This window comes from Pezoporus flaviventris, unplaced genomic scaffold, assembly GCF_033815535.1.
Source record: "Pezoporus flaviventris isolate CSIRO_AGI_PZ_B2104156 unplaced genomic scaffold, CSIRO_AGI_Pfla_v1 ptg000055l, whole genome shotgun sequence".
Taxonomy (NCBI): Eukaryota; Metazoa; Chordata; class Aves; order Psittaciformes; family Psittacidae; genus Pezoporus; species Pezoporus flaviventris.
In genome coordinates, this window is record NW_026892603.1 from 4,991,073 (window position 1) to 5,063,161 (window position 72,089).

Genomic DNA, 72,089 nt, shown 5'->3' on the forward strand with positions numbered 1-72,089 from the left:
GATTTAGTATTCCTTAAGCTGCCAGGTAGATATCATCTTCACACTGGAAGGCAATTAGTGTCATTCATCACTAGTGCACCCGAAGTCCTCTCAGGTTAACACATTAGCACAAGAACACATCCCAAGTATGGGCTCAGTCATTGTTACATAGAAAGCTGTATGAAACTGAGAAGTAAAAGGAAAGCAACCCACAGCCTGCCAGGGAGAGCTTTGAAATGTTTCAGAGGTTTCTGACATTACCAGGTCTCTTGATTCTGTTGCACTGATAACGCACTGGTGTTTTGGCTCATGCTGAGCAGTGCTCATACAGCACCTCGGTTTCCTTTCTTATTGTTTCCTCCTCTTTTACTCCCACAACTCTGCAGTGAATAGGCTGGGGATGGTCAAGAGGCTAGGCCCCTAGATGACCAAAGGGATACTCCATATGGGACAATGCTCAGCAATAAAAGCTCAGGGAAAGGAGGATGGAGAGACATTCACCGTTATGGCATTTGTCTTCCTGTAGTAAACAACTGCCTGCTGACAGGAAATAAACTTCATATTTTGCCTTGCTTGAGCACACAGCTCTGCTTCCCCTGTTAAATTGTCTGTACCCTGATCCATCATCCTACCAGGGGATGAGTGTCTGAGCAACTGGGGGGGGTGGATGGTGTCTCACCTGCTGGCTGTGGGTCAACCCACCACACCAGTCGGGGGGTTTTAATTCAGTTACTGTAGTAGTCCAGACAAACAACAGCAATTTATTCACAGGTGGCAGGTGGTGCTTAGCTTTCAGATACTGGAGTTTATTACAGGCTTAACACAAAAAGCATAGCATAAAAAAAAAAAAAAGAAAAAAAGTGCAAAGTTTTCACATCATGGAATGCCAAAAAAAAAAACAACCCAAAACCAAAACCAACACCAAAAAACCAAACGACCACAACCCAAGCTTTTTTTGATAGAAAATTTAATATCATTCTTGAGTCACCCATGTCTAGAAATATATATTCATAATGAAATTAACTCCAGATTTTGAACCTCTAACAAGACCCCTTGTCCCAGTTAACTTACATTAAGCTAGCTCATATCCTACAAGTCATTCCAAAATACCCCTTGACTTAATCATGCTTAAGTTAAGAGATGTTTTGTTACACAATTACAACAGTTTACAATCAAGTTACAAAAATAGTTATCACTCATTAGTATTTCTATACATATCTCAAGCAATTATATGGACACTCTGTACAGTGGACGTTGACAGTGGTTAAGTTTGCTTCCTTAAACAAAAAACCCAAACTAAATCACTGACGGTTAGGCCCAAAATATTCAGGCACCATAATCTACTTGCATGACTGGCACTAATTACCCCTTCCCCATGCAAAGCAAAAGCAGTTTCAATACCAAAAGACTGTATGCATCCAGGTGGTAAGACCCATATGATGGCTGGTGGAAGAGGACAGTATGAGGATTAGTATGTTACTGCCACCAAACAGTCTCACACTGCACTGGGGGACCCAACACTGGCTTGAATTTGTATAGATTCCTTGCAGACAACTGTTCCTGTCCAACAGGCCTGCCTAGGGGTAGAAAAGCAATATGGCAAAAGCTGTAGGGCAGCAGAATCAACTACTCCAAACTACCCCTCTAGTAATGATGAGAAGTCTCCAGCTAAAAGCATGAAGGTGACTTCTCAAGTAGATGTACACTGGATGTTTTTGCCATACCCAAATTACTGTTTTCAACACATTTTGTGTGGGTTTTGACTTCAGTTTTATTACTTCATCCCCCCCCCCCCCCCCCCAAAAAAAAAGTCTAATTTTTTTTGGCATGATCAGAGCAAACACTAACAAATATTTTGCTGGTTGCAAGTAGTCCATTATTGAAGTTCATTGGTTGCACTTACATTACTTATTCCTCCCTTTCAGAATTAACAGTAAAACTGGAAGCATTGCATGGGTTGTGGCATTTGTTAGGCAAGTAAAAAAATTAGTTCTTAGATGTATGACTGCTAGTGTTACTTATCTCATAACTTCTGAAGTCCAGTCCAATGGATGTTAAGCTTCATGTAGCTATCCAACCCTGAAACAAGTCATGTGTTTCAGAAGATGCTGTTTGGGAACAGAGAGCCCACTAGAGGTTCAAGGGGTGGGAAGAAAAGCAAAACCACAACTAAATCACCACTGAAAACCAAACAAACGAAAAAGGCCTTAAATGCTGCATAACAACACTATTTTTAAGATTTTCTGAATCTAGATATTCCTCTCATACTCACAGTACTCCAAGCACCCTCATGAAGGAGGCACAGCACTTCGGTCAGATGGTTAAAAGACGCTAACAGTTCAATTCAAGGACTTTAGATTCTGAGCTGAAACGGTTACCTTTATATACCACACACTGAAAAGCCCAGCCATTTCTGCAATATACTGCTATGAAAACATTTATTCACTTTTAGAACTTCAATGACAATCCAGGGCAAAGACAACTAAGGCATGTACTTAAGCCTGCCAACATAAGGCTGCAAAATATAAACACCATAATGTTAGTATCAAGGTCATGCAGACATCAGAAGTGCATTAAAAACTTCAGAGCTATACCACACAAGACACTTGTGCTTGTCTTCACACAAGATTAAGTAATTATCCTCTATCAAGATGAGGAAACAAATCATAAATAAGCTTCCACAGGCTCTTTCCCACACCAGGAATTAAAAAGTGTCAGGTACTATATCTTTTAGTAACAGAGCCTGCCTTTACATCTCTCCAAGTGGTACTTGATGGTTAGATCTTTTGTTTGGTGCCTTTTATTCATTCATTCATATTTAAAGCATCATATTTAAAATGCAAAATCATTTTGTTCTCCAGGGCATGGAGAGTGGCCAGATAACCAACATTTTTACACATTTACGTGTTCAATATTAAGTTACCTTCAGTTATAATTTTGAAGTTTTACAGTTACTCTATACAGAATACATTAAATTTTGGTTTTCAATGGTACCATTACACTGCAACTTCTGGACCACTATTTGAAGATATAAATAACAGAGCTTCCACTTTAAAGTGCAAGGTTTTAGCAGGGGAATTCAAATGAAAAGAATCATACTAGAAATAAATCCCTTGGAACACAACACTACAATGGCAGTATGCATGTATTTGATAGCATTCTAAGGTTACAGGGAAGTTACAAGTGAAATACAAATCACTTCAGAAGTCCTTCAGAAACCATCTTATACACAGGAAAACAAAAAGAAAGTTATGATTCGTCAAGCTGACCTTCTGGAGAGAATCTGTACTTACTGATTTACAGGCAGCTGAAAGGCTTGCCTTTTTAATTTTAAAATCAAGATAAATAGATGCGATATAATTACAGGTCTGTCACTTGGATCTATTCTCATGGCTGATTTACAAAGTTACACAAGTTAATACTGACTTCTGTTACTTCCTTAGCATGTTTCCAAGTTCAGTTACAGAAAAAAATTAAGCCTAAGTTAATTACTCAAAAAGATCCTTACCTGATGAGATGTTATATTAAAAGCAGTTAAATTCAAATACCCGTCTTGTTTGGTTAGTAACATGCTGACACATTTTCAAGGACATACTAGCATATGCGGAACCTTCAGCCTTTGATTCTCCTGTAACTGACTTAATTTGAGGATTCATCAATAAGATCTTTACCTACCCTTTAAGATAAGAGCTCAGTCACATTCAGTATGTCTACCACAAACTAATGGTGTTAAAGTTTATATCCATTAGATATCCCAGATGACAGACATTGATAGTTGTATCTTCCCCTTCCGCCATATACATGGGAAGAGTAACTCATAATTCTTAATTTTAAATTAGCCAATACCAATGATTTAATGCAACATAAGAGTCACAGATTTATGTATTTTGTTCAGCATGTCTGCCAAACTTTCAAAGACCAGTTTGAATCTGAACACTGCATAAATAATGTAACCTCCCCCCTACCATGCTTGTTCTAGCAGCATTCATTACTGTCACCAAATAATTTATCATTGTGCTATTCCAGTTATTTTGGATCACCTCTTATCCTTTGAAGAAAAAATAGTTGAAAGTATCCACCTAAACCTGTTTTCATATTTTCCTATTAAAAAAACCAACTGAACAAACAAAAACAACCCACCAAACCCCCCCAAAAACCACCCGCAAACAAACCCAAACTCTAGGTGTAAATACTTAGGCCAAGAGACAAAAAACAACCCCCAAAACTGTATCACTTACTGGCTATCTTCGGATCTGACATGATCTAAATCAGAATTCTTTCCCTAATCTTCATTATAAGCATATCTTTTTACAGCAGATAACAGAAGAGTTTACCTCTCTGCTTCTAGCCAGTTCCCCACTATCCTGGTCTTTAGTTATCACCTGTATCTTTTCAGATGAACAGAGAAGGTTCTGCGTGCATTTTTATCAGCCACAAGACTGAACCTCATCTATACTCTAGGAAGACTAGAGTCAGCAGTGAACTACTTCCCTTTATGACTATAAGCTGTAATAAGGAATGCTTCCTTTTAAGTATGCAGATTCAACAATAGTTTTCAGAACATAACCACAATAAGTAATCAGAATTGACATTCCAGTTCCACTTCAACAACAAAAGCTGGCATCTTCATGTTATTAACAATTATATGAAACTGACAGGTTGGGTTCCAAAATCTTTAATAGACATTTGGAATAAGTGCTCAAAGGAATTCCAACAGAGGAGGGTTTTTTTGTATGGTTACCTAATTTCTTTTAAATCAAAAATTACATCATCAAAATTCTCTTCCCCACCCACCCAATTAGGTCCACAAAGGAAAGGCCAGTGAAGAAAAAAAAAAGAGTAATAAAGACATGTGCCTTCACTGAAGTACTGAAGCGTAACAGATTGTTAGTTGCAAGAAGTTATTCAGCAGCCTTTTCCCATAGTGTTTACTAATTCATCTTATACAGCTTATTTCCAGGAGATGGGCAACGTAAAAACCACACCACCTACTTAAAAAAAAATTATTCATTACAATACAACAGTCTCAATAGTACCTTCTTACAGCTGCATCTCATCTGATTTAGAAATAAAACAGTTCTGATCTAGTTAATTAAAAAGTTTTGTACCTGACCCTTACAATAGTCAGTCTTAAGAAGTCAAGCAACTTTGGACCCCATATTTACAATCACCACATTTGATAATAACCCCAGAATTTCTCATTGTGCAAACTATCCTACTGAAATGATTTCATAGCTTTGTTTTAAGTCAGTCTCATGATTACATCAGCATTTACATTTACAGAAAGAATTGCTTTACTCTCCCTTACAGAACTTTGATGTGAATTTTGAGTGCTCTGGAGATTCAGGTGGCTACTGCATTGCCTGCTGAGCTTGTGCACTAAATATGCACACCCAAACATATTAACACAAGTAGCTTAGATACATAGTATATTAAACCAATAAAACTTAGGAAAATTTACAAGCTGCCCAAACCCGTGCTCAAACAGTATGCCCCCTAGTTCCAACTGTACAATCTTGATTTTTAAATCAACAGCTGAAACTCAGAAGTTTACTAAAAATCAAAGTAGAAAGACACTAAGTTTTCACTCATTCATTTACTACAGTCTGGAATTTTTCCTTTGTCGGTAATGACTTTGGGAGGTTGGTTTTTGTTTTGTTTTTAAACTCAACTTTAAATCTAACAACATACATTCTCCTTATAACGTCCCAGAGGTAGCAGGAGGGAATACAAATGAAATGATGCCAGATTCTGGAAGTTGCACATTCAGGTATAGTGTCATCCAAGAGAGCTTTCCTGGCTTTCATGGACTGCATGTCACCTCTAATCATGTATAGCAAAGAAAAAGTAGAACCCCAAAATAAAGAACTATCACCACTGGGTTACTAACAGAAGTCTAACAGTCAGATACCTCAAAGTAATCTTGTTACTTAAGTAGTAATACTGCCAGTTTCAATAGTCAAATATCAAGAACTTAAGTATGAACTTAAAATTTATGAGTATCAATTTTTCTAAAATGCTCATTAGTGACACATTTCACCTAAACACAGACACACACGGTCACTGTAAGTTGATGTACCGCACTGTAAGGAAAGGTCCCAATTCAATTCAAGAATCTGATATTCCCCTTCTCCGTCCCACCACATGACAGAAGTGCTTGCAGTAATAGAAAGCAAACAGAAGGGGAAAACACAACATTTAACAAGTGCATCTATGTACATTTTGCACCTTTTCCCTCCTGGCATCTAAAGTGATCAGGTCATCATGTTCGCTATGCTTCGCATGCATATATCCTCCTCTTCAGGTAGTACCAGTCCTACTCAAAGGATCTCTACAAGGATCAGCAGTCATTCCACACTAACCAACAGGTGCTTTTACTGTGGAGGCTGAAGCACATTTAAATATTCTGACTGGCCCAGCTGGTAGGTTGTGTTTCCTCCACAGTCCACATACTGGTATCTCTCCTGGGATGTCTGCTCAGAGTGGCCAAAGTAAGAGGATGTCACTGTCACTCTTTGGAAAAAAAAAAAAAAAGAGACAAAAAGAAGAAAGTTTTCTGTAAAAGGCTTGAGTTTCCTCTTTTAATGATCAACATTTTTACATTATTAGGGTTTTCAAGGGAAATGTCTTGGAAAAACATAAGTTTTAAATAAACTTAAAACCAATACTAGCTTACCAGTTTACCACAACAGATTTTGTCCATGTAAGACATTTAGTTCTCCGAGCACAGACTTCCTACCCTTTCCCCTCCTGGAAGATGGTAATGCTTCATGAAGATCTCAGCAACTTTTGAACAGTGGCTGATACTTTGAAATTAGTTTGTGTATCTGAGACCTTAGTACAGCCATGGCTATGGCCAAGCTGCAGAGCAGATACAGTAATAACAACTCTGCCTATTCAAGTGTCTTTACACCACCAGAACCTGTCCAAAGACACAGTTCAGTTTCAATAACTATGAAACTACTACAGCAGAAAGCAAGATGATTTCATTTTCTAAGATGCACAGGTGCCAGGATTGTGTATTTGAGTAATATTTCAATTAGAATTACATGTTTTTTAAAATTGTTTCCAACAAAATTCCCATACTTACTGCATCATCACTACTATGTTATGCACTTTGATATATGCTAAAGTACAGAAGTCACTGCAAAAAAGAAAAACAATTGTTAGATTTGCATCAAGCTTTTACAGGTAATTATCTGAAAAGTAAGAACCGTGTCTTCAACTGGAAATTCTGCTACCTATGTATATAGAGACTACAGAGTTGCTAGCAATGACAACAAAAACACTTGTTGAAAAACACTGCCACTGACTGTATGTTCACCTAGGTTTACTTTTATATACATAGTGTTGCTTTCACATGATCTGTTTTCCCATGTGTTTGCTTACATGTAATGCTTGCCAGCACAAGTGTCCTGTGAAACATAGTTCACTCCACCTTTCAGAATCTAACTGAAGTTAACCTGAACATGCTTTAATCCAAAATACAGACAACTTGTGACATAATAGAAAGACAGCTCATATCCAACAGCACATACGAGCTGATAAGCAGAGGTACAGCACCAACACACTTTTTTTCCAAGCAGGTTGATTTCCCAATACTCTGATTTAAAAAAAAAAACAGAACCAAAACCCCACAACCTAAACCCACAAACCAAAAAACCAAAATGAAAAATCCCAACCCCAAAACACACCACAGCACAAACCAGAATACAGTAGCCAGGAAATTACACTGAAGTTGAACTCCACGTTGAGCCGGCTCTCCAAAATAAATGTGTGGAAATGCCTTGTATGGTGCTGATTTCGTCATACAGGTCTGCTGAATCCACATGATTGTATGCAGATACTTCAGGACTCCAAGATTTCCTGTATTCAACCTAAGCTGATTTTATGGGACATGTATGCTCCAGAATCCAAACAACTCACTAGTTAATGCCTAACTAAGACCTAAATCGACTAGCTGGGGAAACACTGAAGTGTGATACTGTACAATCTCTCATGCTACAACCCACAATACTAATACTCCCTGTGTTAGAAAGATTATACCACAGCAATCACTGTTAAGGTTAATATTTTTGTGTGGAGAAAAAACCCAAACACAGTGAAAAATACAAAACCCCACTAAGACCAGGTCAAGCTGCATCAGTTGGGTGTTCAAAGTAAGGAAGCTCACTTGCTGTCTCCAGGGCAGACTACTGGCACTGACACATGACAGTTTCTCTGCTTCTATTCCAAGAATTCACCATCCACATCTGAGCTGAACCAGCAAGCACATCATTATTCCACACTACTAACAAGGCTGCAGCTATAACACAAGAGCCTGAAATCCATTCAATGCAGGTCATAGGCAGAACAGCTCTTGCCTGTTTGCACCTCTCTACATATCCAAGTCACTCAGGTTTTCCTAAGGTTAGTCACCTTTCAGGCAGAAGCTGCAGCTAGTGTTGGGAACAGACTCTCAACAGCATTACTGAAATTAAGGCCACAGTATTGACCATGATAAATTTAAATGCATTGTTGCATCAAAAGCATGTTTTAACTATTTTTCAACTACTAAGAAACTCACACAAAGAAAATGACACAGCTCTATGAATATATTTCTGCTGACTTCAAAAAAAAATTTGGTTTACCACCACTGTAATTTTTAATCAGACCCATGTGATATTTAGAGGCGAGTACACTTACAACATATAGCTCATTTCATCTTGTATAACTGTGGGCACCATATAGTCAATCTAAAAAGAAAAGAACAAAAAAAGCAACAAAAGCACAATGAGTGTATTTATATATGAAGATTAACATGTACTCAACTTTGAAAGCCTATCCTATTTACCTGTTTCATATCCAGAGGACCAATGTTGGTGATGTTGTTTAGCCGTGCTTTGCCAATAACTGTTTTTGAAAACTGAACTTGAGCTGTGATATTCGCCACTTCAACAGAATAATAGTTGTTATTTGTTATATTTAGTGTGCTCTGAAAAACAAGCGAAACAAATATAAAACACTAACAGCTATCCATTCTGTGTCTCTTGATGAGCACACATTTTGAAGTTTGTGCTTGAGACAGTAATACCTGAAATTGTGCAAGTATATTCCTACCTTCTAGGACTGGGGGTTGGAGGCGGAGGGGAACACGATGACACAGGACATAATCACTTGACCTCTTTCTGGTTTTTCTTTTGTGAATATCTTGAGCTGCACAAACTTCTGTACAACTTTCCTGGTGACTACCCTCCACTGCAAAGAACGCAGTTCTTCCTATCCTCAACTACTGCTTTCGGGAAATTTAGCTATCACAGGACCATCTTCTCCCATGGCTGCCTTGCTTTATTTAGCATGAGGAAGTCTACCAAATGTCTTTAGGTTTTCTGTATTGACTGCATTACCAAGAAGTCAAGCAACATATAGAAAAAATTACTTTAAAGTTTTAAGGTGAATAAAAAAGTAATTTTCCCTCAAAACCAGTTTTGACAGAAGCACAGTACCTGGACAGCACTTAATAACATCCCCACATACACACATTAAATTTCACTCATATTCCAAAAATAATTCAGAGAACTTCAAATTCACTGTTCCCATGAAAATAGAAGACCCAGTGGTAGCTTGCAACTCGGCTCTATTAGCTATAGCTGCAGGAGCCAGCCACAGCAGGTCCAGTTACATTCTTTCAGCTGGTCATTATATCTGCTTGTATTTCTTAAGTACTAACTAGGCTTACCAGCTAGACCACAATTTTTTTGCATATTACACTGTTGCAGTAGTATTTCTTGTCGCACTTGCCCATTACAAACATCCAAACAGACAGCTAGACTTACCGTGATATTGAGATATATTATACGACTACTCCGCTCATAACTGACGTAAACTGACTTCACACCAATGTATTCAACGTCAATTGAGCGAGGAAACAAGAAGAATACAGCCAGCCCAGAAAGTAGTAAACATACAATTACAGACGCAGTCACATAGAGCTTTCTAGAGGGAAAAAAGAACACATTTCCGAGTCAAAAGCATATTAAACAATAATGTCATTTTCTTTTCTTTTAAGCGATAGATTAAATTAGTTATATTGACCAGTCATGCTCCCTATCTCTAACTTCCACTAGTGCTCAAGAGGGAAAAAAAAAACATTATGCTGCACTTCACGTCTATGTCCGAGATACTCCTTTTGCATATACATCAGGAATCAAGTTTGAAAACTTGTGGTTATCCCAACATTTGTAACTTGGAGGAAAACAGAAGAGGTAAATATTTATGTACTTTGAAACATAAGCACTTCCTCTTAAAATCTGTTTATAGCAGAACTGTTGCCATTCTGCAGGACTCTTACGAATAAAGCTCTTATACATCTTATATGCAATTCTTTGACATATAAGACTGTCAGGAAAATGTCAGACTCCTGCTAAGGAACAGGAAATTCATAATTAACCTAGTGTTAAAGGTGTGTTTGTGTAATAAGAAAATACATAGGCAAAAGACTCCACTGCAGCTCCAGTTTTCACAAAATTAGAGCACTACAAGCAACAGGTCTCAAATTTGTACAAGTAGAGCATCAGATATATTATCCACGACAGTATTACAAGTTACTGGCAATCATTTCTGTTTACTACAGAAACATACAAATATTAAAGGTAAAAAAACCCCAAACAAATAGAAAGTATCAGAACAAGAAGCCCTGAGCACTTCAATGAAACCTTTAAGTAGAGCCTAGTAAAAAAATATTAAATATGCTGTAATAGAATGATGATTTTTTTTTTATTTTGTTAGCTGCTCAGAGCTTTACAAATTAATTTCCAGGTGACTTATTCTGTAGTTATCAAGGAAGTTATCAATTTACTCAAGACTTTTAACACTGAAGATGTATCTGCTCAGATAATTAAGATGCTACAAAGACTGAATACTTACCTACTGTAAACATTCAGATAAGTATTTACATGAAGAGATCATACAGCATACTTAGCTTTGTAAGACACACTCATGGGAGTATGCACACCAGTAGTATGCATACCTGTTAATAAATAACTCTCCAAGGGTTAGAAGTTAAGGTTGATAGTACTCACAAGCAGGGTTCTTTCAGTACTGCAGGCAAATAAACATTCCAATGATTTTTGCTTGATTCTTCTTATCACTCTTTTTTTAATTTGCTGAATTTTAACTAGAAGAATTAAACTGTAGATTCATGTATCACAACTAACTATTGACTTACGTTCTCCTTGGCCTCAGTCTCTGATCACTATATGGAATTAATGCTACCAGCTGATTTTCCTGTCCTGGAAACAAAAACACTCTTTCAGAATTTAAACAAGCAAAGAACAAATGTTGTTGCAGCTACTTCAGAGTGCTCATTAGGACTTAATGGCACCAAAGAGTAAACATTAAAGATAAATATTTACATTCCAAAAAATGACCCAAGTAGAATACTACTGTATTATGTCACTTTCCAAAATAGAGCATGGCTTACACAAGAAGGAAGAAAAAAAACCCCAAGCCCACAAAGACCAAAACTGCAACAAATTCTGCCCCTGTGCTGCATACATGCACAGGAGGCAGCACGTCTCTGGCACCACTTCCTCAAGAGGAACAGCTTCCAGCTCTCTCTGCCATACCATATAAAGTCATAGGACAAAACACAAGCTCAGGCAGTAGGAACAGATCTAGAAGGCACTCTGCATGTACTTTTCTGAAAAGCAGAGGTCAAGTTTGTTTAAAAGAAAGAAGTATCAATTTGGGTGACTTTGGTAACACAAGCAATACATACACTGCATTCTGGAAATCACTGGTATACAGCCATTTCTCATGGGACTGAGCTGCAGCACCCTGGAAGTCAAAAAAGGATCTAAAAGTATCTACTGGAATTTGTCCAAGCAACTAGGTACTTCATAAGACAGCATTTTTAAGAGGGGGCTATCTCAATAGCAGAAATTAAGAACAGAAGCACAGATGAGTTGTTGAAAATACATGGACTACATCTGCCTGTATAGCTTTTTTCTATCTGTTGTACAAGAACATGGAACCGAGATTCATCCATTGAAGAAGAAAGGCCTCAACAAAAAGGTTTGCGACTGATCCTGTTCAACATCCTTGTCAGCGACATGACAGTGGGATTGAATGCATCAGCAAGTTTGCCAATGACACCAAGCTGTGTGGTTCAGTTGATACTCTGAAGGGAAGGAATGCCATCCAGAGGGACCTTGACACGCTTGTGAGGTGGGACGATGCCAACCTTATAAAGTGCAAGAAAACAAAGTGCAAGGTCCTCCATCTGGGTTGGAGCAATCCCACGCACAGCTACAGGCTGGGCAGAGAAGAGATGCAGAGCAGCCCTGCAGAGAAGGGCTTAGGGGTGTTGTTTGACAAGAAACTGAACATGATCCGGCTTCAGTGTGCACTTGCAGCCCAGAAAGCCACCATATCCTGGGCTGCATCAAAAGGAGCGTGACCAGCAGGTCGAAGGAGGTGATCCTGCCCCTCTACTCTGCTCTTGTGAGACCCCACTTGGAGTACTGTGTACATTTCTGGCATCCTAAAAATAAGAAGGAAATGGAGATGTTGGAGCAAGTTCAGAGGTGGACCACGAGGATGATGAGAGGGGCTCCCAGCCCCTTTATACAAAGGCAGGCTGAGAAAGTTGGGGTTGTTCAGCCTGGAGAAGAGAAGGCTGCATGGAGTCCTCACAGCAGCCTTCCATCATCTGAAGGGGGTCTACAAGGGCCCAGGGAGAGACTTTCCATCAGGGCCTGTAGCAACAGGACAAGCGGTTTAAACTTAAACAGGGTGGTCAGGCACTAGAACAGGTTGCCCAAAGTAGTAAATGCTCCATTCCTGGCAGGGCTCAAGGCCAGGTTAGACAGCACCTTGGGCAACATGGTCTAGTGGGAGGTGACCCTGCCCATGGCAGGGGGACTGGAACTAGATGTCCTTTCCAACCCAAACCATTCTGTGATTCTAAAACCAAGTCATACTTGCATTTTTTAAGCCAAATACAGCATTTGACCGCATTATCACTTAGCTAATCAACCACTTTCAAGTGATTCCATACTGAATCACTAAGCTGAGCAAAGCATGCTAAGTCAGTAGTAGTATGTAATATCAACCTTCTAAAAAGCCACTACCAATTTAAAAAAGATTTTCATCTCAGCTTCAACAAAGCATCTTCAAGCTTTGAATAAGACTGCACACTCCCACTCACATAGTCTGTCATGGTGAAAACCTAAAGCTGTCCAAGTAACAGAACAAGGCAGCCTCATCTCAGGTGTTAGTCTTCCTTACTAGTCATGCAGCAAATTTAATTTTCCTCTCTCCAAAAAATCCAAATATTTTTTTCATAAAATATGAGGAATAATTAAAAAGACAGCCCTGTCTGCTCTAATAATTCATTTAAAGGTCTAACTTTAACCACATTTTTTCATTAGAATGTACAGGCAACATGCATTTTTAATAGTTACTGAAAAATATTTGATATTATCTCACATTTGTTTAGGTATTACATTCAAGAATCCTACAGTCAAAGAAATAAGCTTCTGAACACAGGAATCCTGCTATTACTGCATTTTAGTTAGCACTATTTTGAGTATGATTGCTATTGATACTAAGTATTTTACATTAGAAAGCTAATAGAACAAACTTCCTTCTCTACAGTCTTTCAGTTATAATCTTTAGTTGTTAGTTTTTTCACATTTCAAATTTGCCAAATTCAGAGGTACTCAAAGAATGAATGCATGATAGTATGAATTTTAACAGCTAAACTACAAGCCCCTTATGGTATTTACAACTGTTTAAATATCATGTGCTTGCTGGCACTTATTCACACACAAGACAGAAGTATTTGTGAACTATACCAGAATCTGACTTGACTGAAGCACATGTACAAGGACAACACAGCACAGTCAATTTTCCTAAGCTACTGGTCAAAAATCAGTTCTGAGAGCTTTTACACTGAATAATCTATTTCAGGTAAGAGTTCTGCCAAAAGCAAAGCAGCTCCACGCATGAAACCTTCTCATCAGTTCTTTCTTGCCATCAAAGGGAAGATCTTACAGCTGAAGCAGGCTGGCACATGTAGAGTGCCTCGCCACACTACATTTGCCACTCTCCTTTTGCCCAGTTCAGCTATCCTGCTTTCAATGGTATCTTCCTAAATAGCTGTTCTGGTGGCTTACTGTATAGAAGAGAAGCACAAATAAAGCAGAACATATTTTATTAACAGGAAAAGCAAAGGATGAGGGCAGCTGGGAAACAAAACAGGCATGAAGACTAATACTGTGCAGCCTACTACCTCCCAGGGCCACCAGAGATCCTTTGTATTTTCAACACCCAGCTGGGGTCCTTTGCCTAGCAGGGACAGACAGGACCAAGTGAGTAAAGGAAACTGACGGGCCCTGGCAGCAGTGAGGGCAAGAAAATTCACTATAAATGAGGGAAATGGTGTTGTAGCACAGGCCTTCTTTTAACTCTCTGCATTTGCAGCTATTTTTGCAGAATTATAAATTGATTCAAATAGCTTAAAATAGGCAGTTAAAAAAAAGATGTAATAAAAGTCACAAAAATCAAGGTTTCCAAATTCAACTTGCAAGAGCTAGGGTTACACGCAAATTAAAAGCTGAGAAGCAAAGAACACACCAGCATTGTACAGACAAAGGAAAACCCAACAAGTAACAGCCAAAGCTGATTCAATTTCTTTTGTTCATTTAGTGCAATCATAACAAAATGCTTAAGAGCTACAAAGGCAAAAAGACGAAAAACGTCATTTTAAGTAGGAGAGTAATTTGTTGTGGATTATTACAGTTTCAATAGCACATGGTTATGAAGTAATGTATAGGTTACAAAAAGAAATAAAGAAAACTCACCTCGTGGAATTCTTCCTGTTCCCTGGCAAGTTGGGCAAGTAACACTGTCTCTTCCTGTAAATTCCACATAGGGAAACTGCGACACATCTCCACATCTGCTGTCTTCGTTGTGTGATTCTGAGTTAACTAATCCATTCCTCATACTATCAGACACTGCGGTTCCATTGCAGCTATCTTCCTTGCATGTGTGCATAGGCAAGTGAGAAAGTGATTTTCCCATATCTAAAATAAAACCCAGAAGAAAGTTTTCAGGAAGAACAAACTTGGCTTGCACTTATTCCTCTGCATTAGGTAACTGTCAGTCAATGGCCATCACTTCAACAAGACTCCTGTTGCCCTCTGTTCAGACTCCTTAAGACCTGCAAATTGCTAAGGCCCTGTCAAGCTGGAGTCAACCCCAAGTTGCAAGAACCTTAACTAACTGGGAGATTTGCTCAGATACTTCAATATGTACAGGTTGGAGAGAGGTCAACAAGAGGCATTTAAGTTAGAACAGTACAATGGTGGCAAAGGTTGCAACAGTCTAGCTGTGCTTTTCAAAGGATTGTTATTGTACAGACTTTCACAATATACAATCTTTGTATAAAAAAAAAAAAGATTTCAAGACACAGCTGTAGAAAGCAAGTTTGCAATTTTCAGTGGATTCTACACACACTACCCAAGTCAAATGAGCTTTTCAAGCTGGACTCGTCTTCAGAACATGGGATCAGCTACTAGTTTCCAAGCTAGAAATACAGATCTTCAGGTGTTTGAAGTGATGATCCCTTTAACCTAAATGAGGACTGATACAGGACAGTCAAGGGAAAAATGGGAATTATTTTAACACAGCTGCTGGCAATGTGCTGCCATTCTAAAGGCTTCTTAAAAAAAAGAACAAAACGAAAAAAAACCAAAACAGTATTAACCACAAAAGCATTTTTGCAACCTACATAAATTTTCAAGTATTCTCCTTACTGTAGTTTTTCAGCCATGACATTGAAGCTACCTTAAAACACAGAACACATGAAACTAAAGGCTGTAATCAAGTGATGCAAGTAGAAACCCTTCTAATTTTTCTAAATTGCAACAGGTGGAAAATAAATTCAAAGTTGATAAAAATAAAGCAGCAGCAATCAGGTCTCCTGTTTATCCCCAGAACCCATTTTAACTTAACACCCAGCCGCTCCATTCACCCACGTCTTGGGGAATAGGATGATTTAAAAAGAGTATGCAAAACTTTTTTTTTCATTGTAACTGGCATTTTTAGAGCAGCTGCTAGCTATTATCATGCTGGTTCATCAAGAAAGGAAGTCCTAAGTGGAAGACCAAAAGAGCAAAACAAGACAGAATATTTTAAACCAACCACTCAAGATAGAACAGAAAGATCTCAGGTACAGTGACGGTAACACAAGTACAACAATAATTCATTATATTGCCACAAAGGCTAGGTGAATCTAAGACAGGAAAAGTAAGGAAAAAATGCCAACAAGTCACAGTTACTGTTCCAGCAAACATGCAGCATTATTTTCTTAATATAAGTTATGAAACACTTACAAGAAGAAAAACTATTTGTCCTTATGCCTCTACAGCACTTTTTAAACATCTTAAGGTCAGGAGCCATTCAGTAACAGAAATGGTTGAACTGAAAACTATAGTTATTGAGCTACTGAAAAACATTTTCTGAAAGGCTGTTGACAGCATTGACAATTATTCCACATGGGGTTTCTGCTTACTGTTCTCCTTGTAGCTGACCTACAGCCTTTAAGCTATGAAACTTTGACTCTTGCAGCTTAGGCAATAGCTGTCACAGTTATATCTCTGAAAGCTTAGGGATCAATCCCCAGTCCTGTTGAGCTACAACTGTATTCACCTTACCTGCTCTACTGATATGCTCAGGCTATGCCTACATTAACAACTATATACAGAAAAAGCAGCAACTCTGTAGAAGTAAGTCCTTTACTGTGAGGGTAGTGAGGCACTGGCACAGGCTGCCCAAAGAAGCAGTAAATGCTCCATCCCTGACAGTGTTCAAGGCCAGGCTGGACATGGCCTTGGGCAACATGGTCTAGTGCGAGGTGTCCCCTGCCCATAGCAAGGGGGTTGGAACTAGCTAATTTTAAGGTCCTGTCCAACCCTAACCATTCTATGATTCTATGAATACTGAGGATTCAACATCCACACTGTATTTCATACTAGCTCTTGTCTATACCCTTGTCTATAACTGACAACACCCACTCATAATTGAAGTGCACCTTCTAGTTTTAGGCTCTTCCAAAAGGGTAAGAGCTTGCACTCTCCCAGATCACACTGGGATGTCAACGAAAATGCAGCAAGCAAGGATGACTAGGAACTCATTTCAAGAGTACAGCCTTTATTTGAATTAAAATACTAATACAAGTATAGCCTCCAATATCAACTGTACCTGACCTTCAGTAATTAGAATAGTGCTGTTCTACTGCCAGAAACTTAGGAGAAACATCTCAATTCACAAATAGAACTATTTAGCCACCTTCAAGTGAAAGGTGTTCCTCCAACATGCTTCCCCTCCCAATCAAGCACTAAACCTTATTACAGATTACCAAATCTCAAGAACACTTTGCTCTTTTATCCAGCACTTACGTACTGAACAGTAAGAGCTCTAATATATCTGCTTTGTACGTGACAACTTCTATGCTGTCACGAGTCGCAAACTGCAACCATCTTCTCCCCACCAGCTGCGTCTCAATCACGAACCTCACCAGCTCCTCCAATACAAAGGACGCAGCAGGGTAAGGCAATGACTTAGCAGCCACAAACTTGCTCGGGGGTGGGGGGGGGGGAGGCACGTCCAGCGCTGCCATTCAAGACCCGTTCAGGCCCCGGTCCCCGGCCGGCTCGGTAAGGCTGGCGCTGCCAAGAATACAGGAGTCAGCAACCCCCGGAGATGTACGGGCTCCCTCGCATGCCCAGCCGAAGCGACGGCCGCTTTCGCAAATACGGCAAAGTTTTCACCGGAGGGTGTGGAACAAGGCCCGGCAAGCTCGGCGCCGCTACCGGTGCCCCGGACGGGCCATGCTCCGGCAGGCGGGTGGCGGTCTCGGGGCAGAGAAATGAAGGCAGCCTCCCGCGAGCGCGATCAGGCCCCGCTGAAGCCCACAGACCTCCGCGACAGCGGCCCTCACCCGGCTCCCGGCTCCCGGCTCGGCTAGGGCTTTACAGCCACAGGCCGCACTCGACCCGGCTCTCAGCCCAGGCCCCCCACCCGCCGCCGCCGCCTTCCCCACCTGCAGCGCAGGTGCTGGCGGCCAGCCGAGCACCGGGAAACGACGAGACTGAAAGCCTCCGGTACGACACCGCAGCCTTGATGTTAAAGGCCCGGATCCGCGGGGTGCGCAGGCGCAGGGCAGAAGGCGGTCCCGCGCCAGCCGCGTCCCGCCGCTGCCGGCAGTGGGCGGGGTTGGGTCCCGCTGTATGCGGTACGGGGTTCTCGCTGTTCCCCTGTCCCGCTTGCTTGCGCCGCGCCCGCTGTGCTGAAGCGGGTATGGCACAGAAGCAGTGTGCGAGCGGGAGGCCGTGCCCAGGGTGAGGGGTTTGGGGTGCTCCCCGGCCCCAGGGGGTAAGGGAGGGGAAATCAGGTGGCGGCGCAGCTCCTCCCCGCAGCTAAGGCCGGGGGGCACGCAGCGGGTTCATTCACTAAGTTCCGCTGTCCGCAGCTTTTCTCTCCGCTGCCCGCTGGTATGAGCTCTCCCGCCCCTGCACATCAGCTCCGGGTTGCGGTAGTCACAGGGGAAGAAGCGGGGTTTTCTTTCCGCAACTGAGTTTGTTCGTGGTACCGCCTAACCACCATGAGTTACGTTCTGTTCCCTGTTTGATAGCTCAGGAGGATGTAACTCGTCACACTGCTGCCGGGGAAACTAGCTGCTCGAGGGAAGCTATGGCAGGTCAGTAAAGAAGGTGTAGGAAGTGAGGCACAGTACCACTAAAATCCTGTTTTATAACTCTTGAGTTTTATATCTCATCCCCTCCTAAAGGCGGCCTACAAGAAATCTGGAGAGGGGTTTTTTACAAGGGCACATAGTGACAGGACAAAGGGGAATGGCTTTAAACTGACAAAGGATAGGTTCAGATTAGATATTTGGAAGAAATTTCTTATTATGAGGGTAGTGAGGCAGTGGAACAGTCTGCCCAGAAATGCTGTGGCTGCCCCATCCCTGGCAATGCTCAAGGCCATGTTGGACGGAGCTTTGAGCAACCTGGGCTAGTGGAAGGTGTCCCTGCCCATGGCAGGTTGGGTGGAACTAGATGATCTTTAACATCCCTTCCAACCCAAACGATTTTGTGATTCTGTGATTCTATGCCAAGTTATATAAGTCTGCTTGTACAGCTGGTGGTTATTCAGGGCACAGGAAAGTGAGATGTCTGCTGAGCAATTTGCCAGGGCAAAATGAAGTGCACTGGAAGCGTATGACTTGGAATTGTTGCTCTTCGTGTACCTGCCTCCGGTCTGTGGAAACCACTGCTCAGAGGGATGGCAACACAGGAGACTGCTCCTTTGTGGGGATGTGGGTGCACCAAAGGGTGGAGAACTGCACAGAGGGGACACAGCTCAGATGAAGGAGGCTGGGGACCAGGGCAAACTACCTGGTTGGAGAGCCTCATCCCAGCTGCAGAAATGAATCAGGAATGAAACCCTGTGGTTCACTCTACATATCAAAGAGCAAGCACAGGGGCAGGGCTTGAGGAAAGGAGAAGTAAGTGAGATCCCTACGGCAGTTTGGAGGGATCACGAGGCTGGGGCAGCGTGCCCGGCTGCTCATGAGGCTGGGAGGAGACAGGCTGCCTCCAGCAGCCACCCAGAGCTGGTGCAGAGGTGAGATCACCTGCAGTACAGCCCTGCCAGCAGCATGCCCAGCACCTGGCTGCAGGTCGAGCAAGTGATCAGCATGGAAAATAACCTTCCCCCATGAAAACATATGCTCAGAGGAAAAAGGCATCTGAGAAAAAGGCACATATCTTTACCAGCACATTTATTCCCTTTATCCTTGGAACTTTTTGGTGTTTTCTGGGAGTTTAAGAAGTCTTGGCTAGCAATAGTCCCTAGCCTTCATTATGCAGTTCAAGTTCTGTATGTTGCTCACTGGCTGCTTTACTCCTCTAGTCAGGCATGAGCAAGCTCCTGGCAGTATCGGCAAAAGCTGGCATGTACCTTCTCCCTCTGGTAGACCTTCATATGAATCTTCAGCTCATCACTGTGCAAGGTTCCTAAGGTGCCTATACAAAGCTCTCAGTGCAGCAAGATTGACCACAGTACTGTGTGGGATCCTAACTATAAAACGGTGTGTGTAAGATACCTTGAACAGATTCTTGGCACGCTCAGGACCTATGTGGAATTTGTATGTTGCTTTAGAATACTATCAAATGTCACATGATGTGAATTCTGTAGTCTCAGGCCTGGCTATTAGTTTCACTAGCTGTTGTTTTTGGTTCTTCCTCAGCTTTATATTGATCAAAGGAGCACAAAGCACAGTGTAAAAAATTGTCATAGCTTTCAGATAATCCAAACAGAAAGGGAGAACACTAAGTCTTTGCCTTTTACATTGTTTTAAATAATGGCAGCTAGGCACATTGACCTGGATCAGCACACAACTGAGGACATGCCCAAAAAGGTTCTAGCAAAAAGAGTTTTGGAACAGCTTTGTGAGTTCACGGTGAGTTCTGGCAACTCAAAGTTACTCAGTCTGACAAATTCTCTCAATGCAGATCTGTTCAATTGAAATATTCCTAGCATAGAGATTTTGATTAAATTAGAATCATGCAGCAGTTTTTATCCAATACTTCTAGCCTTCAAACTAATCTATAAGGCCCTGTGCAGATAAGGATTTTACAAGGTTACCAGAGAGTGTTTCCCTTGCCATGATAGAAGCAACGATTGAAATCACCATGAGCTTCAGAGATAGTTCTGTGTTACTGTAATCAAAATAGGTGTTTCCTATTAAAGACTTCCCACTACTTGCCGTAGCTTTTCCTCTGTAGCTTTGACACAGAGTTGTTTGGGTTTTTTTCCTCTTTCTAGCTGTCATGATGGAGGAGGATGTATCTCTGGATATCTGTTTTCTTTGTGTTATTTCACTTAGGAAGTATGTGTTAAAGGTATCATTTTAGAAAGAGAAATTGAAACACTGGAAGGATCTGTCTCACCTATTCGTGGCCTCAAGCTCATCCATAAATCCTCAAGCTTACCTTAAATAGAATTTATTTGTTATAAGCTAAAGTAATGCAACGTAAACTGAAAATAAAAAATAATATAAAATGTCATACTGACTGTGCAGGCTTGAAAAACATGAAAAATACGTAGTAACAAGATGTACCCATTAGAAGCATATTAGAAGTGCTTAAATGTGTGATGAGGTGCTTAAAAGTGTTACTGAAATGGGCTGCTGAGCTTGGATTCATCAAGACACGGTTCCTGTGATTATGGAAAGGGTATTTTGCAGTAAGGAGGTATAGGCTGCACAATATCCAATATTGCTGGTTCATGAACTGAATAGATTATGTCTAGATGAGGATTGCATGCTCAGACACAGACATAAATCGGTTCAGAAATGCATAGCAGAGGGATGGTATGCAATACTAGTGCTAGTAGGAGCCTATGAAATAGAAACAGCAGAGAGAGAGAAGCTGAGATCATCACCTTTGGACTGAGTTATGGGGCAGCTGCAAGTAATATGAGCTCCTAGTTCTCATAGATCACTAACCAGGTGCAGTTTATACTTTCGATAGTACAACAGTAAAGAAATCCAAGTGATGAATCTGGCTTGAAGTTGAATTTTATGGCTGGGTGAGTGATGAGTGAGTGAGGTCCTTGAAAGGGCTAGAGTTAGCAATCTGTAGCAGCCAGCTGTGCCAGTGTGAAGCCTCACAGGCCCTGTGAGCACCTGCAAGAGACATAGACCTTAGAAGGATCAGTGAAGAATTATATTTACTTCTAATTTCCACCCAACAGTGAGTAGCAATCCACTAACATTGGTTATCTGAAGAAACTTCAGACTGCCCACATTTATTTCATCCTTCATAAATAAAAGCTGCTAGTTCTGTGAACACCAAAGGTAATGAAGCCTGGTTTAATATGGATTTCCCTCTTGGTTGGCTGACTATTTACCTGAATTATAATAGTATTTTCTGTTACAGCTGCATATACCTAGCATCTTCTCCTCTGGGGCGTTTTGGCAGCAACATGTGGGCTGCCACTTTTAGAAATGGAAATCTGTTGAAATTTACTGACTGGCTAGGAAGTTTTGTTCTGGCTAAAAATGTTTGATCCCTAGTGTCTGCTTTGCCTGGTTCTCTCTTTTTATGAAATTTGTATAAATATTATTCTCTCTCAAACTCTGCTGAAGCTGGTTAACACCTTCAAAGTTATCGCAACTTTGGACACAGACAGAGAGACAGGGGTGATTACATAAACCTTGTTTTCATACTGCCTACCAGGCTAAAAAATGGATGGCATGCTGTCTGAATGCTGAGCTAGGTACAGAACCCGTTTTTATCTTCAGGCTATCTCCCAGTCCAGAAAAACAGTCACCCTCCACCACCAACAAAACCTCCAACAAAACCAAATAAAAAGAATGTGAAAACTATAATCCCCATCTAATCCAGGCTATAACTGTGTCTACTTATCTATTGCTGGTGGGAGAAATGATACTTAAGAAATCCTGTAATTATTTTAGGTTCATCATTACATTTCTGGGGAGTTTATGTATAAGGAAAAGCAGGCTTTGCAGAACTATTAGGAGTTGTCTGTGTGGATTACGTTCCTCCTTCAACATAATTAGCCCAGGGAATAGTTGCGCTGCCATGTTGTAAAGATCATGATTTTTCTAAATTTCTCTCTATCCCTAGTTTGTGAGGACACCCAAAAGCAAACGTTGATTCCCTAAAACATGATTTTCTTCTTGAGAAACTTTGGAAAAGAGGTACAAGTTAACCTGATAAAAATAAGAACATCCTAATTTTTAGGAATTTAGCCCTTGATCCAATAAAATGACAATACTCCTGTTTTTTCCTAGTCATAGGATGCACTAGACTGAGCTATACAGTGGTTACAGTGGTGCTTTGTGCCCGGTCTCATAACTGAAGGGTAGCTAAAGTCACAATCAGGCAAAACTACCCAAACAAAAACAAACCAGCAAAGACCTGTAGAAAAATAGGAATTCTGCAAGGAAATTCCAATTTAGGTGTACATAATCAGAGGCAACCTTATTCCAGGCACAGGACAGAAAGACCCAGCCTAATATTTGGCCAGGAACATACTGGTCACTTTTAGTGTTTTAGCCTTTGTCATAGTGCTGCTTTGAGGAGTGGCACTAAATGTAAAGATCTAAAAAAATACATTTAAAAACACAAAACAACCCCACAAGAAACCACACTGTATGAATTTGGTCTGTTTGGATTTTTTAAAAAGTTCATTTTCAAAACATCCTTTTTCCCCCTGTAAAGTATTCTCCATATTTCAGAATTGCAGATCTTAATGGTATTCTATAGTAAATATTTTGAGACACTTTTAATACTTGAATATAGTTTGTCACAGATACTTTCGTTTCTATGTATTTTCTGATGGCAGGGCTTGTTTATTTTGCATGAATAAAACATAAACAGCCTTTTATAACTGAATTTTTCTCATACATTGCACAGCTACTGACAATGGTCATTCTTGCAACACTCCACGGTTTTCTGCAATGTATACTTTATAGTTTCTCTTTGTTCATTACATGTGTACAAACCTTAAATTCCGCATTAGTTGTCAAATGAATGAGATGATGATATGGTATGAGAACATAATTTCTGCCCATACCTCAACAATTCTGATGCTATATAAGTACTGCGGCTCACTCACTGCAGTACATGCTTCGAGTACATTCTGGGAAAAAATAGCCCCTATTTCTCCTGTTCTTATATTCTCACCTTTCTTTTGGAAAAAAAAACAACAAACAAAACCTCCCCCCCCCCCCCCCCCTCCCCCAGCTGAATATTGATGATGAGAAACCAAAACTGACAACAATCCACAAAGAATACATCTTCTGGTTGACTAGGCAAATGACCTAGTGATTATACTTTAATGCTTTTGAATAGCTCCTTTTAGAGCAAGGTTTTTACAAATCACATGCAGAATCATTTGTCTTTACCTTAGAGGAGTGGCAGTGGGTGGCAGCTGTGGCTGCCCTCAGCCATGCATGAGGACATAGAATAATACCTATTGTATAGCCCCATTGATCTTAGACTCATCTCATTTACATATGATCTGTGCTGCAGTTTCTGATGGAGGAAAATACAAGCAAGGAGATTCTAGCTTTATTTTTTCTAATGTGTGGCTTGACTAGCTTTAATCAAGTGGGCTATATGCAGAGTTAAACCTACTATTGAGAGGCTTTTTAACTTGAATAGCTCCCCAATGGGAGACTCAAACAACCAATGGAACATTTGGCCTTTCAAATTTGTTTAACTGTAAAAAAGAATAAATTTCTACACACATTTCGGAGAAGTAATGTGTGTGCAAGTTGCATAAACCCCTGAGAAGATCTAGCTTCCTGCATTTGGAAAGTTGTGTGAGTGATGATGACTCACTATCTCATTGACTCACTATCACTCACTATCTCATTGACTTCTCTAACACAACACAATTAGTATGTCCCAATGCAATAAATAAATGGGGTTTTCTATTGCTTTATTATTATATAAATTGATCAGCACCAAGAAAATCCACTTGTACTTTAAAAAAAGTCCTTTTTTTTCTAAAACATCTTGGGGGAAATCTGGTACTATGTCCTCCTTCTTTCTATTAGGACTCTCTTGCTATGACTCAGGAGTCAATCTGTGCAATCTTCTGCACAGTTTATTCCATCATTTACATATAGAAATTGATTTATGGCATCAGTCTAACAGATGCATAAAGTACTTTTTTGAGCCACTGTTAAAACAGGAGACATGGTACCCATAACAGATAAGTAAGAGCTAACAGAAGATGCAGCATCAGGAGTAACAGTGTGAACAGATAACATTGAGGAAATTATTTCACATCCAGCCTGAAGCCAGTTTGTTCCTGTCTTTTTAGGTTAAATGTTTTTTTCATTGTATTTATCACCATAGTAGATACCATAGTCATCAGTAGCATATGTCAAGACATCTTTGATAACCTACCTCCTGTAGCAAAATGATAGACAGTTTGGCCAACATTTAAAATAACTTTGTGTTAGCCTGTTATGTAACTTACTTGCAAATATATACATAGTTTGGGAGTACTATTCAAAACAGTAACCATGTAAAGATCTCATCTTTCTAGCCTTGTCTAAGCCTCTTATGAAAGTTTGCCAGGTTATATGGCAGAACATGTAATTTTTTATTTCTTGGAAAATGGATAGAGGCAACCAGCTCACAGATTACATTTTGAGAGCTTTGGCTTTCAAGCAATTATAATTTTTACTTATTACTGACTAGACCAGAGTCAAAAGTATTGTAAGGGATATTAAAATTATTAAGTGTCCTAGAAAAGGAACACCCTGAATTCCCTCACCTTTCAACAGGCTCTTCCACATAATGGTGATAGTTATTTTTCATTCTTGAATGCTCAGCTAACTCTTTAGATTTAATGTTTTATTTAATAAACAAAAGCTTCCTTCCCCCCACCATGTCCCTCTCTTAGAGGTTTATATTAGAAAACCCTTTTTATTATAAAAACCAGCATCATAGTTTGTAAAGGCAAATGAAAATAAATAAATCTGATTTAAGTCACTACCCAGACAAAGGTTATACTTGCAAGTACATTTTCTTTCTTCAGAAAAATATTTTAATAATCATTTTTTGTTGGCATATTCTCTGAAAAAGTGCTTCCAGAGACAGTGTTTATCTTTCTGTTGTAATATATTCTGCAGAATTCTAGTGGTTACATACATAAAGAGATAGAATTAGACATTAATATTTTAACTTATCATCATCAGAAAAATAATTTATCATTGAAAATGTTACCATATAATTGCATGGCAATTATCTTAATGAATATAACCTGTTATGTCCGATTTTATTTGTCCACTTTAACACTTCTTTGAAATAGAATCCCATTAAAATGTTTTTCATTATTGTCATTACTGTCATGACAACTGCATCAAAATACTTTACTGCAAATTTAATGAACCTACTACTGTCTGATCTCTTACTGCAAAAGTAGTTTGGCTTGGATGGACCTTTTACACAGAATGTGTTCCTGCAGAATAGTGTTTTTACACAATGACAGTAAATGGATTACTTTATAGAATTCCCATTTTATCTTGCATCTGCTGATTTTACCTTCACAGAGCCTTGGTTGATCTTACCTATTGCCTCAGTAAGGCGCCTGCTAATAGGGTTATATATCTGCAGTTAAAAGATCCGTGTCTCGGGTAAAGCAATGATCATACTTCCCTTTTTAGGTGTTTAGTCTGTTATATGCATTCCTGTAATCTTTTAACACTTGCTTTCCCATATGTATGCATATCCTAAATAGTGCCCCTGAAACTGAAAATCTAAAATAATTTGCAGCTAGTTGTGAATGAGAAGGCATTTGTATAACATTTGTATAGTATCTGAAGAAGTGTTTAACAGAGGTAAAAATGCCCTTTTGACTAATTGTAAGATTATAAGTAATTCAGTTTATAGCTAACTTGTTTCAAGTTAAGCACAGAGTTGTAATACAGGTAGCCTGAACATTCAAAGCAGAATGTGCAACCACATTTATGCTCATGTATAAGGCAAACGGTAGAGTGGATGACATCAATTGCCCTAAGTTAGACCTTGAGGAAATAGTATTTAGAGATGAACATGTTTAAAACCATATAAAATTGCTGCTTAGGTTGCTTGAATAGTGGGAAAAAAGAAATGCTCGAAGGACAGATTTTTTTTAATTGAGTACTTCACAGCTTGTTCTGAAAGTGTGAACATTTCACTGATGAAATACAGTCACTGAAATCTCTGTTTCTGAGAGTGTTTATGTGCAAAGTAGAGTGTTTGGACATTTCTGTCAGTGGGTGTGAAGACCAAGAATATTTTATCTCTCAATTGGAATTAAACATATGGAAAAGACTGGGTTACATTTTCCCAGACTGCTGTTTTGATTTCTTTTCATTTAATTTCATGTTCTGTGAGAAGAATGCTGTTCTCCAGGGAGAGCACACCAGCAGCATAAGGGTGGGTGGAATGCAAGGATATCTGGTTTGCTAGGATATCTGGCTAACAGCTAGTCACCTTAAAACACAAGGAAGAATCAAGAGAAGTCAATTAAACACTCTGATACTGTAAACACTAAGGAACAGGAGACAAGAAGACAGTAACAAATACAGGGATCCTTAAGGCGTTAATTGATGGGCCACTAGAGGAACCTCTGAATCATGGCCTTGAAGAGGTTCAACCAGAACTTTGTCACTTATAAGAGAGAAGCAAGTTTATGATAGATCTCATGGGAAGATGCAAACTTTTAATGCAAAATTTGAGGGGACTTGAGAAGTTTTGTAAAACTTCTAAGGCTCTTTTATGGGCATTGTGGGAATGAACAAAATTTATTATGGCTTATTTAGGAAAGGGTCCAAATGCAGGGAAAAGGAAGAGATGGAAGTGGATCAGAGAAGAATTAGTGGAAACAGGAGAAAAGAGGGGTTGGTCATGTCTAAAACAAGCTGCTGACCAGTATGCTTCTCTGGCTAAGGCTTGGACTTGATTGCCTCACTGTAGACAAACTAGCTATTAAGGTCTCTTCCCAACTCTTTTCCCATGTGGATTTGCCTGGCCAGCAGTTTGCTTCATGACAGACTAGCTGGTGGCTGGGAAGAGAGGCCAGGGTGCCAGCACCTGTATGTAGAGGCCATGGGTCAAAAGGACCCAAAGGACCCATAGGTTTAGGGGACAGTGATTGGAGAGATGGGTCAGCTGCCAGAGGGGCCCATTTGTCTATGTGACTGCAGCTCAGCTAAAGTAGCTGGTGAGTTGGGCAAGCAGACTATGAGCCTGATAGTGGAGGAGTGGAGTCTGATAGATACTGGAGGAGCATAGACCTGGACCAGTTGCCAGAGAGCCCCATGTGAATGCATACTAGCAAGTTTTGAGCCTGATTAACCAGAAAGTACAAACACAACCCGGCCATTAGGATTGTTCATGTTACATAAATACTTTTGGTGTAAACCTGTGGGCGTGCAGGCGCTGCTGAAGGCCCTCTCCCTGGATTGCTCTGTGCTGCCGGATGAGTGTATATGCATCTCTGAGCTACCTGCCTAGCCAGACTGCTGGCTGGACTTGGGAATGGCCTGAGGAAAAAGGTCTGGGGTCTTACAGCCTACCGGATTTATCTTACCTTAACAGCCAGTACCATGGCTATATGGTCTGCCTTTTAGCCTGCAGTGTATCTACACAGTGTCCATATACAAGCGTAAGAGCTGGGTGTTGGGAACTGTAGGAAGCAATTGTCTGTATGAAGTCTGAATGTCAGTAATTTATAGTGTTGCTTTATAGTACATTCTCAAGTGGTGGTGATATGATTTTGTAAACATACCTGTGCCCCGGGATTTTAAAATTTCCTAGAGAATAACTGAAGCTAATGTGCAAGTGCAGCAGAGAATTCAGAAATGGCTATCTGAAATGTAGGTGTGTTTGTAGGAGCCGTATTCATATATTATAGTAGCACATTGATTCAATAACATATTTCAAGTCCACCTCGTGGATCTCTGGGAATGACATAGCTTTTGCCATCAATATGATTGGCCTGAAAAGTTGCTTTTCTGTCTTCATTTTTATTCCCAAATGTACACTTTTGACACTTGATTTGTGATAGCTGACACCTCAAAGCTGATATATAGCTCAGAAGTTAAGCAGCAGAGGGCCAGGCAGAATGAGCTGGCTATAATCTCTCAAACATACCGTACTCTCTGACATCAAATGTGAAAATCATCAGCATGTGTATAGTGTCAAATAGAAAAAAATACTGAAGTGAAGTGGAAAATTACTTGAGTTTTGACACAGAGGAAGTTAGGCTTTTAAACTACCTGGTATATGTTTTTCATCTCTTTCCCTTTCTTTTGAAGGATATAGAAACCAGAATTGTTATTTCTGTATTTCATAGCAACTCCTGTGTCCCTGTTGCTGAGGGAAGGGAAGGAAAAAGGGAAAAGGAAAAACACGTGAATAAACGTGTCAAAGTCTTTCCCAGAAGGCTTCTGGATTGTTCAGTACTGCACTAGGAGAAGAGGCAAATAAGCGACAAAGATAGGCTTCTTTTTCCTATATTTGCTTGCAAAATTATTGAAATGAAAACAGAATTTACCAGTTTGGTTTTTTTGGGTTTTTTTTTGTTTAGTTTTAGGGAGAAGGAGAATTGAAGTTCCTGCACCCTGACTTACTATACCAAACATATGTCTGTTTAAAATCAATTTGTTGTAAATCAGTAGTTTTCTTGATGACAATAAGTATGTTTTGCGTATCTTTAAAAAAAACAGAAGGAAGGTGGCTTTGAAGGTTTGGAAAAGCATAATGCAACTGCTATGTGTGAGCATATACAGACAACGATTTTAACAGTTCTGGTAGTGGTCAGACTGGAGTTTGGATGAGAATGAGCTGCCTTCTTCTCATAAAACAAAAGATGTGTCAGAGGTTATAGTATAATATGTACATACAAATATATACGTATTATACTATATACATATATCAATATGTAACTGATAACCACTAAAAATGTAAAGAGGAATATGAGGCTTAGAAGAAAAGACAAATACATGATTTCAGGCACGAGTATCTGGTCTGCTAAATACGATTTGAGATTAGCCACACTTGCACTTTGTAGAATGAAATCTGAGAGTATGGAAAAGGCTATTTCAACCTCATTGAATTAAGAAATTTTCCATAATGTGTGAAAGCAATTTCCAGCCACTGAAAGGATTTTTCATGGCAGAAGGTCAGAAGGCCTTTCAAAGAAGCCAAATTTCACAGAATCATGCAATCACAGAATAGTTTGGGTTGGAAGGGTTGCCTAGTCCACCCCCGCCCCAATGAGCAGGGAAATCTTCAGCTAGAGCAGGTTGCTCAGAGACCCTTCTAGCCTGGCCTTGAATGTTTTCAGTGATGGGCACCTGATCCAATGTTTCACCACCCACATTGTAAAAAAATTCTTCCTTATATCTAGTCTAAAACTATTCTCTTTCAGTTCAAAACCATTACCCTTTGTCCTATCATAATAGGCCCTATTACAGTTTCTCCCTATCTTTCATATAAGCCATCTTTATATACTGAAAGGCTGCTATAAGGTTCCCCTGGAGCCTTTTCTTCTCCAGGCTGAATAAGCCCAACTCTCTCAGTCTGTCTTCATAGGAGAGGTGCTCCAGCCCTCTGATCATCTTTATGGCCCTCCTCTGGACTTGTTCAAGCAGATCCGTGTCCTTCTTGTGCTGGGGGCCTCAGACCTGGATGGAGTACTGCAGGTGAGCTCTCACAAGGGGGGAGTAAAGAGGGAGAATCACTTTCCTTGACCTGCTGGTCACTCTCCTTTTGATGCAGACTAGCATATGGTTGGCTTTCTGGGCTGTGAGTGCACACTTCCAGCTCTTGTCCAGGTTTCCATCCACCAGTATTCCCAAGACTCTCTCCTCAGGGCTGCTCTCCATCCTTTCATCTCCAGCCCTTACTGATACAGGGGCTTGTCCTGACTCAGATGCAGGACCTTGCACTAGGCCTTGTTGAACTTCATGAGGTTCACACAGGCCCACTTTTCAAGCTTGTCCAGGTGCCTCTGGATAGCATCCTGCCACTCAGGTGTGTCAGCCACACCACACAGCATGGTGTCATTGGCAAACTTGCTGAGGGTGCACTCATCCCACTATGTCGTTGATGAAGATATTAAACAATACTGGTCCCAGTATGGACCCCTGAGGGACACCACTTGTCAGTGATCTCCATCTGGACATTAATCCTACTTCTGCTAATTCTGCCTCATGTCAGGAATCAGAGGAAAGACCATATGCCATTACTCCCCAGAACAGATCAATAAGCAGGTTTCAGCAGAAAGAGATGTAAAAGTACACTAAATAGTTTGTTTCATTGAAGAATGTTTAAACAGGGATCAAAGTCAATCACAGTGTCAGGAAAAGGCTTGCTTTGGTTCAGTAGGACAGCTTTTTTCCATTTTTACTTAGGAAAGAGAAGCAGTATTGTTTCGCTCTCTAGAGTATAGGTCAGGATACATTTTATGATCCCATTGGAATGGTATCAATTGCGCTGTGTGAATAATACTGTTTTACAGCCATGTTTTAAAGCAACTGCTACAGTATTTTATGAAAGGTTCAGCTTTGCAGCTGGGTGCAAGCTGTGCTGTGCACACATCTGTTTTTAGGTTCAAGTTTAAGTTATTTTGTTCTCTTTCTAGGTTTCACTCTGGCTTACAAGGAAGGGCAGATGCTGCTCCCAAGAAGGGTAGCTTGGAGTTCACATAGAACTGCAGTGACTGGTGTGCTGCTCAAGGGTCTTCATAGATGTGAACATGAAGTGCATTATGAAGCCTAAATCTTCTTTTGGATCTGGCTGATATTCTAGGCACCTCTTAAATTCATAGTTTAACTTTGTCTTAAAGATTTGAAGAGATGCTAAGCAAGCATGGGGAGATTCAGATTGCAATCTGAAGTCTGTTTTTTAGGTTTGAGTATATTAATGTAAGGATGAAAGGCTGAGTCAGCTTTTTCTGTCTTTCAGGCTTGTATATAAACTTTTAATAATAAAGAGTCAACAGACTTGTATTTTTACAATATGATCCTTCCCCTTTGCATTCACTAACTCTGCCACCTGCCCTGTAGAAGTGCAGGCTAAGGAATAGCAGAATACTGCTGCCCTGGGGTTAGGTCAACCTCAGCAGATGGGAGAATCCTCAAGAAGTGCTGTGTCTTGAGTATCCCTTTGGTGGCATCGGTTAGCACTTGTGATTTTCTTCCAGCTTAGTGCTTTGGTGGCTTCTTGTTACTAATACCTCAGACTGAACTTACATGGAAAATTTATCTTTCTTTTATTCTTTGTTTCTGCGAGCTTTTAAGGCTTAAGAAACAATATATTCTTTAACTATCTCACTGTAAGTTGTTTAAATGTGATTTTTGTTTGCTTTTGGGTAACAAAAAGCTTCAGTAAACTGTGTTACACATGTAAAGATAACACGTTTCTTTGTAGTCTGGTTATAGCTTTGGACAACATTTTAAAGCCTACTAGCAATTGTAAATCAATACATGTCAATTAAATGTACATGTGACTGCCAGTTCAAATTTGTTCTGTATTTATTTACTTAGGTTTGGCTGCTACCAGTTATTTCACCTTTTATCAACTACAAGCAGCATGAACCTAACAATGAAGAATGATGCAAATATAATGATCCTATTGATTGAAGCAGAGATTTGTACTTTGAGAGAAATTGAATTCACCTACTGAAACAGAAGCTCCTTAGGTAATGGACTTAGATGAGCTAAATATCAACTGAAATATCATCTTACAGAATGGACATCATGGTATTTGCCTCTTGAGGGTATCTAGATAATAGTAAATTCTTGTCAGGTGTACTGAAGCTGTGCTTCAGGGAACATTAAGGTGCATCATAATGGCCTCCACAGTTCACAACAGTTCAGAAATACCAGTGAATGAAAACACAAGGGGTTTCACTTCAAAATACTGAAAATAGCTCACAGCTGTTTTTTCCCCAGCCTTACTGAAGATACAGCCCCTTCTTTCTTACCCCTTGCCAGTTCTGTGGCTAGGTTTCCTGTGTGTTGATTTCAGCCTTACCTTACACTGCAAGACAGCAGTGAATATACAGAGCTGTTAAGACCAGCACTTTTTCCTCTTAGGAGCAAACAGTCAATACTCCCTGAACTCATTATCTGCTGGTGCATCTGCATTGCCTGTATAAATTTTTATTCCTAATAAATGACTAACTCATCACACATTAATCTACAATAATGTGATCATTTCAAGATTTTGCTTTATTTCAAACAATCCTCTAGACAACTGCATAGTTCCAGGAAGGTGCCATTTTTTGTGATACTATCATGATTAAGTTAAAATGCGTGATGGGAACTTTGGCTCATACACTAGAAATGCTCTTTCCACTTATGCTTTTAAGATATGTGAAACAGATTTTCCTTGTTTATCCAATGGCCAGTGCACAATGAAATCTCATCTTCTTGATGGAAAAAAGTCCAGTCACTTAATTGCTTAAAACCTGAATCACTCAACCAACTTCAATGCTGCCTTTTAAAATATATTTTTAATGTAGACTTGTAAGTCTTCCAAGCTTAGCAGGTGACTGCCAGTTTTGGTGTCCCAGGCAGATGTCCCTCTCATAGCACTGAATTGGTGAGGGTGCTCACCCTTCGCTTGCCCCTGTACTAGGACAGCAGCTTTGACTCTCTATATATCCCCTCACTTGAGACAATTGCCTTAATCCTTTAATATTCACCCTCTGGGTTTTTTTTTCCCCACTTTTACAAACCTTGGTTCTGTTCATTCGTTCAAATGAGGTAATTCCGTTGTACTTGCAATAACAGTCCTTCCAGAATAAGAATTAAAGGCAGGAGGAGGAGGTCCAGAGACAATAACTAAAGTCAGCCACAGCCCCAGGATGGCGGTGCAGGACTACAGGGGTACAGATGGGCTAAGGTGAGGCTGGCATTCCAGCTGGTAGGTTGGAGGCATCCCCACAGCCTGACTGGAAGAGCTCTCTTCATGGTCATCAGTGGCACTGTCTCTAAGCTGGTCCTCAGCCTGGGCAGCCAAACCCCTAAAGGTAAGGGATACACTCAAGAGCCCTGCCACCTTGAGATGAGTTTTTTTCCTAGAGGAGAAGAACAGTAAAATTTAGCTTTGGTATGTAGAGGAAGATTTTATTTGTGGGGCTTGAGGGTTTTTTTTTTCTGTGAGGTTAGATACATAGCTGCTATCTTTGGTTTCAGCTGTTGGAATGTGCCTAGAGAAAGGATGGGACTGAAAAATGGCAGAACAGAAACAGAGTGTTTTGCTGGTGTTTAAAACAGTCATTTTGACTCCTGTCATTCATAAGATAAATTTTACTTTTTCAGTCAATTTTACAAAGTGCACTTGTCATAAAGGTTGCTCTGCAGTGTAGGGAATTGTCCTCAAAGTTATCCTTCACATGTGGGAAGTATGCTATGCTATGCAGTGATCACACTCCCAGTACACTGTGCCTTTGGTTCATGAAGCACTGTAGGGAACATCAGGTTTTGTAATCTCACCATTTTTGCCCTTTATTTGGAAGCTTTGCCTAAGCTCAGTATGCCTGAGTGTATTGAGATAGGGAATAATCTTAATGTTCTTTCTTCAAATACTTTCTTAATTCCTGGACAAGAGCTCTTGGAGCAAAGAGCTATTTCCTCTTGCTTTCTGCCTCTTCATTAAGAAATATGTTTTCTGTTGTTAATATGCAATTTCAATATAAAAAGGTCAGTTTAACACAGATCAGTTTCATCACATATCAAATTAGTTTATTGATTAGAACTATGAAGAGCATAGCTAATCAGTGGTGCAGAAAGTACATAGCCTAACTCTGCATGCTTAGGGGTAATATTTTTACCTCCAGATAGGTATGGCTAGCAGTCAGCTTTCATTAGCTGAAGTAACAGAAGTATATAATATCCCAGAGTATGCAAAAACTTAGATGGATTGTTGGATGTAATGCTTGCACTCCAGGTATGCCTAAAAGCCAGTTTATCAGGATTCATCAGTTCTGACAAGGCATTATAAAGGAGTTCTGTATTGCATTCTGAATGCATTTGGTTCCAGCAGGTTTACTGGCAGGGTGCAAAACCAGTTTTGGTCTGCTCTGGAGTTGAACTCATGTATTCTCTTAGAAAGAGGGATCCCAAGGAGTTGCAGCACGTTAAGTGGTCATCTGTGTGCCACATAGAATCATAGAATCGTACTGTGCCTGATCTAGTAAATTCTGCTGGAATTCATCTGGATCATCAGTAAGATGGCTTTGCTCATGTCTTTGGACTAGTTAATTGCAACCCAGCTGGACTGCTGCAGAAATTAACCTGTTCTGTATTCCAGGTCAGGGTGCACAGTCAGCACTTGCTCACACCCTGCTCATCAGTCTTAAATTGCCTATCTCAAAGTTCCCTGTTGCTTAATTGTATGATTCTGACTCATATTAACCCACATATTATTTAGTGCTTTTACTTTACCTAAGTGCAGTAGAAGAGCAATAAAATAGACAACAGCAGTCAAAATTCAGTCTTTTAGGGGAAAGTCCTCCTGCTAAATTTCTTTGCCTCCTTATTCTGCTTTCTTGCTAGATTAGTGCCAGTTCTTACTCTGTATTTGTTTATAATTTAGAGGCCTATAAAGTTACTTAACCTGCATCAGTTTAACTCCAGGCTGAGAGTTTAAAAGCATCAGGCACATAGGTTAACTTTTACTTATGGCCATGCACCATGAATACAGAAAACATGCAAATCATGGTCTGATAATAAAGCACTTACCCAGCAGTTCTCCAGATCAGATATAACAAAGCTGAGCCTGAGCATAAATGCATGGGATTATGGAAATGTTGTTTACAATTTGTTACAAAGGCCTTATTATAATGAAGAATAAAATAGAGATAAAATGCTATGCTATGATAAAATGCAATCAGTTTCCATTACTTATAAATGAACTTATTCAGAATTTGGGGAAGATCATGTACATACTTTTTTTACCTCTGTATGAGTGAGAATACAGTGATTAATACAGAGGGGACCAAACTTTGATGAAGATTTTTTTAGGGTCTATCCTAATAAAAGAATAAATTATTAAATTTTTTTTTTCCTAATGAATTGATGTTGCTGCTCAAACAGAAGATGTGATTAGCCATCAGCAAAACTGTATAGGGGTAATTTCACACTGTATTGCAAAGTGTACAAAAGACAGAAATATGAAAAGTGAAAATACAGATTTTTTTTTCTTTTATTTGTTTGGTTTCCCTATATTGTAGTGACGTATGTTAAAAATATGTCCAATGCTTTTGATGAAAATATACTCTCCAAGTGTAACCCTTGATAAATTATCACATACATGGAAAGAATTGCATCTTAACTGGTCTATTTCTGTCTAATACTATTCATAATTTCTCAGGACATCCAGTTACTTGATTCAGTACTATTTGCAGCTTCTACTAATGACCTCCCAAATTAATGCTTGGCATCAAATATTCATTTATACAGTGATTGTGTTGTTAGCTGGCAGATCAGTCTTCTACTGAAGAAAATACTTTAGCAGATGAGAGGCAGAGAACAGAGAGATTAAACAAGTTCCAGAAGGCAATTGCCACCAGAGATCTTTTTAATTTTGGCCGATAGGGGATGAGACAACAAGGTATCACACTGCCAAGCCTAATTGCAGCTATCAATAAAGGTGCTGGTAAAATACAACTCAAGTTTGCTGATGTTAACTTCGCAAATAATGAGAGGCTGCTCACATAAAAGAGTCTTTGTCAAAAAAGACATTTAAAAATGTGTTTTCATTTCTAAAGGGACATAATAAGAAAGTGTTATAATGAAAGCACAAGAACAGTGGTTACACTTTGTGTGAACCTCCTAATAAACGTGTGCCTCTTTCATGTTCAGTAAACAGAAGATAGATAGTTAATTTCAGACTAGGTTTTATCCCATTTCTGTGGATTTTATTTAGTATTTTATTTAGTTACAGCTGTAACTCAAAGGCTATGAATTTTTTTACTGATGTACTTCTTAATGTTTCTTAATGGAATAAATCACTTTGATATTGCAAATGCCGTCTTAGATCACTATAACCCATCTGTCCCTAAGGGCATAAAACCAGAACAGTTTGAAGGAGGATAAACCTGTCCTCTAAAATTCCAAAGCTCTCATGCAGTGGTGTGGATGTTTTATGCATTTCTCAAGTTTTTCTTAGTTTCACTGGATGAATTTCTGATCCTGTGCAAGCCAAGGGACAATCTCCAATATGCTACAGAGGAACCAGAGAATCACCAATTTTTGCTGACTTTTTTTCTATAATTTCAAACGTGCTATGTTTTCTCTTGCTAACGCTGTCCTTCCCCATGCCTTGATTTTCTTAAATGACTTCTAATAAATGTCTTCATAATTAGTGAAATAATTATTATTATTGCTATTTTTATTAATTGCAATATTCATGGTGTTTTATGAATTTTCTTTAACTGTATTGCCATCACAGTGGAAAAAACACACTCATTTCAGCAGACATGTTAGATATTTTATATATCAGAAAACTTGACACATTGTGTCTGAGATCATGCCATGTAAATGCTATGTTCTGCATTTCTGTTAATGCATTACTGAATTGTGCTGTTTTGTGCTTCTGTAGTGGGATGCTGGACTCCACTGCCCAGGTTGCAAGGCCCAGCATGCTGAAGAGTCAGTAATGATGTTACAGATCAGCCAGACAGCTGAGTCCTCAAAACAGCAATTTCTCTAAATTCAATCAAAAGGGAAGCTAAACCAAAATACTTGGTTCATCATTTGGTGGCTTGTGCAATGTGTCTGTCTCTCAAGGGATAGCCCTACTTTCTGACACAATCAGCAAAATGCTGTGAACACGTACAAAACATGGAAGAATAAAAACACAAGTTCCACTCAAAACTGAATCATAAATTATCATGTGATTAAGATGAGAGACTTATTTTTGCATCTAGGAAAGAAGCACATGCATCATCTGATCTTTTTTTCATTGCAGTATGACTCATGCTACGCAGTTCATCAGAGTTCATCTCTGCGAGTTTTGTTTTTTTTTGATCTTGGGAGTACAAATGCTTGGGGTTTTCACTCATCCTACTCTGAATATGTAAACATAAAATATAATGTTGCCTCTTCAAGAAAATTCAAAGGTCAAAATCATACATAGGATCAGCCAATAATTAAAATCAGTAATATGACACCAACTAAAGTTGCCTCTTCAAGAAAATTCAAAGGTCAAAATCATAGATACAAGCAGGCAATAATTAAAATCAGTAATATTACACCAGCTAAAAAAAAATCGACACATTAATATATTAACTAGAAAGGGTGAAGAAAAGAGCAGTGAGTCTGTTGAAAGATATATGAGAAGCAACTAAGCAGGGTAGGACTCCTTAGCCTTAGAAAAAGACAGCTGGGTAGTAGTGGTATATAAATTATGAGTAACATGGTAATGATAAATAGGAAAGTAATGATTATTCCATATAACTAAGAAATGAAATTGTCAAGTGATAAGTTAAAAACAAATAGAAAAAGGTGTTTCATTGCAAAGTAGAAATTACTCTGAGAAAATAATTTGTATAGATTTTTAGGGATGCCAGAAGTTTACACAGGTACAGAAACAGTTCAACACATTCACTGAAGAAAAATCCATCAACAATTGTATGCATGGAGTAAATTTACATTGAGATTTCAGAAGGAACAGTTTGTGCACCTTTAAGCTGTTCTGATTTTATGCTCTCGGGTAAAGAAGTGTTGCAGTGGTCCATGATGGTGTTTACGACCTCAAAGGGATTATTCCAGTGAGAAGCCTTTGTAGAAGTACATCAGTACCAAATGTCATTTGCCTGTAGTCTGATTTACAAGCTGTTTACAAATCCACTCTTTCCGGTTGAGGAAGTCCTTTGCTGTAGGACTCTGCCAAATGGGTGTGTATACTGGGTAATTGCCACCATATGTTCTACATTTCCCTCTATATGTTCCCTCTTCAGCCACTATTAGGGACAGGTTATAGACTAAAGGAACATTTAGTCTGGCCCCATACAGGTTTGGGTTTTTTTAAGTATTTGCATGGCTATATCACACATAGCTTGAATACACGTAAAGCAAGAAGTCACTGACAGACTTGATGAAAGTGTATCTGGGCCGCTCTACATAAAGCAGTCATGTTAAAATGTTGAAATCACACATAACATCACAGATTTTGCAAATTTTTCTTTCAGGTACTCTTAAAAGAGCTAAAATTTTAAGAAAATCCTTTTTTTTTTTTTTTTAATACTCCCTCCGTAATAGGTTTGAGGCCCTGGATCTTGAAGGAGAGGTTGGTGAGAATGTGGTGCAAGGCCAGCCTACAAGGCCACATAGGAAAAGGCGGTCAACTTTGCACCTTAAGACTGCCTCTGATAAGAAAGAAAGAAGGGTCATTGTAGTAGGCGATTCCCTTCTGAGGGGAACAGAGGGCCCGATATGCAGAGTTGACCCTCATCATAGGGAAGTGTGTAGTCTGCCTGGAGCCCGGATCAGGGATATCACCAGGGCGCTCCCCAACCTGGTGCACCCGACAGACTACTACCCGCTGCTGGTCTTCCAGACAAGTGAGGGGGAAGCTGCTTCCCGCAGTCTGAGGGGGATGAAGAAAGACTACAGGGCCTTGGGGCGGATGGTGAAAGAGTCTGGGGCTCAAGTGATCTTCTCCTCACTCCTTCCATCTTCCACTGATGATGTGGGAAGGAATGGGAAGATTCAGTTCATAAACAATCGGCTTCGAGACTGGTGCTGCAGGCAGGGCTTTGGATTCTTTGATAGCAGCTGGTTTTATAGGGCACCAGTCTGGACAATGACAAGTGGGAAAGGTTTATCTCACAGAGGCAAAAGGGTGCTGGGGCACGAATTAGCAGGGCTCATTTGGAGAGCTTTAAACTAGATTAGAAGGGGGATGGGGTTGTAGCTGGGCTTGCCCCAGTGGGGCAGCACTCCAGAACTGATGAAGACTGGGAGGCCTCCTATAATCCTAGGGTGAAATCGGTGTGCTCAGCTCGCTCCCTGAAATGTCTGTACACCAGTGCGCGCAGCATGGGAAATAAGCAGGAGGAGTTGGAAACCTGTCAGGAGACTAGGATCTGGTGGCAATTACAGAGACGTGGTGGGACAGCTCACATGACTGGAATATAGTCATGGAGGGCTATGTCCTTTTCAGAAAAGACAGGCCAGCCAGGAAGGGTGGTGGGGTTGCTCTTTATGTGCGGGAGCAACTACAATGCACCGAGTTCTGTCCAGGGACAGATGACGAGCGAGTTGAGAGTCTGTGGGTGAGAATTAAGGGGCAGGCTGGCAGGGGGGATACTGTTGTGGGTGTCTGTTACAGACCACCAGATCAGGGTGAGGAAGTTGACGAGGCCTTCTACAGGCAGCTGAGGGCGGCCTCACAGTCACAGGCCGTGGTCGTCGTGGGGGATTTTAACTTCCCTGATGTTTGCTGGAAGGACCACTCAGCAACCCAGCCGCAGTCCAGGAGGTTCCTCCAGTGTATGGATGATAACTTCCTCATGCAAATGGTGGATGAGCCGACCAGGAAAGGAGCGCTGCTGGATCTCATCCTCACTAACAAGGAGGGTCTGGTCGAAGCAGTAAGGGTTGAGGGCTGCCTTGACCAGCGACCAGCGACCACGAGATGGTGGAATTCAGGATCTTGTGTGGTAGGACCAGTAGAATAGCAAGTAGAATTGCAACCCTGGACTTTAGCAGGGCAAACTTTGGACTTTTCAAGCAATTGCTAGGGGAAATCCCATGGGCAAGGCTGTTTGAAGGTAAAGGGGCCCAAGATAGCTGGTTGGCATTCAAGGATTGCTTTTTCCGAGCTCAAGATCAGAGCATCCCGACACGTAGGAAGTCAAGGAAGAGGGCCAGGAGACCTGCGTGGCTAAATAGGGAATTGCTGGGTATGCTCAAGTGGAAGAGGAGAGTTTACAGGTCATGGAAGGAGGGGCTGGCCACTTGGGAGGAATATAAGGCTGCTGCTAGAGGATGTAGGAAGGCAGCTAGGAGGACTAAGGCCTCCTTAGAATTAAACCTGGCGAGAAGGGTCAAGGACAGCAAAAAGAGCTTTTTTAAATACATGGCAGACAAAACTAACACCAGAGGCAATGTAGGCCCACTGATGAACGGGATGGGTGCCCTGGTGACAGAAGATACAGAGATGGCAGAGTTACTGAATGCCTTCTTTGTCTCTGTCTACTCTGCTGCAGGCAGTCCTGAAGAGCCCTGTACCCCTGAGACCTTAGATGAAGTCAGGTCAACGGAGCGGTTTGCCTTAGTCGATGAGGAATGGGTTAGAGACCAGTTGAGCAATCTGGACATCCATAAATCCATGGGCCCAGATGGGATGCACCCGCGGGTGCTGAGGGAACTGGCGGAAGTCATTGCTAGACCACTCTCCATCATCTTTACCAAGTCTTGGGAAACGGGAGAGGTGCCTGAGGACTGGAGGAAAGCAAATGTCACTCCAGTCTTCAAAAAGGGCAAGAAGGAGGACCCGGGTAACTATAGACCGGTCAGCCTCACCTCCATTCCTGGGAAAGTGATGGAACGCCTTATCCTTGGTGCCATCTTAAGGCATATCAAGGATAAGAGGGTTATGAGGGGCAGTCAACATGGCTTCACCAAGGGGAAATCATGCTTGACCAATCTCTTAGCCTTTTATGAGGAAATAACACGGTGGATGGATGATGGCAGAGCGGTGGATGTGGTCTACCTTGACTTCAGCAAAGCATTTGACACAGTCTCCCACAGCATCCTCACAGCTAAATTGAGCAAGTGTGGTCTGGATGATCAGGTAGTGAGGTGGACTGCGAACTGGCTGAAGGAGAGAAGCCAGAGAGTTGTAGTCTATGGGGCTGAGTCTAGTTGGAGGCCTGTATCTAGTGGAGTGCCTCAAGGGTCAGTACTGGGACCAGTATTATTTAATATATTCATCAACGATTTAGATGAGGGAATTGAGTGTACTATCAGCAAGTTTGCTGATGACACAAAGCTGGGAGGAGTGGCTGATACGCCAGAAGGCTGTGCTGCCATCCAGCGAGACCTGGACAGGCTGGAGAGTTGGGCAGGGAGTAACTTGATGAAATATAACAAGGGAAGGTGTAGAGTCCTGCATCTGGGCAGGAACAACCCCAGGTTCCAGTATAGGTTGGGGAACGACCTGTTAGAGAGCAGTGTAGGGGAGAGGGACCTGGGGGTCCTAGTGGACGACAGGATGACCATGAGCCAACACTGTGCCCTTGTGGCCAAGAGGGCCAATGGCATCCTGGGGTGTATTAGAAGGGGGGTGGTTAGTAGGACGAGAGAGGTCCTCCTTCCCCTCTACTCTGCCCTGGTGAGACCCCATCTGGAATATTGTGTCCAGTTCTGGGCCCCTCAGTTCAAGAAGGACAGGGAGCTGCTGGAGAGAGTCCAGCGCAGGGCAACAAAGATGATTAAGGGAGTGGAGCATCTCCCTTATGAGGAAAGACTGAGGGAGCTGGGTCTCTATAGTTTGGAGAAGAGGAGACTGAGGGGTGACCTTATTAGTGTATATAAATATATAAAGGGGGAGTGTCACGAGGACGGAGCCAGGCTCTACTCAGTGGCAAACAATGACAGGACAAGGGGTAATGGGTACAAACTGGAACACAAGAGGTTCCACTTAGACTTGAGAAGAAACTTCTTCTCAGTGAGGGTGACGGAACACTGGAACAGGCTGCCCAGGGAGGTTGTGGAGTCTCCTTCCCTGGAGACATTCAAAACCCGCCTGGACACATTCCTGTGTAACATTATCTAGGTGTTCCTGTTCCGGCAGGGGGATTGGACTAGATGATCTTTCGAGGTCCCTTCCAATCTCTAGCATACTGTGATACTGTGTGATACTGTGATACTGTAACTAGATAGTTGTCAAAAAGGTGGGTTTGTTTCTGCAGCAGGATATGAGAATCTGACACACAATATAAAGAACTTCTAATGTAAAAGTGTTTGACTTTGAAGAAATGTTTCCATGGAGAATTACAGCTTTAGACCTTTTTGAGAGCTGTGTAAGAGGTTTCTTTTTAAATATCGTTCTTTCATTTTTTGACTACATCAGTGTAATTTTTTTAGAGATGTCCATATGCAGAAGGAAAGAACAAAACATCTGGCAGTAATACTGTTGTTTTAACACTAGCAAGGCACAACCTTCTCTCATTTGCCCAGAGGTTGTAGTTGGTATGATCTAGCTGACTTCCTATGAAATACAAAAGCAGAACAGTTGTAGTAGAATATGCTGTAATTCTCCCAAGGATCATTTACATGAACTTCCGTCTGTTCATATACACACAGATACGGTGTCAAAATGGTCCTTTTGTTCCTGTGGCTTGCACAGAGCAATGCAATCTGTTCATTGCTATAATGGACATTAATCATTATTCATACATATGTGTGGAGTTTTCATTTATCACTCAACCTGACTTCGATAAGAGGCATCTTTATTACAGTCTTCATGAGTTAATGAAATGGTAAATGCTTCTGTCACGTCTTGGAAAGGAGAGCAACAGTGTGGTGAGACGAAACATTAAAACTTGCATTGGACAATTCACTTTTTTAAATGTAGCCTTTATAATCAGAAAAATCTTCATAGTTTTATAAACTTTTTTTAATAAAAATAAGAATTTACATAATCTGGTTTTAAAGCATAAAGACATCCTCCACATTTCATCCACAGAAGAGGGATGGTGCACTGGCAGGCTGCAGCCAGACACAGACTCATCAGTGCTCCTCCATTAAGAATCAGATGTCCCATACACAGAGGTGAACGGTTAGTATAATTTTTATCTTCCTTCCATTTCTGACAATTCTGCCAAGGCTGTCAGCCTGTATTCTGACACTGCAAATGCTGACACATGTACTGATCTGCATGAATATGAGGTGTTCCTGTGAATACAAGACTAAATACAGAAAGTCTTTGAGTCAGTGACACTGCTTATGTGCATAAACCTGTGCAGACATCTGCAAGATCAGGGCTCAGGGGAGCAATTACTACAGATGGTTTTGTGCAGTACATACCTGTCTGTCAGGACCTGGCCTGAGACCAACAACTCATTTTGCATTGGTAAATGAGTAATGTTTCATATTAGCCACAGTTTATCCACAGTCTGAATGATGAAACAGGATTTGACCTCTTAATTGGCCCATTTCTTTTAAAAAAAAATTTCTAATAATTCTATTTTTTATATACTTTTTTTAAAATTCAATTGAAAGTCAGTCTATAGGTACTATTCCTTTACTATACATTATCATGAAACACATAGTGAAGATAATTGAACTAAATTAATGCTTGAATATTTTCATGGTCTAATTCACTGATGTTGTCCTCTGGCCTGAGTTAGCATGCCATAGGTTTCTCACTGTTCTGAAAGAGGCTTTTAGATTCTCTTATGTTCAACCAGTTTTCCTCACATGCGAAGTATAACTGACCTTAGACCTAAAAAGCCATTTTTTGCATGTGTGTGGCCTTTCCTCCCTGAAGGCCCAGTAAGTGACTTCTACCCTCCAGTTTATTCCTCTGAGAACAAATACTATTTTAAACATGCAATTTAGTTAAATTACAAACCTTGTTTCATTTTAACCCTCTGTCGTGATTTAAGCCCAGCTAGTAACTCATAACCATACAGCTGCTCTTTCACTTCCCCCTTTCCCGCAGACACTGCCAGTGGGATGGGGAGGAAAATAAAAATGTAAATCCCACAGGTTGAGATAAGAACAACTCAGTAAAGTATAATACAGAACTACCACTAATAATAATAACAATAAGGGAAATAACAAGGAGAGAGAATATAAAACTGAAAAGAGAAGGAGGAAAAAAAAACACCAATAAACATAAGTGATGCACAATACAATTGCCCACCACCAGCTAACCTAAACAGCAATCTCCACCTTCTAAGTGACTCCCCCCAGTTTATATACTGGGCATGACGTGCTGTGGTATAAAGCTCCTTTGGCTAGCTTGGGTCAGGTGTCCTGTCTCTGCTTCCTCCAAGCTTCTTGTGCTCCTCCTCACTGGCAGAGCATGAGACAAAGTCCTTGATCAGCTAAGCATTATTTAGCAACAACCAAAAACATTGGTGTGTTATCACCACTGTTCTCAGACTAAAGTTGGAAGCACAGCACTGCACCAGCTACTAAGAAGGAGAAAAATTAAACACTGTTACCACTGAGTCTAGGACGCTGCTCGCTAAATAAGCAGAAAGTCTAATTAGATGTTAGCCCCCTGGTGTACACCACCACCTGCAGAAAAGGGCTTAGATTACAGGTGTAAGCCTGTGGGTGATTTATCTCTCCCCTCCCACCCTTTCCTTTACCAGACTGGTTATTTTACCTTTGAATGCTAATAGTGGCTAACTCCTGAGGTGTGATGGATTCTGTGTGGCAGGGTGAGTGACAATATGTGGGAGGACAAAGACAGGTTTGTTATGCTTGTGTGGCTCTGTCTGGAGGGAGACTTTCTTTTGATAGTAGTAATTTAGGCATGCAGTAATTAGGCTGTTTTGTAGTTACATTAGACTTATGCAACTGACTTGGGGGAGGGGGAATAGCAGAGTTATCATGATCAAAATCTCAGCATCTATTTAAAATAAGAGTGCTTGCAGCACCATCATCTTAGTTTGCTAAGAGTGCTTTTCTACTGTTCTGCATTGATCCACTGATCTTTTCCCTCAGCACAGGGCAAACAGAGTAAGAGGGCATAGATGAAGATAAAAGTGTGGTGAAAGGAAGGAAATAGGTAATACACTAAACATTTGTCTATTTAATTTTATTTTTAATTCTTTATAGTTCAAAGAAACTTTAATGATATTTTCAATCAAGATGCTACACTTTCTGTATACAATAAAGAATATTTTTTCTATCTGTCTTTAAGTACCCACTCCAATGGGATGGATAAGACACTTTAATGTTGGCATTCTGCATTTAAACTAAAATGCAAACTCCAATCCTTCCTAAGGCAAAGGAGCCCAAGGGCAAACTAGCAATTAATATGTGAAAGTGGTTGGGGGGGGGGGTGGTGGTGACAAATTTGATTTATTAGCATGCTAATGTAAATTAGAAATGAATAATTTTCTGGAATAATTAAGGTGATTTAACATTTACAGCTTTATTTTAAATTTGAAATTATGCTGCTAAAGTTTTTCAAAACTACTGGTGCTCTCAGTAAGGTGACACTATGTGGATTGATTTTAGTATTTGTTCTTTAGTATTCTTTATAGTTCTTTGAGTTTTGCTTTGTAATTTATCACAGGAAAGATGTGATAGTCCCTGCTCCCTGTAAAGATAAACTACACTGAGTACAATTCGCAAGAATCTATGATACCTTGAGTCATAGAATCATAGAATAGTTAGGGTTGGAAAGGAACTTAAGATCATCTAGTTCCAACCCCCCTGCCATGGGCAGGGACACCTCACACCAAACCCTGCTACCCAAGGCTCTGTCCAACCTGGCCTTGAACACTGCCAGGGGTGGAGCATTCACAACCTCCCTGGGCAACACATTCCAGTGCCTCACCACCTAACAGTAAAGAACTTCTTCCTTATGCCCAGTCTAAGCTTCCCATGTTTAAGTTTGAACCTGTTATCCCTTGTCCTATCACTAGAGTCCCTAATGAAGAGTCCCTCCCCAGCATCCTTATAGGCCCCCTTCAGATACTGGAAGGCTGCTATGAGGTCTCCATGCAGCCTTCTCTTCTTCAGGCTGAACAGCCCCAACTTTCTCAGCCTGTCTTCATATGGGAGGTGCTCCAGTCCCCTCATCATCCTCGTGGCTCTCCTCTGGACTTGTTCCAACAGTTCCATGTCCTTTTTATGCTGAGGACACCAGAACTGCACACAATACTCCAGGTGAGTTCTCAGGAGAGCAGAGTAGAGGGGCAGGATCACCTCCTTCGACCTGCTGGTCACACTCCTTTTGATGCAGCCCAGGATACGGTTGGCTTTCTGGGCTGCGAGCAAACACTGAAGCCGGCTCATGTTCATTTTCTCATTAACCAGCACCCCCAAGTCCTTCTCCGCAGGGCTGCTCTGAATCTCTTCTCTGCCCAACCTGTAGCTGTGCCTGGGATTGCTCTGACCCAGGTGTAGGACCTTGCACTTGGCATGGTTAAACTTCATGAGGTTGGCATCAGCCCACCTCTCAAGAGTGTCGAGGTCCCTCTGGATGGCATTCCTTCCCTCCAGCGTATCAACCAAACCACACAGCTTGGTGTCATCGGCAAACTTGCTGAGGGCACACTCAATCCCACTGTCCATGTCAGCGACGAAGATGTTGAACAAGACCGGTCCCAACACCGATCCCTGAGGGACACCACTCATTACTGGTCCCCAGACGGACATTGAGCCATTGACCACAACTCTTTGCATGCGGCCATCCAGCCAGTTCTTTATCCACTGAGTGGTCCACCTATCAAATTGATGTCTCTCTAATTTAGAGACAAGGATCTATCATACATTGAATCTATCACATATTGTCCACCTATCAAATTGATGTCTCTCTAATTTAGAGACAAGGATCTATCATACATTGAATCTATCACATATTGAATCTATCATACATTTTTGGCATTGTGCTTCACTAACAAAATATACGCATGGACAATATGAAAGGAACATTCTGGGGACATTTTTTTGTATAGCTGAAAAAAGTAATTAGCTTCTAATCATGCTATCAGGGAAAAAAATAGTGTAATTGCTATTATAGGGGAAAAATACAGAGAAATTGAATGGAGATAATGGAAAACTCAGTGAAAGACATGGAGTCTTCCGATACTCAGCAGTTTTATGTGAAACAAACAAGTTATTACACTGTAGTATACAAGATGGAAGTACAGAAATTGCCAAGTTGCTTTCTAATTCTGAAGTCATCTTCAGGTAAAAAGTCCAACCAAAACAACAAGACTAAACATTAGAAGAGACTTCTTAGTTTCTTCAGTTTTAGATGTGCCATAACTTGACCCCAGAATCTTTACTCAGACTATCTGTTAAAGAGTATATAGATAACCAATTCTTCATCAGTCAAGTGTATTTTCTTTCCTAATTTCTTCCTAGCCTGTAATATACTTACTCTTTTTTACTCTGAAATGAAATTATTTTTTCATTACAAATGAATTGGACAAGGGTTTTTGAATAGAATAGATATTAGGCTTAAAAAGAGGAACAGAAAACTGAAGGAAGGCTGTAAAGGGAAGCTTTCCAGAGATATTCATGATGTCTGGCTTTGGCAAAAGGATGCTCAAACCTCCTGTCAGCAGGTGCTTCTATGGTATGAGGCTTTTTCCACCCAAGTGGAAAGTTGTTATTTATGTAAGTTAAGAAATCTTAAGAACTTTTAAGAACTGAATAGTCATCTGAATGAAAGGTAATCTTAGATCAGATATTGATGTCAAAACAAACAGAAAAGAACATTTTGTGTGTGAGTTGGAGAGAGGTTTTACTGACGATCTTTTCAATTCTTTAGCATACCTAAGAAACCTGCTGACTTTTTTAACCCTGAACGAGTGTGAATTTTCTGGGGAATGCTTCATTCAAGGTCCCACCAATCTGTTGTTACGTGTTTCTGGAATATTTCGTAGATATGGAGATTAATTCTTGCATTTCTTGTATGCAAAGCATTTCCTTTCCTGCTGCTTATTCCCACTGTGAGAAACTTCACAGCTGTGATGATCTAGGATATAAACAATTGTTTTGCTTTACCAGTTATATTTGGTTCTTCGGGTATTACACCTTCTCCTTGAGTCCTTAATCTTTGTGGTGGTCCAATCAACAGAAGGCATTGGTTATTTATTCCAAATAGTTATCTATAGGGTACTGATACTCAGTATATTTTATGCTCATATTCACTGAGGCAAGCACAAGAGAAAAGTTTCAGGAATAGTTGTGGTTGTCTATACCAGTAAGGCCACATAGCTGGAAGTGAAATGAGAGATTGTCTCTTATGAGTCAAGCATGGAAAGAATTTCTATTCTTTATTTCAACAGCTGTTAAAACAGAACTGAAGATAATCTCCATCATTACCCTTTAGATTCTCTAATATTACAGGAGAAAAACCTAATAAAAATGGTTCTTGTGCTTTTGAGAGTCTTTGTACTCAGAGCATGGCTATGTAGTAGAACTAAAGCACCATAATAAACCACAAATATTGTTCAGCCAAATATTTATTAGAGGAATCTAGAAAGTAAAATAAAGTTGAGGTGGATTAATGTTCTAGGGCATGTTCTAGGATACAGTATCTGTAGCAGATTATGTACAAGGATGATGTGACTGTCACCTAAATTAAATGCATCTTCTTCAGTCTTCAGTGTGGGAGTGACAGAATAATGAAATTTAAATACAAATAATGACTACATTTATCTTAATTTAGAGGCTGGTCACCCTAAATCAGGTGCAGATATGAGATAAAATAGTATGAAAACTGACACTTAGTTTGCAAAAATGGTTATTCTGTAAACTCTGGAAAGGTTTGTGGTTGTCTGAAGTGGTACTTATTTAAATACCAGTTTTATATTTGATCAGAGCAGAAGCTAAACATTTCTACTAAACCTAGAGGTGAATAAATACAAATTGTTTTGGTTTGTTTGGGGTTTTTTTAAGGAAGCTTGATATCAAGTCTATTAAACTATTAAAACTATAAACTATTTAAAAATCTGTCATTTACAATATTATGGAATAAACGTGAAGAAATTTTTACCATGGAAACATTTTAATAAAAAATGAAAGGATTCCAGAATTAAATGTTACATCCATTCCTTAAAAACTCTAAAATTACAAGATATCATCACATCTTATAAAATTAGTTAAAAATTTGACTGGTATCATGAGCACAAAAAGGAATTCAGCTCTTTTCAGGACTTCTCCCTTTGAAGCATGTTTTGAATCTTATAACATCTGGCCTGGACATCAATGGTAGCAATAAAATCTTCAAAAAACATGGCTCCTTTGGGCTGCTTTGCAATGCTCCTGTCATCAGAGTCAAGTATTTGCAAAGACAGATAGGGCAAAACCCTTTCAAAACTGATTCAGAGCTAAGTTCCTAAAAGTGTAATAAGCATTTCTGGGTTTAAAATCTGAGCTAAGAACCTGGGTGGGAATATGACAGTTCTTAATAGTTTATGGATGCTTTTATAACTGCAGTCCTGCTGCTTAAATTAACTGCAGGAAATCCAGTTAACAAGGTAAATTGGACAAGTGGGTTATAGAGAGCCACCTTCTTGATTTTTCTCCCTCTCATTATTTCATAAATAAATGCAGAAAATTTCAAGCTGTTTGTGTTCAGATCTTAAGATCATTGACAATACAAGCAATTGCATTTCAAACAGGATTGCAGCCATTTTTTGCCCTGGGTTTTGAGGCCAGTATTAACATTTCATAGTTCCCTTAATAATGAAAGGCACAACAGGGAAAACTAGTATCTATCTAATGAAAAAGAATATCTAGTGATTGCTGTGAATAAACCAAGAGATCTTCTAAAGTGTGTAATAGCAAGCTGTAGAGTTAAATGAAAGCGAGTGATGCTCATTAGAGCCTGCTCTGACACCTAGTTAGATTCATTAGTGCACAAACAAAGGTTTAAACTATAGAAGACAGGGTTGTATCTGAACAAAAGGAGAAGGGAACAGTTATGAAAGAAAGCCGTATTGTAAAAGTGCTGTATAGGAAACTAACTCATGTTACTGGTTGCTTATCCTTAAAAAAATAAATCTCTTTGGTCTCCTTATGTTACAAATAAGCATCTAAAAATCACAAAATTCAAAATGAAATAATGAAAGTCTCTGAATTGTCCTTCTGATCCCTAACAATTTTTCTGCTTCCAGATTGCCTGTCTCAAATCCATAAACCAGCTCTCCAGTAAGGGATGTTCCTGTTGCTTACTTGATGGCAGGAGAGCCTGCAGTGGGCCTGGGTGATGACACCCCAATTTAAAGGATGCTGCCAAATTTCCTTTTTCTTTTTCTTAGTATTCCTTCTAGCTACATTTATGAATAAGCTAAAGTGTTATCATTAAAAATAACATTAACATGCTAATTTCTTGGCACTACTCATGCCACTCCTTTCCTTTTTCACTGGCCTCAGACAAATACAATGGCCTAGATGATTTCATTGCATTTTTAAGCTGCTAGCGTAATGGCATTGAATTTAATAATGTAGCTATGATCCCAGCTCCTTACAACAGGAAGGGAGTTCCTGGGAACTCCTTTCAAAGGGACTTCCTACATTCGCACCCCCAGCAGGCATGCGAAAGGAAGTCAGGAGGGAGTCAGCTGCTGCAGGACTTCCAGCCTCAGCTGTAAGGAGGTAGGAAGCCAGGAACACAGGAGATGAGCACTAGAGGTGCTCTTCTGGCTTATGGTTTTTGGTCCACCCCCCATAGAGAAGTGGTAAGGGTAGAGGCAGAAGCAGCTGAGCACTCCGAGTTCCCTTCCTCAATGCTGCGGCTGTTGTGTCCCTCAGCTTCTCCAGAGGTAACCTGCTACCATAGGGAACATGAATTTGAGAGGATCATCTTCACCATATGGGCTGCCATATGACCACTGCCAAGCCAACAGCAGTCTCTAGGCAGAGAAACATGAATTCAGTCTCAAAAAAATACATATAGGTTAGTAAAAAGGTTAAACTGACCTCAGTGATTAATATATTAACAATACAATTATTCTTTTGTGGGGAACTTTGGCCTGCTTTCTTTATGAGGATGTTCTGCCTAATCTATAATTTTTAAAAGAGAATTGTCACAGAAGCTGCATGAGCTGCTTAGAGCCAAACTCTGCTATTTCCAGGAGCAGTCTCTGATGGTTTTGAACCTGGGGAGGAGCGGCAGGGAGCATAAAACATCCAGATAATCTGCTCAGAGTCGGAAACAAGAGCAAGAGATTTAGATTAGACCTTAGGAAGAAGCATTTCTACTGTAAGGGTTAGGAGGCCCTGGCACAGGTTGCCCAGAGAGGCTGTGGCTGCCCCATCCCTGGCAGTGTTCAAGGCCAGGCTGGATGGGGCTTTCAGCACCCTGGTCTAGTGGAAGGTGTCCCTGCCTGTGGCAAAAGATTGGAACTAAATGATCCTCAAGGTCTCTTTCAACCTACATCATTCTATGAATCTGTGATTTCTTGGCTTTTTTCCTGTGTACAATAGGATACTGGAATTAAAATCAGCATTTCTAGATTTAGCTAAAGGCAACTTGGTGGACGAGCTGCTCCTGCAGACAAGCGTGTAGAGTTTATACCACTCCTGTACTTATGCAGGGCACTTGTGCAGGTTTTATCAAGTGGGAGGAGGCTGCTGTTTGGATCTAGCTGCTAAGTAAGAACCTGTTTTTCAGGAGAACGATTTGGAAAGGGTAATTATGTAGGAACAGTCATTTTAGCGCATTACTTCATCATAATAATACCCGAATTAATGAGTCTAATGAGATTGAATTACTGAGTTCAGTGTGCAGCAAATTGTACGGCTTTCCCCTACAAAATTTAAGGTTTTTCTTAATATTGTAAGTCAGCAGCACTGCCAAGGTTAAAAGTGCAGTTTCTATCACAATAAAAGTTCAAATGCTTTCAGTCATTGCTGTGTGTCTTAACAATTCCAACTCATCAGTCACATCCGTTTCAAAACTGTTAGGCTAGTTTTGAGGCATCGGGTTTGAAGCCAGGCAAATAATGGGCTTATACTCACAGGTGTTGTGTTTTATGCCAGCCTGTAGAACAGCAAAGGTCACCAAGTGCCCTAAAACAAAAAAGGAATTTTGATTATTGGTCTTGGCAAACTAATTCAAGTGATGCAAATTATCTGAGTAATGTCAGGTTACTTTCTGACACCATAAATCAAAACTATGATTTTAGGCTGAGAAAGTTGGGGCTGTTCAGCCTGGAGAAGAGAAGGCTGCGTGGAGACCTCATAGCAGCCTTCCAGTATCTGAAGGGGGGCTATAAGGATGCTGGGAAGCGACTATTCATTAGGGACTGTAGTGATAGGACAAGGGGTAATGGGTTCAAACTTAAACAGGGGAAGTTTAGATTGGATACAGGGAAGAAGTTCTTTACTGTGAGGGTGGTGAGGCACTGGAATGGATTGCCCAGGGAAGCTGTGAATGCTCCATCTCTGGCAGCATTCAAGACCAGGGTTGGACAGAGCCTTGGGTGACATGGTTTAGTGTGAGGTGTCCCTGCCCATGGCAGGGAGGTTGGAACTAGATGATCTTAAGTTCCTTTCCATCCCTAACTATTCTATGATTCTATGGGTGAGCAGCATAACCTTGCTAACTAAGACCTTCATTGAGCTTAATGGGATATTCTCCATCTTGTAGATTGTTAAGAATAAGGCAATTTGGGCTTTTTTGCCTCTCCAGATGCCTTTTGTTCAAGAGAAATCCTACGTTACAAGAGCTGGACAGTAGATATTTTCTGGGCTTCAAGCTTCTTTGTTCAATGAATTGTTTGCATAGTCCTGGAAGGCGCTCATTCCTGTTCTAATCAACCTAGTGCTTCTTTGGGAGCAGGCCCTTGTCTCTCTGCTGGTACACTTTTCTAGAGTCACAATTGTCACAAAGGAGCTACAGGGTCTGACTAGGCCTGCTGGAATCCAAATGACCAGATTAAGAGAAGAAATTGAAAAATAATGCTGGTTTAACTCAATGCAGCATGATGATACTTTAACACAAGCATGAAAAAAGTGTCCCGAAAGTGGTTTTAGTGCAATTTGAATGTGAATATATTGGAAGCAATGCTGTACTTCCCAATGGCAGTGAGAAGCTGTACCGCGCAAGGCTAAAATGGATGAATTAGAAAGTACCATGTTATTGTGGTCAGGAGTGTTATGGAAGTGGTCACAAGGTTACATGACTGTGGAATGTCCACAATTCAGAAAGCATTAGGGTTGGATTTATTCTTTCCAACCACCTGCTCACTGTTCATCTAAATCCTTCTGAGGCAGGGATTTTTGGAGCAAACCCTGTGCTGTTTTCCCCTTCCTTTTCCCTTTTTTCTTTTCTTTATTCTTTTTTTATCTTTTTTTTTCTTTCCTTTCCCCCTCTCTGTCTCTCTCTTTCTGCCAGCCCTCAGTTTCCAGGTGTCATCCCAAAAGTATGTCCTAATGTGACATTATGCTGCATCTCGAGTGCTTAAATGCCTAGTAAATGATGTATCTTGCCACCTGCTGTGGCTTATGGCAGATGGTGCAGAAACAGAAGGATGCACCTACCTCACTGTGTGATACTGACTGAAGCAGTGGGGGGGAATCCCCATGGCCATTCCTTTACAGCCTGCAGCATGAGGTTTGATTATCCCATCTCTTAAAAGATACAAATGTTACAACCATAAAATTATCTGGCTTAATATGAATATGGAGATAAGGTGATGCTATAGCAGAATAGGTATTGTGAATGAATATATAATTTAATATAGGTAAGTGCAGGAATGAGTTGTTGATTTAATGAGATGTCATTACTTCTTGTTCCAGGAGACTCGAAAAGATTGAAGTTTATTTCTGTGTGACTCAATTATCCTTTTTTCCTTGCCTGCGCAGTAAACAGCAGTCTAACTAATGACCCTGACTCATTAGAGGATAAACAAGTGCTACCTTCTTGTCTAGTCATGTATGGTATGTAATGACCTACCTTCCAATTAAATTCCTTTAAAAGCTGTAGTTGAAATCCAGTCTTCAGTTTACAAAGGTCATTCAAGAAAACTAAAACTAGTCTTGGACAGACAATGAACATCTGAGCAAAAAGGAAAAACAAGAAGAAAAAATAGTTGTTGAATATCTGGACAAATTAAATTATGTATCTTTTACAGATACTAAAGGCATGTGGTAACTAGGAGGAAACTTTCTGTCTTGAGGATTTAAAAAAAGGCTATTAGGAATAAATCAAAGGGACTTTTAATATTTTGCAAAATAGTATGCAGACTGACCTCAGATCACAATACTGCAAATGATTCTAAACATACTTTATAGATTTGAATAGCATCGTTGTAGTCAATCACCCTTGAGAAACCACCCCATTGGTAAGCACAACTGTTAATATGATCTGACCTATTTTTATCTTGACCACAGTTCTTTGTACTGTAACTTATTGTATTCATCAGCAGCCCATCTTTCAGAACATCGGCAGAAAGTTCAGAGGTTTGGAGATGCAGTTAGATTCAATAGCCCACAGATGGAGATGGTGCTTTCTTTTGATATTATTAGGTCATTATGCATACATTTATAGCTGGAGATTTAAATGAGGAGAGGGTCTTGAAAGTTATCAGTAGATGAGTTTCTTTAAAGAAATGCAAAATAAAATCTATTGTAATGTGTTTTCTTTGGAGCTTTATTAAAAACACTAATATGTTCTGAAAAGATGAATTGAAAGATGAAGTAGATTGTGCCGATAGTATTTTCATCTTTGGATACAGGAAATGATATTTAATTTTAATATCAGGCTGTTTCATTTTTTCATCATCACAGAGGTTTAAAATTTGAAGATAAAATCCTTTACTTTTGAAAGAACAAAGAATAGGTGTGTCAGTTATTTGTGGGTTAATATTTGTATATTTCTTCTTTTATCAGCCCTGCTGAGTTTATTCTTTTTTTATTGCACTTTATATCTTTCATGCCTTGTAGCTCTGTCTCATAAAGTTCTCTGTCATCTGTTCCCAAACAAATATTACCTTGTGTACCCTTACACACTTTTATGATTTTTCTGCGTGAAACAGTAATTTTTGATGTATTTCTACTTTCATTTCATGCTATCTGAGCCTCTGTAATGCAATTAAATCCTTTAGTCACAGTGTTAACATGGTTTATTTAAATTATATTTTAATTTTCCTGTTCTATTACTCTTGGAGGTCTAGAAGTCCACAGCTGATACTGGAAGGAAAGGTGACCTAGCATAGGCAAAGTTTTACAGGAATCAAAAGGACAGAACCATAGATTTTTTTTTTTTTCAGTTTGCCAATACTCTCTCAAGAGAACATGCACTAGCCATTGTGGGGATCCCAGTGGAGGTAGCACATACCTACAAATCTTCTCAACACAAACTTAACTTGAAAAGGAGGAGTCTGGGGGTAGAGGGACTGAGGAGGGCAGAATCATAAATTATTTTATGTTGCTTCACAGCAGGGTCAGGATTCCAAGAACACCCTAAAATCCTGGCTTTTCTTGACTTCCAGGTATTAAAGTTTCTAAGTAGTCTGTCTTCTGTGTAATACATTGCATGATGTAACACCCGTAAGAGTGCAGATTAGGGCACATTCTCCCTATGTTGTGGGAAACAGGAAAGGAGCAGACAGAAAACAGCTATTTTCCTGCAGAAAAAGTAAATATGAATACTTTCCTGTAGTGCATATGAACACTTCAAAACATAACTTTAGCCATGTATTAGCCGTCTCCCAGCAATGTCACACCTTGAGTCAGGCACCATCCTTTGGGGCATAACTGAAGCATAGCTTTCAGTGTTTCAATATGGGAGTTTTGGACTGGTTTTTGAAAAGAGGCTTTCAATGGCATTTCTTCAGGATCTTTTTCCCTTTTTTAACCAGGTAATCTGTATAGAAATTCATTCATGTATCCACAGAGAGTCTTCTCTCTAGTTAAATGAAATGGCCAGAATTACAACATGGAAATGACAGCTATGGGCAGTCAGAGGAAATGACTGAAAACTTCAGGGGCACTCAGCTACATTCTGAAGCCTGGTGAATTAGCTTATTTTCCTGTTTATTAGTCTGATCATTGAAATGTTATATAAAAAAAAATTGCTTGGGGTTTTTTTCTTGTTAAAGTTTTGCACCCACAACAATTTTCTACTTGCTCTTTGCCAAGTAAACTATGGCCTTATGTAGCTGTAAAATGGTTGAGCTGGGTATCAGCTGGAGGCAAAGTGTAGAAAGCCACATGAATGTTAGCAGTGCTCTGGCACACTGCCAATAACGTGGTGACCATTTTGCTCCCAGGGCTTAAAAGCACACTGCTAAAATTCTTTGCTAAAATTAAGTGATCAAGACTGACAATGAAAACAGATGATAAATGACTGATAAAATGACTGAAACTGTTTGCTAAGCTATGAAAAGGTTTTTGCTAACAGGTGTATGTACGTGGATTGCATAAATAGCAACATCTTTGATATACTAAAGCTAGCAATTGCGTTATTGGTTCTTAGCAGATGCAGTGCAGGCTATCTTTATAAAGAATACATTTGCTTGTGGTTAAAGGGTGACTTTCTAGTGAAAATAACTGACTTGCAGCTCTTTAGATCCACTAAAGGCTGTTTCTCAAGTGTAGTACAATCCCGTTTCTTAAGAGACAAAACAGCCTTTTATGCTTGGAAGCTAATTTAAACTGAACATTAATGTCTACAGTTTTCAAGATTTTTGTGACAGTTTTGTGTTTTAAGAAAGAGTATTGTTTTCAAAATACAAACTGTCATTAAGGTCAAAACTTCAGATTATAATGAACACCCTAAATTCTGAGTAATGAATTACAGTAAATTAATGCTATCACCAATAAATTGTCTAGATTAGCTAAAAGTGGAAAAAGGCCATTTCAGACCACATCTCTCCTTATTAATTGCTTCTAATGCAGGCTACCTGCTTGGTCCATAGGGAGAGAAGGGTCTTGCTGTGCCTGAGCACAAAACAGGTACGTCACTGCTCCACACTGGGAGGGCAGTTGACTTGATAACATTAGAAGACCCCCATTTCATCCCTCCTGAGATAGCAGCTCCATTTGCTGACTAATTTACAGGTTTTCTTCAGTGTCCTACTGGCTGCTGACAGTACTTTTTGAGAGCTCTTGCTAACTGGTGGGTAAAGTGCTCTTCTTCTCCCCTAACTGGCTGAACAGTCTGATGGCTTTCTCCAGTTGCAAGCAGCTGTGTTGCTGCTTTACCCCGTTCTGAGAGGCTAATATTCACCAAGTCACTCTGTTACTGCAAGGCACCATCTCTGCCTGTGTTCTTTACCTGTTTTTGTTTTAAGTAAGTGTGAACTGGAACATGTTATCATGTTCTGTGTCTCCAGCTCTTCTTTCCCCCCCTTTTTTTATTATTGCAACACAGTCCTTTGTTTGTAGATGTCGTCTTTTTTTTTTTTTCTTTTAAGCAAGCATATCACATAGAACTAAATCAAAATATGTCTTCAAATATCTCTATTTTACAAGTTGGGCTATTGAGTGGCATTGTAGAAGGATAGCTATTTGGGAAACTGCTTTGAGTAACTTTTAGTTCAGTAAATCAGAAAGCAAAGGTAGAATTAAGCTTTGCAAAAAAAGAGATTAATTTTAGAAACTCAAAAGGTTCCTCAATGTAATGTTATAAACTGACTTATTGTTCTTAGTTGTCTTCAAGCGAATCAAATGTAATCAGCAAATTCATCTCTGTAGAAAACAGCATTAGAATTGATCAGGCTTGTATTAGTAGAATGAGTGAGTCAGTACTGCCTAAAGTTATGGGAAGCTCTACTTCTGTTTCATACTAATTAACAGAGCATCTGTCCCCTTACCTCTCTTCACAAACAAAATCTACTTTAAACAACAACAAATTGTTCCAAAGATGTGCGTATTGTGTTTATTATATTTTTGAAATTACAAAATACAGCAGATGTTTCCCACTTCTGGCAGGGATAAGTAATAAATCCATTGCAATGAGGTAAGGAAGCCAGTTGTTGCAAAGGCTTAAGATGAGCTGAAGTGGGAAGATTTTTTGAAAGCTCTGTCATCTCACAGAAGTTCTTCAAGGATTAGGATGTTTTCTAATTACAGTTCCACCTCACTGTTACAAAGGTAAACCACTAGTTTGTATGTTTCCCTTTTCTAAAGAGTAAGATTTTGCTGATGCCTACATCAGTGGTTGCCTCACAGCAGTGACCCTGCTGGGTAAGTCTTTCTGTGCAGCATTTCTTCTGGTGACCTGAACTGGCACCTTTCTCTGTGTTTCAATAAAGTGTTAGTCTGATTGCAATGTAAAGAGCGCTAGAAAGCTGTAGGACCAGGCTCTTGTGTTTGAAGTGCCAGAATTATGCATTGCCAGATCCTTGTCTATGAGATAGATAACACTTCCCAGACAGATGGCTTAGCTTTCACATTTTGGAGAACTTCCATTCTTTGCCTTAGCTTTCTATCTGTTATGTAAAGATACTCTAATACCTGAGTAAGGAGAGGGATCTTCTTCTGTGAAATAACCAAGATAATTCTTTTGAAGGCAAATAAAGAGATTGATCAAATTAAGCTATGGAAGCATAGTCAGCAAACTTCCTTGGTAAAGCATGAACTGGTTGAAACAAAGCAAATTAAGCCCACTTCCAGAGGAAGAAACACTTAAATTATACCTATGGTAACAGGGTGACCTATTGGGTTAAATAAGCAGCCATAAAATACTGTAGGATTTATTGAAATAGTATGATAGAACCTGGAATTAGTTTGAGTAGATCTTGGCACTTAGTAGCTAAATCAACTGCCCTTCCATTTAACTAAGAATGATATGGAGGAGAAAAAGTGAGCAACCGCACTTGGTCCAGTCACACTGTGACCATAATGGAGACAGGGTTTGCGTCTAATCTAAGGGTAAGGGAATTTCTGGAGATTTTTTTTAAGACCCATTACTCTATTTCTGTTATCTTCAAGTATAAAATCCTAAAGGGATACTTGACATACTATCATTCCTTTCCCTCCCCACCTCTTCTCTGGAAAAGGACAGTAACTTGAAACTTAAGAGGTCAAAGGGAGTCACCTATGAAAGGAACTTGCATGCCACTACAAATAGCTTCACCATATTCACAAGCTAGCATCTGTTCCTGCAAATTGGCTAATTGTGTGTGCTAGCAGATATTCACCAATGAGGTAATCAATTATCCATTTTGTGCAAACAATGAACATTTGCATGTATCAAATCAAAGGTTTTATGGACAGCTAACTCTTCCCCTAGTAATGAACATTAAGCAGGGACCATCTTAAAAACATTCATCAACATTTCAAAGCTTCAGGGAAGTTGAATGGGGCTGAAATTCTCTCATGAATAAGCACTGCACAGTGTTGCCTAACAAAGTATATATGTGGCAATATTAATATTAGAAGGTAGCAGAACATAATATAAATGATAATTAGGAGAAATGACAGCTCAGCAAAAAGGAGCGATAGCATCATTAGTGCCACTAGGGGCTTTGTGAAGCATACTCTTCACTGTACAGCTATAGAAAAGGGAAGGGCATAGGAACAACAGTTTCTGATTAGGTCCAATAGTTCTGTGGAAATTCAAACCATTGCCTAGACAGAACGCAAAAATTTTCTGATTTTCAGAAGGGTCTAAGTATGGTTTTTCAAAGGGTTTTCAGGTAGCCATTACAGGTGCTTTTTGAAAGTAGGACTTAAGCTTGATTGTATAACCTTTCTTTTACCTTCTCTCCATATTGTGATGGGACAATAACTCTAGAGTGACAAGCTGCTAGCCCTGAAGGCTTCTTACAATAAATTCAAACCTAAAATATAATGAACTGTACTTTGTGGAATAGATGATAGGATTCCAGATCTCTCTCATTTAACATTTCTTTCTGCCTCTTGCATGAGGATTTTGTCTGCTTTGTAGGGATGATGTCAGTTTTGTCCATGCTCATAAAACAGCTTTCTATGCTCTGAGGCAATTATAAGAGAGGAACAATAATAAAAAGCAACATATGAAGTTGAAAGTTGTTACTTTCTAGCCAATAGCATGTTGGTAACTTTTAAGCCGTAACTGTAGTACCTTTATTCACCACATCAAAGTTGAATAGAAGTTTTAATGTATTTTATTTGGGGTATAGAACTTCCAATATTGCCTTCACTTTATAGTAAAAAATCGTTGCATAATTCTCTGCGTACCTCAGAGGCTGTAGACAGTGCAAGTCAATCATGGTAGTCAGTCTTGTCAGCAGGTACTCTGTGTCCAGTGCAAGAAAAATAAAAACGCTGTAACTGAAATTCCAAATCCCAGCTGCTCTCAGAACGTTCTACTTTCATCCAATGTAGCTTTCAAACAAGTCTCTTTTTCTTTATCTGGGAAAGTGATAACTGTTACTGTGGGCACTTAGAAGCCATGGAGAAAACAAAGCTTGGCTCAGGCAACCTACAGCCTCGAGGTCTTGCAGCCGAAAGGATTCAGCCTTTTTAGCCTTAAAAAGCAGCTGAGTACCCAACTCTTCATTCCTCAACTCTGCTTTTGGTTTGGTTTTGTTTTCCTTTGATTTTTAAATCGGCTAGAAAAATCCAAAACTACACCCCCCCCCCCCCCGTTTTTTAAGTTCTAGAAATTTATGCTGAAAAATAATTTGGTTTCTCAATGCAGAGTTTAGCTCAAAAATAAAATTTATATTATTAGTTCCTTTATAAACATGTTTGTGGCATATTAAGTTCTCTGGCTTTAAATATGTAAATTACATCAGACATGGCAACAAAGAAATAATATCCCCATTGAGGCTACAGGAAACTTTGCTTTCAACCTCGAGGATAAGAATTGGGCTGTTTGCTCTTTATTTGGTTTTATAAATTCCCTTTTTGACCCTTTTCCTCAAGTTCAGATAATGCTACTGATTTCAACTCTAGCGCTTGCAGACAGGATTTTGTGTAAGAGAGCCAGTTACTCCCATCTTTCCTCTTAGCTACACCTATCCTTTCATTAGATGCTGAGACTTTATTGCTTCATTTAAAAACAAACAAACAAAAACATTAAACTCTGAGCTGAATAAAATCTTAAAAATAAAACCCCACCAAATGTTTCGATAGCAAGGAAAGGAAAATCCCTAAGGTATCTGAAGACCCAGTCATATGAATAAACATGTACAGTCATTTCCTCCTAAGGGGTTTTAGAAGATACATAGTTCTGCAACTATTTCTGATGTGCAGTTTTTATTATGATTTATCTTCTTCTGGTGAAGTTTCTGTGATACCAGTTTAAAGAACGACAGTGCTCTGTGTGATAGTTGTCCTGGGTTCAGCAGTAGCAGTCATGTTTTTTTTTTTTTTTTTCCTTTGTGGTAGCTGGTGCAGTGCTGTGTTTTGACTTCCAGCCTGAGAACAGTGTTGGTGAAGTTGATGTTTTCAGTTGTTGCTAAGTGATGTTTACCCTGACCAAGGACTTTGTGAGGCTCATGCTCTGCCAGGGAGGAGGGGAAGCCGGGAGGAAGCAGAGATGGGGCGCCTGACCCGGGCTAGCCGGGGAGGTATTCCATACCACAGCACGTCATGGCCGGGGTGGGGGGTGACTGGGAGTTACCCGGAAGGACACGGGCTTCCGGGTGGAACTCACCTTCTTGGCCGGTGGTATTGTATTCTCTTCCCTTGTTATTTTCCCTTATCATTGTTGTAGTTGATAGTAGCGGTGGTGATTTGTGTACATTGGTTGCTGGACTGTTCATGTCTCAACCCGTGGGAGTTGCATTCTTTCGATCCTCCTCCCCGTTCCTCCGGGAGTGGGGGAGAATCCCGGTGGGGGGGGGACACGGACCTCGATTGTTGTCAGCTCGGCACCACTCACTGGGAGTGAGTGAACAAGTTACCTGACTGGGTTTAAACCACGACAGTTCTTTTTGGCGCCCAACGTGGGGCACGAGGGGTTGAGATAAGAACAGATCTGACTGGATTGGTAGTCACTCGTCACAATGCTGATTTATTGGCTCTCAAGGTTGTTCCTCTTGATCTCACAGTTTCAGTATATCATATCTTACGTCCATCCGGTATTTGCTGTATTAGTGTTGTTCAAGTGTGGGGCTTGGGCTAAGGTTTTTGTCCCATTGTACTTTATGGTGATGACTTGTAATACAATAGAATCATTGATCATGAAACTGATCTGGCTTATGTTCCCAGTGTGGTCACCACCTTTATACTTTGGGAGGTATATGATGGAGGTGCTTAGCAATTACACATCTTTTTTCTCCTTCTCAGGTGCTCAACCTTTGAAGGAGACATCCTTTTACCCTCCTAGTCGTCCCCCCAGACCATTTACATTTGAGAGTTTTGAATTTTTTGAATGGCATTTTAGTGCTGTTGAGACTTGTTTGCTGATGGTGATGGGAATCACCATGCTAACACGCATACAGAGTGTGTTTTGCCCACTACTGATTTCAAGAGTTAAGCAGAGTCAGGTTTGGGTCTTGTCTGGGGTCAAATGACGATGTAGGAGGACCGAGAGATTTTCCCTGAGGCTGGACAGCCATGAGTGGCAGGGTGTGTGGGATAGTATGGGCAGGTATCTAGGTCAGTGGGCCCCTCCAGTACTTTGGAATTTCACTACCGAACAACTGCAAAATTCAGAAGAATTAGTAAAACACTTAAATGAGGTGTGTGGTCATTCTGGCCATACCAGAGATGGACAAATCATGGCAACGTGCTGGGGCTTGGCCTATGCTTACAGGGCCTTGTTCAACACTATCCAGAACCTTCAAAAGGAAAAGAATGTCGGTGGATCTGAGGGCAAAGCAACAGTCGCTACTCAAACTTTGGCCTCAATGAACAGAGCAGCTACCCCAGTGGCAAGTACAGCAGCTGCTCAAACTTCAACTGCAACAGACAGCGAGGTTACCCCAGCTCCAAGCACAGCAGCTACACCACCCCCAGCAACAAGTACAGTTGCTACTCAAACCACAGTGATAATCACTGCAGCCGAACCAGAGGACCACTTTGTACCAATATTGGTTGCCCCTGTATGCAAGAGAACAAGTAAAAAGGAGGCAAAAAGGGTGAAGCGAGATGAAGAACCAATGAATTCACCACCTGGTCCAGAATCTGATCAGGAGTCATCATCACATGACGAAGAAGAAGAAGAAGAGGTAACTTCTCAACCTCGGACCTCAACTGAGCTGCGGAACATGTGAAAAGATTTTACCCGTCAACCAGGGGAGCACATCATCACCTGGTTACTCCGATGCTGGGACAATGGGGCCGATGGTCACGAACTAGAAGGTACAGAAGCCAAGCAGCTGGGATCACTTGCTAGAGAAGAGGGAATTGACAAAGCAATTGCAAGAGAGAAAAAGTCCCTCAGCCTTTGGAGGCGGCTCTTGGCAGCTGTGAAAGAAAGGTTTCCGTACAAGGACGATGTTACGAGTCGTTCGGCCAAGTGGACTACTATAGACAAAGGCATCCAGTCTCTGAGGGAATCGGCCATCGTAGAGATGCTCTATCACATCAAGCCGAATAACGGGGATACACCTATAGATCCAGATGAAGTTGAATGTACACGACCCATGTGGCGAAAACTTACACGGAATGCACCGTCATCATATGCCCATTCATTGGCAACAGTAACCTGGAATGACATAGTACCACTAACAGTGGATGACATGGTTCATAAACTCCGAGAGTTCGAAGACAACCTCACCCCTTCCATCATCTCAGCTGTGAAAAAACCGTCCCAGGACCTCGAACAATTGAGGGATGATCTATCTGACTTATCCAGCTCCTCACGTGTACCAACACACGTCTCAGCTATTAACAAAAGGCGTCCTATTGTTCAAGAGAGGAGATACAGGAGGTATACGCCACGGGGTACCCTATGGTTTTGCCTGCTGGATCATGGAGAAGACATGACAAAGTGGGATGGAAAACTACTTCAGCTTTGGAGGAACGGGTGAGTGAACTGAAGAGGGGAGCAAGGGCCAAGACTGATCGTCCCGTGAGAGCTATGGCTTCAGTCTCTGGTGAGCAGTTTCCCAGATGGAATGGAAGAGCTGATTTTACTCCAGCTCCTGTGATAACGAAGAATAATCCCTCTCACCACGACTTAAGTGTCCAACGCTGTGATGACCATTAGAGGGGCCCTGCCTCCAGCCAGGTGGAGGTAGGGGACAATCGGATTTACTGGACTGTGTGGATCAGATGGCCTGGCACATCAGTCCCACAGAAGTATAAGGCTCTAGTAGATACCGGTGCACAGTGTACCCTGATGCCATCAAGCTGTCAAGGGGTGGAATCCATCTATATTTCTGAAGTAACAGGAGGATCCCAAGAGTTGACTGTGCTGGAGGCTGAAATCAGCCTGACTGGGAGGGAGTGGCAAAAGCACTCTATTGTGACTGGTCCAGAGGCTCCATGCATCCTCGGCATAGACTACCTCAAGAGAGGGTACTTCAAAGACCCAAAAGGGTACCGGTGGGCTTTTGGTATTGCTGCTTTGGAGACTGAGGAAATTGAGCAGCTGTCCACCTTGCCTGGTCTCTCAGAAGATCCCTCTGCTGTGGGGTTGCTGAAAGTTGAAGAGCAACAAGTGCCAATTGCGACCACAACAGTGCACCGGCGGCAATATCGCACCAACCGAGACTCCCTGATTCCCATCCATCAGCTGATCTGTAGACTGGAGAGTCTGGGAGTGATCAGCAGGACCCGCTCACCCTTTAATAGCCCCATATGGCCAGTGTGAAAGTCTAATGGAGAATGGAGACTAACAGTAGACTATCGTGGCCTGAATGAAGTCACACCACCATTGAGTGCTGCCGTACCGGACATGCTAGAACTTCAGTATGAGCTAGAGTCAAAGGCAGCCAAGTGGTATGCCACGATTGATATTGCCAATGCATTTTTCTCCATTCCTTTGGCAGCAGAGTGCAGGCCACAGTTTGCTTTTACTTGGAGGGGTGTCCAGTTCACTTGGAACCGACTGCCCCAGGGGTGGAAACACAGCCCTACCATTTGCCACGGACTGATCCAGACTGCACTGGAACAGGGGCAAGCTCCAGAACACCTGCAATACATTGATGACATTATTGTGTGGGGCAATACAGCAGAAGAAGTCTTTGAGAAAGGGAGGAAAATAATCCAAATCCTGCTGAAAGCCGGTTTTGCCATAAAATGGAGTAAGGTCAAGGGACCTGCACAGGAGATTCAATTTTTGGGAATAAAATGGCAAGATGGACGTAGACAGATCCCCACAGATGTGATCAACAAGATAACAGCAATGTCTCCACCAACTAATAAGAAAGAAACGCAAGCTTTCTTGGGTGCAGTGGGGTTCTGGAGAATGCACATCCCAAATTACAGTTCGATTGTAAGCCCTCTCTATCATGTGACCCGGAAGAAGAATGATTTTAAATGGGGCCCTGAGCAGCAACAAGCCTTTGAGCAAATTAAACGTGAGATAGTTCATGCAGTAGCCCTTGGACCAGTCCGGACTGGGCCAGATGTAAAAAATGTGCTGTACACTGCAGCTGGGGAGAACGGTCCTACCTGGAGCCTCTGGCAGAAAGCTCCAGGGGAGACTCGAGGTCGACCCCTCTGCTTTTGGAGTCAGGGATACAAAGGATCTGAGGCCAGCTATACCCCAACTGAGAAAGAGATACTGGCAGCGTATGAAGGGGTTCGAGCTGCTTCGGAAGTGATTGGCACTGAAGCACAGCTCCTCCTGGCACCCCGGCTGCCCGTGCTGGGCTGGATGTTCAAAGGCAGGGTCTCCTCTACACATCATGCAACTGATGCTACATGGAGTAAATGGGCTGCACTAATTACACAACGAACTCGAATAGGAAATCCCAGTCATCCAGGCATTCTAGAAGTCATCATGGACTGGCCAGAGGGCAAAGATTTCGGAATGTCACCAGAGGAGGAGGTGGTGCGTGCTGAAGAGGCCCCACCATATAATAAACTGTCAGAAAGTGAAAAGCAGTATGCCTTGTTTACTGATGGCTCTCGCCGTATTGTGGGAAAGCATCGGAGATGGAAGGCAGCTGTATGGAGTCCTGGACGACAAGTTGCAGAAACTGCTGAAGGAGAGGGTGAATCGAGTCAATTTGCCGAGGTGAAAGCCATCCAGCTGGCCCTGGACATTGCTGAACGAGAAAAGTGGCCAGTACTTTATCTCTATACTGACTCATGGATGGTGGCAAATGCCCTGTGGGGGTGGTTGAAGCAATGGAAGCAGAGCAACTGGCAACGCAGAGGTAAACCCATCTGGGCTGCTGCACTGTGGAAAGATATTGCTGCCCGGGTGCAGAACCTGGTGGTGAAGGTACGTCATGTAGATGCCCATGTACCCAAGAGTCGGGCCACTGAGGAACACCAGAACAACCAACAAGTGGATAAAGAGGCTAAGATTGAAGTGGCTCAGATGGACTTAGATTGGCAACATAAAGGTGAATTATTTTTGGCCCGGTGGGCCCATGACACTTCAGGCCATCAGGGCAGAGATGCAACATATAGATGGGCCCGTGATCGAGGGGTGGACTTAAGAATGGACACTATTGCCCAGGTTATTCATGAGTGTGAAACATGTGCTGCAATTAAACAAGCCAAGCGGTTAAAGCCTCTTTGGTATGGAGGACGATGGTTGAAGTATAAATATGGGGAGGCCTGGCAGATTGACTATATCACACTGCCACCAACCCGCCAAGGCAAGCGCCATGTGCTTACCATGGTGGAAGCAACCACCGGGTGGCTGGAAACACACGCTGTGCCCCATGCCACTGCCCGGAACACTATCCTGGGCCTTGAGAAACAGATTTTGTGGCGACACGGCACCCCAGAGAGAATTGAGTCAGACAATGGGACTCATTTCCGGAATAACCTTATAGATATTTGGGCCAAAGAGCATGGCATTGAGTGGGTATATCACATCCCCTACCATGCACCAGCCTCTGGGAAAATCGAACGGTACAATGGGCTGTTAAAAACTACACTGAGAGCAATGGGTGGGGGAATTTTCAAGCATTGGGATACACACTTACCAAAGGCCACCTGGTTGGTCAACACCAGAGGATCTGCCAACAGGGCTGGCCCAGCCCAGTCAGAACTTTTACATATTGTAGAGGGGGACAAAGTTCCCGTGGTGCATATGAAGAATTTGCTGGGGAAGACAGTCTGGGTAATTCCTGCTTCAGGTAAAGTCAAACCCACTCGTGGGACTGCTTTTGCTCAGGGAGCTGGATATACTTGGTGGGTAATGCGGGAAGATGGGGAAGTCCGATGTATACCTCAAGGGGATTTGATTTTAGGGGAAAACAGCCAGTGAACTCAATTGTATGCCGTTGCCTGCTGTGTAATGCTTTTATAGCCCATCAACTAGATGTCTCCAGGTCACCAGCGACTGGCCCTGACTTCCCTCCAGCCATCATCCCAACAGAGAACGAACTTTGAACATCATGGACCGAATGGACTCGGCAGCATTATAGGGATTGGTCCATGCACTAAGAAAATGATCTTTTCCTCTTGGTCTGTATGTATATGGATGTATATATATGGGAGAGCGATGGTGTATTGAAAATGTGGGATCTGAGCACGACGTGAATGGTATGGAATAAGGGGTGGATAATGTCCTGGGTTCAGCAGTAGCAGTCATGTTTTTTTTTTTCCTTCGTGGTAGCTGGTGCAGTGCTGTGTTTTGACTTCCAGCCTGAGAACAGTGTTGGTGAAGTCGATGTTTTCAGTTGTTGCTAAGTGATGTTTACCCTGACCAAGGACTTTGTGAGGCTCATGCTCTGCCAGGGAGGAGGGGAAGCTGTGAGGAAGCAGAGATGGGGCGCCTGACCCGGGCTAGCCAGGGAGGTATTCCATACCACAGCATGTCATGGCCGGGGTGGGGGGTGACTGGGAGTTACCTGGAAGGACAGGGGCTTCCGGGTGGAACTCGTTTTCTTGGCCGGTGGTATCGTATTCTCTTCCCTTGTTATTTTCCCTTATCATCGTTGTAGTTGATAGTAGCGGTGGTGATTTGTGTACATTGGTTGCTGGACTGTTCTTGTCTCAACCCGTGGGAGTTGCATTTTTTCGATCCTCCTCCCCGTTCCTCCGGGAGTGGGGGAGAATCCCGGTGGGGGGCGGACACGGACCTCGGTTGTTGTCAGCTCGGCACCACTCACTGGGAGTGAGTGAACAAGTTACCTGACTGGGTTTAAACCATGACAATAGTAAAGTGTCTTTGAAGACTTCCACAACAAAATAGTTTTCTATTCTACATACTCTAAAAATGTGCTAAATACTTTATATCCAAATGTATCCAAAATAACCCTATGTAGACCATTCTATATCTTATGGAGTTCATGCTGTATCACTGGTCAAGTCAGTTTAGGCAACATGACATCTTTTCATGTTGTATTAGAATAATGCTGTATTGAAATATTATGAAATTAGTATTTGTGTATGCTAAGCAATGTTCCAGACAAGTAGAAAATTGTCCTCTTTTGTAAAAAAAAAAAAAAAAAAAAATTAACACAGTGAAATTGATGATAAAGAGCAAAAAGAAAACTCACTGTGAGAAAAAATTCCTATGTTTGACAGGCGCAGCATCTCTTGAGCCTGTCCTTTGGAACAGTGATGTTTCCATTTATCCGAGCCAAAATCACAGTGAGATGCAGCCTGTGTTTTGCCATACCTGAGCAGTCCAACACAGAAAAGGACATATGAACTTTGAAATTGAAAATTATATTGTTTAGATTGTAGTACATTAAAAAAGACTACTTTTAGTGATCAAGGTCAGTTTGTGTGTGCTAGTCACAGGATGAACTGGTACCTGTTTTTGTGAATGAAAAGACCCCATAAAACTTTATGTTTAACCAAATCCTATAAATCTATTGTGTAAAACATATGCTACTTATATAGTGTCTGCATAGATACCATGCATTTGTTCCACTTGAAATAACTCAGTACAACTTCATGGCTAAAAATTGAAACAATTGAAAGCCCGAAAGATCTTTTCTCACCATGCTGCTTCTACTCCCAAGGCCACTGTATGTCTTGAAGTAGGATTATCTACGTTTCCGAAGGGATGATGAGAGTAATGAGCTACTAGTCCACAGTGGGCCAGCTTTTCATGAAAGATCTTTCCTTCTTTGTATATTCTGCTTTCATTAACAGAAACTGACCTTTGTGTTTGGAATTGCCAGGTCCCTGGAGTTTCTCTTGTTTCCAAACTATATTGGGGGAAAAAAAAAAGAAAAAAAAAAAAGAATGTTTCAGTAAATGATCTTTTGTCAGTTTAATTCTAGTGTAAACATCATAACTGGCAAGAAAATACTCTAGTTAACTAATGTTAAAAAGGTTCATTATCATTAATAAAGGTAATATCCAACTGGGGTTCCATACAGGCATTACAAGTGTAATAAGGGTGTCCAATAAAGGTTCTTGTTTTCATAAATCAGCTTTTATAATGCTAAAGCTGACATGCTTTTGTTTGGTCTATATTGGATGAGCAGTGAAAAAGTTCTGACTTTCCAGGTAAGTATTTGTAACAGATAAAGCAGAGAGTCCAGTGCAGGGGGTGTTCCAGGGGTGTGAATCCAGGACTGGAATGTTCCTCTCACACTTGTGCTAAAGTGTGTACCTTGTGCTAAAAGCAGGGGAGAGATGGGTTAAAATACTGACATTCGCTTGGGATGAAACAATATATTTTCTATAGATGATCAGGGATATATATCCCTTTGTAAAAATGCATCAAGTTTTTCATGAAAGTAATAACATTAATAGTTTAACAAATTTGACAGTAATTCATATTTCATAAAGAACTATGTACATTGCCTAAAAATGTGTATACACACAAGAGCTCTGATGTTTCGAAAGTAATTTCTAATAAAATACTATACATGAAAAAAGAAAAAAGATTCAGTGACTCTCCTTAGGTACACCTAGATTAGCTACAACTTGGAGATCTCAGAGAGAGGAATGAATGGACAATATGCTATACTGCAACAATGCAGTCTTCTGCATTGTGATTTCAATGCTCCATGTACCCTACCCCTAAAAGGTAGGGTAGACTTTGACCTGTCCTATCTCATGACTAAAAATTGATATTCCTACAGGCCTGCTGCAATAGCTGTATGTTGTCCTGTCCTGTTCATAGGAAAGTATCCAAAATATTATGAGTGACAGTGGACTCTTCATTAGGGACTGTAGTGATAGGACAAGGGGTAACAGGTTCAAACTTAAACAGGGGAAGTTTAGATTGGATATAAGGAGGAAATTCTTTCCTGTGAGGGTGGTGAGGCACTGGAATGGGCTGCCCAGGGAGGTTGTGAATGCTCCATCCCTGGCAGCGTTCAAGGCCAGGTTGGACAAATCCTTGGGTGACATGGTTCAGTGTGAGGTGTCCCTGCCCACGGCAGGGGGGATGGAACTTGATGATCTTAAGGTCCTTTCCAACCCAAACCATTCAATGATTCTATAATACTAAGATTTCCTTTAAGAGACCACATGTGCTTATTGGTATGGCAAGCACAGAGGAACACAGGTATAAATTGAAGTGGATGCTCATAACTTTATTTCCTCTTTCAATTTCTTAAAGCATGAAGTGTTAGAATGGTCCTATTAACCTCATTGATCTGAATAAAATTTTCACTGCTTGTTGAACAGAGCTTTTAAGTGCAGAGCGTGCAGGCCTTAGGCAAAATAAATTTACCTGAGAAGCTGAATCCCCATGTGGATTAAAAAAAATAAAAAGTTAGCTAGTTCTGCCCTGAAAACACTTTCTTGCTTTAGTTACATGCATATAATTCTCAGCTTCCAGCAGCTACTTTGCACACCCCATCACTGTTCTGCCCTTCTGTCCACCCCTTTCTTGGGCAACATGATTTCAGGCTCTTCTTTGCCCCTTTCCCTCCAGGTGCAATCCAGTATTTCCTCCTGTTCCTACAAAGCTTTCCAGATTTCTAACTCTTGACCACTGGAAATATTTATTGCTTTGAACTTCATAGTATTGCTGGAGTTAGTGGTAGAGATAAAATATGATGGTATCTCTACAAAAAGTAATCCTTTACGGTATGGTAGAACTTTCCTCAATGAGAAATTTATATTCCAGTACTTTCAAGTGTTCGGTTTTTAGGGGATACACAGAAAAATGTATTTGAACGGGAATGTACAAAGGCTTCCATTCAAGCATATTTTTTATAATCTATTTCTAGTAGATCAAATGAACTGTTAACAGTTCAACTGATGTTCTAGGAAAAGTCTTCAGCAATAGCCTTTTCAAGGATGTAAATCTGTTGGGAGAGCTAACAAGAGGAAGGCATTATAATCTGGATATCTCAGGTGTGACACAAGAGAGTTTTGTTTCTGTTGCAAAACCAGAGTTATCCCTAAATAGATAGAAAATTAGGTATTCTTTTGTGTTTCTTCTGCTCTAGAATGTGTGGCCAAAGTATCAAGGCAATGCCTTCAAACTGCTCTATTGCTTATTGTTGTAAGTAATAGTCCTTGAATTAAAAAGTTACTAATTTTCTTTTACTTTGTCTTGGGAATAACATTTCAAATAAGGAAGGAAAAATAATTAGAACTTCTTTCTTATTTTAAGGGAAACCTAGAAGACTGTGGTTTGGAAAACAGCAGATAAGCTCTGTGTTGCATCATAGGTGAGGGCAATATCTGCACTTCCATCATTTTTGCCTTAAAAGCTTCATTGTAATCAATGGTATAGTTGTGTGTGCTGTCCATGGTCACGCAGTGCTGGAAAATTAAGGCTTTCTACACAGACTGTGAACTGGAATGCCAATTAGGGTCTGCTGTGCTGGTGCTTTCTTTGGTAGATTTCTGTCCACTGAAATAGCTAATTAATGTCGCATAAGGCATAGGATATGTAAAATAGTAACAACTCAGTCAA

At 40.7% G+C, this 72,089-nt stretch overlaps 1 protein-coding gene and 1 long non-coding RNA gene across 4 annotated transcripts; one reads left to right on the plus strand and one right to left on the minus strand.

Annotated features, from left to right (window-relative positions):
• Positions 1–4,636: 4,636 nt before the first annotated feature.
• On the minus strand, positions 4,637–18,164 carry TMEM106B (transmembrane protein 106B). 2 transcript variants are annotated; one of them, XM_061469257.1, is made up of 8 exons: positions 18,068–18,164; positions 14,826–15,047; positions 11,186–11,249; positions 9,795–9,954; positions 8,813–8,953; positions 8,665–8,714; positions 7,070–7,123; positions 4,637–6,492 (listed from the first exon to the last, which is right to left on the minus strand). In XM_061469257.1, the coding sequence occupies exons 2-8, from the start codon at positions 15,043–15,045 to the stop codon at positions 6,354–6,356; spliced, it is 828 nt and encodes a 275-aa protein (XP_061325241.1). In that variant the 5' UTR covers positions 15,046–15,047; positions 18,068–18,164; the 3' UTR covers positions 4,637–6,353. The 2 variants fall into 2 exon arrangements, with proteins under 2 accessions (XP_061325241.1, XP_061325242.1); XM_061469258.1 differs by lacking the exon at positions 18,068–18,164 and adding an exon at positions 17,538–17,557.
• A 495-nt stretch (positions 18,165–18,659) lies between these two features.
• On the plus strand, positions 18,660–55,474 carry LOC133277443 (uncharacterized). Of its 2 annotated transcripts, none has more exons than XR_009746209.1 (3): positions 18,660–18,724; positions 32,114–32,268; positions 55,405–55,474. It is a non-coding gene; the product is annotated as an uncharacterized LOC133277443 (long non-coding RNA). The 2 variants fall into 2 exon arrangements; XR_009746208.1 differs by lacking the exon at positions 18,660–18,724 and adding an exon at positions 30,143–30,268.
• Positions 55,475–72,089: the final 16,615 nt, after the last annotated feature.

Excerpts from the sequence above, each read along its gene's own strand:
- TMEM106B (XM_061469257.1), bottom strand. The coding sequence starts at position 15,045 with ATGGGAAAATCACTTTCTCACTTGCCTATGCACACATGCAAGGAAGAT. Across the intron at positions 11,250-14,825 it reads AACAGGAAGAATTCCACGAG|GACAGGAAAATCAGCTGGTA; the intron begins GTGAGTTTTCTT and ends TTTTGTTTCCAG. Across the intron at positions 8,954-9,794 it reads TAATATATCTCAATATCACG|AGCACACTAAATATAACAAA; the intron begins GTAAGTCTAGCT and ends CTTGTTTTTCAG.